The sequence below is a fragment of the Tachysurus vachellii genome, chromosome 2 (genome assembly GCF_030014155.1).
Source record: "Tachysurus vachellii isolate PV-2020 chromosome 2, HZAU_Pvac_v1, whole genome shotgun sequence".
Classification (NCBI taxonomy): domain Eukaryota; kingdom Metazoa; phylum Chordata; class Actinopteri; order Siluriformes; family Bagridae; genus Tachysurus; species Tachysurus vachellii.
Window position 1 is genome coordinate 35809354 of NC_083461.1, and position 72089 is coordinate 35881442.

At 41.0% G+C, this 72089-nt stretch overlaps 4 protein-coding genes across 6 annotated transcripts in view; 3 read left to right on the plus strand and 1 right to left on the minus strand.

Moving 5' to 3' along the window:
* Positions 1–15835: 15835 nt before the first annotated feature.
* Positions 15836–28243, minus strand: gtf2e2 (general transcription factor IIE, polypeptide 2, beta). The gene is made up of 8 exons (XM_060864482.1): positions 28065–28243; positions 27391–27551; positions 21146–21237; positions 18742–18849; positions 18244–18426; positions 17667–17760; positions 16558–16673; positions 15836–16141 (listed from the first exon to the last, which is right to left on the minus strand). Exons 2-8 carry the CDS (start codon positions 27548–27550, stop codon positions 16022–16024), a joined length of 873 nt encoding a protein of 290 aa, XP_060720465.1. The 5' UTR covers position 27551; positions 28065–28243; the 3' UTR covers positions 15836–16021.
* On the plus strand, positions 22451–25432 carry smim18 (small integral membrane protein 18). Its single transcript, XM_060864481.1, has 2 exons — positions 22451–22554; positions 24356–25432. Exon 2 carries the CDS (start codon positions 24362–24364, stop codon positions 24575–24577), a length of 216 nt encoding a protein of 71 aa, XP_060720464.1. The 5' UTR covers positions 22451–22554; positions 24356–24361; the 3' UTR covers positions 24578–25432.
* A 398-nt stretch (positions 28244–28641) lies between the features above and the next one.
* On the plus strand, positions 28642–40320 carry qdprb.1 (quinoid dihydropteridine reductase b, tandem duplicate 1). The gene is made up of 7 exons (XM_060864483.1): positions 28642–28827; positions 29103–29195; positions 30369–30465; positions 30609–30749; positions 34966–35074; positions 38660–38743; positions 40147–40320. Exons 1-7 carry the CDS (start codon positions 28735–28737, stop codon positions 40244–40246), a joined length of 717 nt encoding a protein of 238 aa, XP_060720466.1. The 5' UTR covers positions 28642–28734; the 3' UTR covers positions 40247–40320.
* Positions 40321–57714: 17394 nt separating this feature from the next.
* Positions 57715–72089, plus strand: part of ldb2b (LIM domain binding 2b) — a 20089-nt gene continuing 5714 nt past the window's right edge. For all 3 annotated transcript variants that reach the window (XM_060892044.1, XM_060892051.1, XM_060892060.1), the window contains exons 1-6: positions 57715–58318; positions 61949–62051; positions 63037–63209; positions 68981–69103; positions 71411–71494; positions 71629–71752. In XM_060892044.1, the coding sequence (XP_060748027.1) occupies positions 58187–58318; positions 61949–62051; positions 63037–63209; positions 68981–69103; positions 71411–71494; positions 71629–71752 (739 nt within the window). In that variant the 5' untranslated portion in view covers positions 57715–58186. The remainder of the gene's footprint in view (positions 58319–61948; positions 62052–63036; positions 63210–68980; positions 69104–71410; positions 71495–71628; positions 71753–72089) is intronic.

The following is a 72089-nucleotide window of genomic DNA, read 5'->3' on the forward strand; positions in this document are numbered from 1 at the left end:
GGGTGAAAGCTTCCTATGACCCTGCATAGGATAAGTGGCCCAGAAAATGGATGAATGGATGGATGAATAGATAGATGAATGGAACCAGGCCTCTTCATGCTACAACAGTCCCTGACTTCATTAATGCTCTTATGGCTGAATGGACAGTTATGCCCTAGCATCTAGTGGAAAGCCTTTGCAGATGATTAAAGGCTATTATAACAGCAAAGTGGGACTAAATGTTCATAAAGCAAATATCAATATGGTCAGGTCACCAGAAATTTTTCACCATGTGTTGTATATTATAATAGAAAATGTCTCATCCATGACTCACCTTGCAGGCAAAATTTCTTCACACTTCAGTGGATCAGTCTTGATACTCCTGTGACCACTGAAGACACACTTTCTTTTCACTCTGCTGACAAAACTGGTATCTGACCGTTCAAGACAAACTCTGATGAGTGGTGTGTGCAGACAATGTCCCTTACCAGCAAGACACGTTGCGCTAGGCAACAGGAGTCTCAGCTTTTACATTAGTGACATCCTTGTTTATGTCCTAGTATTTTTGGGGATACATAGGAGACTTGACGCAGTGAGACATCATGCTGTTCCCTAAGAAGTACATTGCTAGTTCAGAGACGGTAATATGAGCTTTAGAATTCCCTTTTTCAAAATGTTACTCGATGCCTTGGGGCAGTAGGTGGTTAAGGCTGATCAGAAAGGAATGGTATTTAAAAGTTATTTACCAAGCTTGAGCAAAGCTTTTATATTCTACGATCAAAAAAAGCTTAGGTCTGTTTAGAAAAAAAAAAATTCTGACACCATGCAAAACTTTAATATTCGAATTTAAATACAGTCCCTCGTCTCAGAGTGTCTGGCTTTCAAACATGGAGGCCATTTATCCATCCATTTGCTATACTGCTCATCCTTCTCAGGGTTGTGAGGAACCTGGAGGCTATCCCAAAGGATCCAAGGGACACACACACACTGGACAGGGTGTCCACAATTGCAAGGCACAATTGCACACACACTCACAAAACTATTCACACACTATGGATAACCGGAACACCAGGAGGAAACCACAGAAGCATGTGGAGAACATACAAACTGCTCAATCAGGGCAGAGGTGGAGATCAAACCTCTAAGTCCAAAGGGTGTGACGCAAACATGCTCACAAAAAAACAAAAACAATCTACTTCACTTGACCATTGACTAGGTCTAGATTATCCTCAGGGATAAGATAAGAGATCTTTAGCTTTTAGGATCTTCATACATACAGTAATTTTGTATGTCAGTCGTACAGTCGTAGTACAGGCTTTGGATGCAAGACACAAATTAAAATCCAAACCATACAGAACTGTGTATAACGTGCAAATTCAGTTCAAGATTGATTTTAATTTAAATGTGAGGAAAATACTTTATAGGTTAATGTTAAAATGATGATTTAATGCACTGAATGACCTTTTAGTTTATACTGTAGCCAGTGAGAGAAGTCAGTGAAATTCAAGAGAACTGCATGTCTAGAGGAGTTAGATATTTATTTAGCCATACATAAATTGGGATATTTACAGTTGACACAAAAAAAGTCTGCACATCCCAGTTAAAATTGCAGGCAAGATAATTAATGTCAAATCTTTTTCCACTTTTTATATGATATAGCGATCAACAATATTTAGGTGAAAAAACAAATAGAAAATTTCCGGAAAAAAAAAAGAAGAAAAAACAAAGTGCAATATTCAGGTGGCATAAGTGTGGACAATATTTAATTACTCTCATTCACTCATCTTCTACCGCTTATCCGAACTACCTCGGGTCACGGGGAGCCTGTGCCTATCTCAGCCGTCATCGGGCATCAAGGCAGGATACACCCTGGACGGAGTGCCAACCCATCGCAGGGCACACACACACACACTCTCATTCACTCACACACTCACACACTACGGACAATTTTCCAGAGATGCCAATCAACCTACCATGCATGTCTTTGGACCGGGGGAGGAAACCGGAGTACCCGGAGGAAACCCCCGAGGCACGGGGAGAACATGCAAACTCCACACACACAAGGCGGATGCGGGAATCGAACCCCCAACCCTGGAGGTGTGAGGTGAACGTGCTAACCACTAAGCCACCGTGCCCCCCAATCTTTAATTAAATTTTTTTTTTATATATAATTTTGCTAGTAACTCAGCACTTTTTTTGGGTTAGTGTCTACCAACTTGGTGATTTCTTTCTGCTCTCTATTGCAAACAATCTTCACATCTATTAAAGGGGATCTGCTGTACACATTCCTCATCAAGTCAAAACACTGGTTTCAATAGGATTTAGATCTGGGCTCTGACTGGACTCTTCTGAAACATTACACTATCAACTAATCTTCTGTGGAATTGAATTTGTGCTTTGAGATATTATCATGATGTTTCTTTTCCCCAAATACATTGGCATTTGGAGCTTTCTGTGATTCTCTTTATCTTGAATCTGTACCTCGGTCTTATCTGAAAGGAAGCATCCCAAAAGCATGATACTGCCACCATCATGCTTTCACAATGAGTATGGTGTTTATTGGGTGATCAGATCAATATTTGCTAGATAATCATGCAGCCCTATTAATGTTGCTGTTGGTCTGTTGTTGGCAGCCTCCCTGACAGCGGCGGTTCTACCCCTTATTTAAGGTGGCTCCAGCCCCCTGTCTGTGATCTCAGCCACCCTAAAACTAAAAGTATAATTTTTACTTTCATAAATAAACAATAAAAATTACATTAAAATGCAGGACATGATGTCGATGGGAAAGAAAATTATTTATTGGTTTGATCCAAGAGGGGCACAGTGTCTTAGTGGTTAGCACGTTCGCCTCACACCTCCAGGGTCGGGGTTCGATTCCCGCCTCCACCTTGTGTGTGTGGAGTTTGCATGTTCTCCCCGTGCCTCGGGGGTTTCCTCTGGGTACTCCGGTTTCCTCCCCCGGTCCAAAGACATGCATGGTAGGTTGATTGGCATCTCTGGAAAATTGTCCGTAGTGTGTGAATGAGAGAGTGTGTGTGTGCCCTGCAATGGGTTGGCACTCCGTCCAGGGTGTATCCTGCCTTGATGCCCGATGACGCCTGAGATAGGCACAGGCTACACGTGACCTGAGGTAGTTCGGATAAGCGGTAGAAAATGAATGAATGAATGAAAGTACTCGTATTTGTTAACCAATTAAAAATGAATGTCATCTTTCTAGGTAAGCTGTAAGCTGTTTTGTTCAAGACAAATTGTCAACAGAAATTGCCTGGAAACAACATGGGAACAGATCTATAGTCTGCAAAAAAGGAAAATGGCCATTTCATCATGCATCATTTACATTGCAATGACTCTGCATGCTAATTGGAAAAAAGTCAACACGACATGATTTTTGTTTATCGTTTGCTTTTCTAGCCCAGTGTGTGACTTGATCCTGTCAGTGCTTTAAGCCATCACCTTTTCTCTTTAATGATTTACATCTTCACATGCCAGACTCTCGCTGTGGAGTTCCCTTCAAGCATCTTTGCTTGAATTAATTGACAGTCGTTTAGCTGGATAAACACAACTCTCAGTCAGGAACCGCAAAATAAAAACTTGTCTAATGCGAAAAAAATGGGAATATTGACAACATTCACTGAACGTTGGCAAGGACATGGAGTGCAGCTGATAAAAGCTGTACAAGCTGCCAGTTAACTGTATTGGGTTTTTTTGTCAAAACAGACACAAGGTTCAGCAAGAACAACTTCTACATAAAATCACAAAATTCATAATGTACTCTGAACTGAACAGAGCCTGGTTTTGGATTTGCAGCAGTCCAGGAAGGGATTCAGAAATCCAAGGCCTTTTTGACATTTCTTCCCTCTGTTGATTGGCGGCCTAATGGTTAGAGAGTCTGACTCCTAACCCTAAGGTTGTGGGTTCGAGTCTCGGGCCGGCCACGACTGAGGTGCCCTTGAGCAAGGCACCGAACCCCCCCAACTGCTCCTGGGCGCCGCAGCATAAATGGCTGCCCACTGCTCCGGGTGTGTGTTCACGGTGTGTGTGTTCATTGATGTGTGTGCACTTTGGATGAGTTAAACGCAGAGAACGAATTCTGAGTACGGGTCACCGTACTTAGCCGTATGTCACGTCACTTTATCACCATATATTTTATAGAATGTTAAACATTTGTGTGGGAAAAAAAACAATTGCTGTTTGTTTTTTCAAACTTTTCTATGAATATATTGCCCCTACTTGTAAAAACAGAAATACTTACGAAACACAACACTCAAAATCCTTAGTGTCTGCTTTCATTTGCTCTTTATATTAACTACCACTGTGGAATGGAACATGACGAAGACATTCAATATGGGTGCATCAAAACAAGCACATCCCAGTCAAGCCATTCCCTTGGCCAAGATTTTCTGTCATTCTGGCTAACCACTGTCCGAGACAACACCTCATAGCACCCATTTCTCATTAGTATTTAAGCTCTGTTAGACCAGAATGTCTTTGAAGGGCCTTGTGCAAATTCCAAGCCTTTTTCTTCGTGTGTGTTTCTGCTGTTCATCAATTCATCGACTGCATGACTTTGCATCTCTACAGCAGATTGTGTTTACACAGGATTTGTGATGCAAGAGGCTACAGATATTTTAAATCATTGTTTTGCGACACAGAATTTTACATAGGTGACATCTTGGGCTTAAATGAACATACTGAGCTCAGTACATAACTTGCAGCAACGAAGGAATTTTAAAATGAACTGGATACAGAAAAGAAAACTGAATTGTGGCAACAGCATGTTGTGATCAGTTAGATAAGCTTTGTAGAGGATGGATGGATGGATGGATGGATAGATGGAAGGATAGATAGATGGAAGGATGGATGAATCATCCTTATTTGGGTGATAATGGACAGTAATGTACATGTACATAATGTCCTTTCTACTGCAGTTTGTAGTCGAGTGGAATTAAGCAAACAAAAGCTCCTGAGGAACTAACAGGTCAGAGCAAATTCTGAGTTCACCACAGACCCAACACTATGTCTTCAAATCAAAACCCATCCATCCATCCATCCATCCATCCATTCATCCATCCATCTATCCATTCTTTACAAAGCTTATCTTTCTGGGTACCTGGTGTTTATTTCAGAAGACTCAAGGCAGGGTGGCAGTCTATGAGATCCATTCACACACCAAGGACAGTTTAGAGAGGACAATCAGCCAACAACACATGTCTTTGAACTGACGGAGGAAACTCTAAGGCATGAGTAAAATTTGAACAGTCTACACACCCAGCGCAGGCGGGAATCATGTCCCCAATACAGGAAGTTTTAGACAAATGTGCAAACCAATGAGCCACCCAACTCCACCCCACACCATTGGAAACTCATATTTACGCTCATTCTGATTTTGCATGAGACACAATAATATACAGTAGAGTATTAATTCATAGGCATAAGTTACACAGTACATAATAATCCCACAAGATTCTTAGTCTGTGGCCTCTATATATATACATATATATATATATATATATATATATATATATATATATATATATATATATATATATATATTATATATTATTATTTTTAAATAATGACCTTGTTATTATTTAAAAAAATATTATTTATTTCAGTGGCCTCATAAAATACTGCATACAGTGCAAATTTTTTTCTCCAGCTACACAGAAATGAAAGAGAAGATTCTCTGGTGTACAAATCTAAGCGTAATGCAAAAGAGTGATTTGTGCAGAAAAGCATAATTCCACAAGGCAATAAAATTCAATTCACTCGCTAATTAACTCCAAACATTTTTCACTACTGCTTTATGAGGGTTTTTCTGTTGAAACCATGAATCTTGGATTTATATAGTGTTAGAGATAAAGCTTTATTTGGTCTCCTAAAGCCACACGCGCACACACGCACACACACACGCACACACACACACACACAAAATGCTTTACTGTATTATTGTATTTTTATCTGTAATGATTTGTTCTTATTTCCCTTGTTGTGTATTGCATGTCACATCTCTTTGCTTTCCTCTTTAGTGAATGTTTGTGTCGATCTGTTTTTTTTTTCCCTCTTGATGGGCCATTACATCTAAATGAGATCCTCTATGAAGTCTTAATTGTCCTGAATAAAAAAAAAACCCTGATAGTTAGTGTTTAAATAGAATCCATAATCCTTCAAATTTGTAAATCGAATTTAAAATTCAAAGTGAGATACGTACTTATGGCACATAGAAGTGGTCCTTAATGAACAGATGAGGAGCTGCGCATCAGAAATTTCCACAGTTTCAATGAAATCCAATTCGGGACGATCATCATAGTGAGAAGACGCACAGCTGTGTCTTTTTTTTTTAAATCCGTTTAACACCATAAACATTTATTTACAGCACATTGTGGTATTTAATTCTATGTATTTTGAAATAAAATTCAGATATCCGTTTCTGATAGGATAAATTCATTAATATGGAAAGAAAGCCTCACAGTAATTATACTCATGTAATCTTTAATAATCAAAGAGTGCCTGGTGCACTAGCAGCACGATCCCACTCATTCACCACCGTGGCCTACGTTCAATTCCTAAGCAGGGAACCGACCCAGCAACTGGGGTGTTAACTGTCTGTCGGTCCCAAGACCAAGGGTAAAATTGGAGGGCTGCATCAGAAAGGGTATCCAGTGTAAAACCCTAATCAAGTGTGAAGGTCTGATGAGGGAGTAACAGAAGGACATCTTTAATAATCCAAAAAAAATGAAAAAAGTCCAGAGTTTGTGTATATTGTATACTGTATATAGTGGAAGTATTCTAAATAGTGGAAGAAACTGAACCTACTGTAGTAACATGCCAATGTCACTATAAGAGTGAGATCCTGTCTTTCATTCATTCATTCATCTTCTACCGCTTATCCGAACTACCTCGGGTCACAGGGAGCCTGTGCCTATCTCAGGCGTCATTGGGCATCAAGGCAGGATACACCCTGGACGGAGTGCCAACCCATCACAGGGCACACACACATGCATGTCTTTGGACCGGGGGAGGAAACCAGAGTACCCAGAGGAAACCCCCTAGGCACGAGGGGGCAAACTCCACACACACAAGGTGGAGGCAGGAATCGAACCCCGACCCTGGAGGTGTGAGGCGAACGTGCTAACCACTAAGCAACCGTGCCCGTGGAGTCAAGCGCTAGGAGGAAAATCAAGGACAGAAGGTTTGTAATTAATTATTTGCTAGGCGTTATCACTATAGATGGGTCACCTGAGAGGACATCCTTCTAGCAGGATCTGTAGTCAAGCATCATGTGGAACAATATATTTGTGCCACAGGTACCATGGTGCAACATGCAAGACATTACACAAGCTATGAAAACAGGATTGCAAATAACGCGTCAAGCTGATGTAATATGCTGTGCAATGTATGGCGTACCATCCGGGAAGAAATGACAGAAAGGCAGTCAGAAGTCTTCTTCAGTAGGAGGTGAAATAAAAAAGAAGAAGAAGAAGTTGGGCTGCCAGAATGGAAGAGTCATAACAAAGAATCCAGAGCACCAATTATTTTCTCTGCATGATGCAATAGATTGATAAGGTACGTACCTTTTTATACAGTACGTTTCTTCATTGCTTTCCTCATTATAATGTTGAATCGATGAGAGGAGAAATTTCTTGATGTATCTTGATGTAAAAATCGTTTCATTTTAAGCACCAGTTTCTTCTAGTTTGCTTATTAGCGTATACACTGTACAGGCAAAAAGTTTGTTGACACCTGATCATCACAACTGTACTGTATGTGGATTTCCCCAAACTGTTGGCACAAAGTTGGAACACACAATTGCCTATAATGTATCACTGCAGTTTCCCTTCACTGGAACCAAGAGGCCAAACCAGGTCTGCTTGCAGTGCCCGATTTCACTAATGCCCTTGTGGTTGAACGGGCAAAAGCACACAGTCAGGCCCACTCCAAAATTATGTCTTCTCAGAAGAGTGAAGCATTTTCTAGCCACAAAGTAGTATTGTTAGCATGCATAGTTTAAAACTGAAGTCACATTCTCAAAACTCACATATTCAAAATAGTCAGAGAAATAGAAGTCTATACAAATCGACTTCATGTGAATCATGATGTTGACTTTGTAGAAGCCAACATTCTGTTTTCCTATTTAAGCTTAGACAAAAATTCGTACCAAATTCGGATACGTTGTAGAACCTGGTCTGAAGTTTGTTGCTATGACTTTTCTAAGCGATCCGAGTACCGGTACTTCCGGTACCGGGTCTCAAAATGGCCTTTTTTCCCATAGACTCCCATTATAAAATTTGGAGGTTTACCTTTCGAACTATCTACACCAAACTCGGCCTGCTCCTTTAGGGTGATACTCTGAACAAACTTTTAAATTGATGTACCGACTGGCCTTCTGGTTGTGCCGCAGCCCCGCCCACAAAATATGCAAAATCAAAAAACTTTTTACAACATGGACATGTGACATATCAAAACACTCAGAACAACGAGGGGAACTTCCTCACGTGTATTCTGATGACGTCACATGACGTCACGTGATGTCACGTGAATATAAAAAAATTGCACAACATGGGCATGTGATATATCAAAACACTCAAACCAATGAGGGTAACATCCTCACGTGTATGCTGCTCACTTCATGTGACGTCACGTGAAAGTCAAAAATTAGCACAACATGGACAAGTGACATATCAAAACAGTCAGCCCAATGTGGGGAACTTCCTCAGGAGTATTTGGATGATGTCACATGCTTGTCACCGCTTACCTCCAAATGTTTTGGCAACCTAGCTTTCAGTCCACTTGCCTCCAAAAGCAACACTAACCCTTATGTCCACTTGCCTCCAAAAAACACCATCCGTTGCGAATACTTGCATCGTCAAAGCCAACATCAAAGTTTGTCGCGACGAACTTTACAAATCTAGTTTTCTTTGAATCTTGACCTCGTCTTCTAAACTCCATGAACACTTCATGTCATTCACTTCATGGTATTTTAGTACAATGCGCTGCCTATCTTAGTGATATTGTTTAGAAACATGGAGGAAGGAAGACAGGTTGGTTGGTGGGGAAAGAAGTGAGAGATGTCAGGGAGAGGGACAGAAGAAAATAAAGGATATTGAAGCACATTGCAGCATTTCTAAATCTTGCTACAACACAAATGCTTTAGTACGGTTTTTCTGATTCTATACTGAAATACTGATTTAAGTGAAAAATCATCTAGGTTGGTGTGATATGTGTGACTGTGTGTTTTCTAAGTGAGAATTGTTGCCAAGCTTATTTTGAGACATGAATGAAGTGTTTCGGAGACGAGATTAGCTGTAATTTAAGATTCATTTTGTTAATGCAGACTGGACCAGTTTTTCTGAGGAACTGGAAATGGTTTTGGAATGGGATTTTTAACAAGGATATAAGGGTGCAATGAACAGGTGTATATACAGTTATGGTTATATATTTGTGATGCAGAGGCGGAATCAAGTAATGGGATCCATCAGAACAGCGAAACAAATCCAAAACACGAAAGCAAACACATTGTGAATCAAAACACAATGAATGACGTAAATCCAGAAATAACACGGCTCAGATTCGCAGGAAAACCGAACTATACTTCGCAACATAAGATGGTGAGAGCACGTCTTAAATAGTAACCCAACAGTGCTGGGTGGTAAACTGGTGGCCCCAGTATTCAGATGAGGGTTCCCTCTGGTGGTTCAGAGGGGGAAATGCAGAGGATGCTGTTACAACATTAATTTATTAAAAAATTGAACCACTTTCTGGGGGGCACGGTGGCTTAGTGGTTAGAACATTTTACCTCACACCTCCAGGGTCGGGGTTCGATTCCCACCTTTGCCTTGTGTGTGTGGAGTTTGCATGTTCTCCCCGTGCCTCGGGGGTTTCCTCCCGGTACTCCGGTTTCCTCCCCCGGTCCAAAGACATGCATGGTAGGTTGATTGGCATCTCTGGAAAATTGTCCGGAGTGTGTGAGTGTGTAAGTGAATGAGAGTGTGTGTGTGTGCCCTGCGATGGGTTGGCACCCTGTCCAGGGTGTATCCTGCCTTGATGCCTGATGACGCCTGAGATAGGCACAGGCTCCCCGTGACCCGAGGTAGTTCGGATAAGCGGTAGAAAATGAATGAATGAACCACTTTCCCACATGTGTGCTAATTCACTTACTTGGAATGACTTACTTGGATCCATGAATAAAAGAAATACACCTTGCATGGGCAGACAATACATATCGGTGTATCCTGCACATACTCATTTACACTTGGGACAATTACTGTAATCATAGTCAACTCACTGTATAGCAATTCATGGAAGTCAAAGGAAACCAGAGATGAAACCCACCAGAAGCTGAGAGGAACAAATCAATGCTACCCACTGCAGAACCTATCAAATCCACCATCAACGCAATTCCTCCACCATCATTTTGCCTATCTATTTGTTTCTCATTTGTTTCTGGAGGTTCTTTTTTTTTTTTTTTTTTTAACATTTATTTATAAACTTTTTCAAAGCATTAACAAAAAGTTTGATACAGTTTCAGTTATAGCTTTTCCCCCCTTTATAGCCCTTTCCGCCAAAGTAATTAACCATACATTACGTAAAGGTTAACACAATAATTATACTAATAATAAAAATAAATAAATAAATGAATAAATAAATAAATAAATAAATAAATAAATAAATAAATAAATAAAAATAAAAAATGAACAAATAAATAAAAATATACACAAATACATAGCCAATAATAAAAGTTTCCTGACATGTTCGTGGTCCGTACACAATTAACAAAACTCCAATTGGTGATAATATTTAACATTGATCAGTGAGTGGGAGAGTCTTCATCTTCTCAAAATATGTAATCATGGGTTGCCATGTCTTATAAAAACTTTGGACAGATCTTTTCATTAAATATTTAATTTTCTCTAATTTTAAGTATGATACTAGATCACATAACCACATTGAGGCTTTAGGCGAGCTTGCTGACTTCCACTCCAATAATATTCTTCTTCTCGCTAATAAGGTGGCAAAAGCAACAACGTTTTTTACTTTATTTGTCAGTAATACTCCGTGTTCTGGTACTCCAAAAATAGCAACTTCAGCACTGGGTTTTATATTCAAACCAAAGGCCTCATTTCTGGAGGTTCTAAGGAATTTCTTTAAAGTGACTCTTTCCTGGAGTATTTTGTGGTGGAGGACAGTGCTCAGCTTGAATCTTACAAGTTCGTTATCCTCACTCTACAATAGTTGGTGACTTCTCTTTCATCAAGGGAATGGGGAACTAATAGCAGGAAATATGTTATCAATCGTTATACGGAGATTTAGTTAACTGTGATCTTGGATCTTTTTGATCTCTTTACTTGTTCTCTCAGCGAAGCACGGTGGTGGGAGCATCATGTTTTAAGGAGGCTTTTAATCAGCATGGTCAGTGATCTGATTAACGGTTATTCTGTAAGATGATTAGCTAATTAATTTATTACAAGCGGTAGTCGGCTGGTGAAATAAGCTGGACTAGTCCTTCTCAGATTGTATGTGACTGTTTTAAATATTAAGAAAACAAATTATGACAAAAAGCAGATGTGTGTCAAGGCCTGTGTGTGCCCTTGTCTAAGATTATGGAACTGCTGTTCAGGCTTCACTGCCATTACCGACTCACTAAGTACCTAATAAATTACAGTAATGGACTGAGAGGAAGCAATGTCAAATATTTTATCTCTCAAGGATGAACAGCATGTGGATTATGAGTAGCAGAAGTGGAAGCTGAGAAGCGAGTTGTGTTGTTTGGAGTTTCATGTTTTTTGGGAACACATTAATAGCATACATTAATAATTAGTATGTGCAATAATGTTAACTGATAGGAATAAGATATAGTAATAGAACCGGTATATTAATACAGATTTGAAGACCCTCAGTCTAGCAGCAGTAGTGTGGTGTGGTGAAGAGCAGTGCCTATACTGCAACATCATGAAATATATATTTAGCAGAGGATAATACAGTAACATGAGCAGAAAGGATGACTGTGGATTTCATCATTTTCTATTGCCTATAGACTGATTATGTGGCTCTGCGTTATTCGGCACAACCCTTCATACACCTGATTCATATCTATAGAGACAAAGCGACGGATAGGACAGGGTGTTTCAGATATATACGTTTTAGGCACCTAATATACTAGTTAAATGGTGCATATGCCTCTAGTACGACATTAACTGGCATTGTCACCTCACAGTTCTAGGGTCTCCAGAACTATCAAGAGATTACAGGTTTAACTTGAGATTTTGGTTTAAATCTACGATTCCGGTTCAGTCCTGAGATTTCAGTTCAATCTTAAGATTAAAGTTCAATCCGGAGATTCTATATCAATCCTGAGTTTTTAGTATAATCCTACAATTCCAGATTAATCCTGAGATTCCAAATTAATCTGGAGATTTCAGTTCTATCCTACAATTCCAGTTCAATCCTGAGAGAGATTCCAGTTCAAACCATAAGATTCCTGTTCAATCCTGAGATTCCAGTCCTAACCTACAAATTCCGGTTCAATCCTTAGATTCCTGTTCAATCCTAAAATTCTAGTTCAATCTTGAGATTCCAGTTCAATCCTGAGATTCAAGATTAATAATTATATTCTTGTTCAGTATTGAGATTCTAGTTCAATCCTGGTATTTAATTTCAATCCTGAAATTTCGGTTCAATCTTGTGATTCCAGGTCAATACTGAGATTCCAGTTCTATCCTATAGTTCCAGATTAATTCAGAGATTTCATTTCAATCCTGAGATTCCAGTTCAAATATGAGATTCCAGTCCAATCCTTAAGATTAATAGATTAATACTTATATTCTTGTTCAGTCTTCAGATATAGTTCAATCCTGTGATTTTATTTCAATCCATAGATCAATCTTTTAGATTCAATCCATTTTAATCCTGAGGTGCCCCATGAGTCTGATCAGCGTTTAAAGAAATCTCACTCACTCACTCTCATTCATCTTCTACCGCTTATCCGAACTACCTCAGGTCACGGGGAGCCTGTGCCCATCTCAGGCGTCATCGGGCATCAAGGCAGGATACACCCTGGACGGAGTGCCAATCCATCGCAGGGCACACACACACTCTCATTCACTCACACACTACGGACAAGTTTCCAGAGATGCCAATCAACCTACCATGCATGTCTTTGGACCGGGGGAGGAAACCGGAGTACCTGGAGGAAACCCCCGAGGCACGGGGAGAACATGCAAACTCCACACACACAAGGTGGAGGCGGGAATCGAACCCCCAACCCTGGAGGTGTGAGGCGAACGTGCTAACCACTAAGCCACCGTGCCCCCCTTAACTCAATTAATGTTAATTAATTCATTTATTCTTGTATAAAGAATAGACCAGAATATATAAACACCTTGAAGTGACCTAGTATTTTGACAATAAACTTTTTCTGTATCCATTAAATATTGCAACTTATCATTTTTAAATATTTGAATCGATTCCTGCCATAAATCTCAATCATTTTAAGCACAGCAGTGTATAACAATTCAGAGTTGCTTATGAGAGTTGCTTATGATCTCAGACTTTCCTCTTAACATAAATGCCTATTGAAATGTTTGATATGTAATTCAGTAATCAGCGCATAACAACGTGGTGTCAATGTTCTCACAGATAATATGATTACAATTATGAATACAACATCGTTTAAAGTTCCAGAGGCAGCCATTTCAGTACCATCAACTTCTACACTGATGAGTACAGGAATGAAATTTAGGGATATGAAACCTGTCAAGCTGATTTATGGCCTGTGCTGAGCAATAAAGATCGGCAAGTAGCGGCGCTTCGATGCACAATTACACTAACCGCCGAAGACAACAAATCAGGTCACTTTGAAAATGGACTAAATCACAGAAAAACAATATATACATGATACACTCTGCAGTGTGTAATGCCTCGAATGGCACAGAAACCTGCACATCCTGCTGTTGGAAAAAAATTAATAATAACGCAGTTATTTGGTGATTCAATCCGTATTAATGCCATATTATTCCAGTTGTGCGCATTAGACTGTCTTTTCCAGGTGGCAGGTGGCTTACTTTTTATTTGCACCTCATGGGTTGGTTATGATTCCCACTGCTGCTGTTTGCATGTTCTTACCGTACTCGGGTTTCTTCCCGTCCAAAAATGTGTTGTAGGCTGATTGGCATCTCTAAATGATCTATAGTACGTGATTGTGACCTGTGATGGGTTGGCATCCCTTCCAGGGACACTCCAGGATCTCTGTGACCTTGTGTAACTGGTACAAAAAAAAAAAAGGATGGACTCTTTTTCCCCATTATACAAGGAATCAAGGAACAACATTTTGATTTTGGGGTAAATATGGGGAGTTTACAGCAAAATGTTTTTTGCATGCAGCCTGAATAACTTTTTTTTTTTTAAAGTTTGATGTTCTGTGAAATAGGGGGGCACGGTGGCTTAGTGGTTAGCACGTTTGCCTCACACCTCCAGGGTTGGGGTTCAATTCCCGCCTCCGCCTTGTGGGTGTGGAGTTTGCATGTTCTCCCCGTGCCTCGGGGGTTTCCTCCGGGTACTCCGGTTTCCTCCCCCGGTCAAAAAAAAAAAGAGCCTCCTTTTTGTTTTTAAAAACCCTTATTTCTTATCTGCTCCTTTAGCTCGTTGTCTGGGATTCACATCATCTGAAAGCTGAATAAAGTTAAATTGTGTAAAGCCACAGCACAGTGAGGTTTTTTTTTTAAACTAAACTTTATGTACTTCTTTGCCTACAGCTCATTTGCTCCCTCTTCACTTCAAGCTGGTTGGTGAGTGTGTGTGTGTGTGTGTATATATATATATATATATATCAAATACATTAAAAAGGCAAGGCATCACAGATATAAGGGAGACTGTGTACAATATATTGACTCATTAACACTTACACTAAGATCATCAGCTGTCTGTAATTCAGCTTTCAACATCAAAGCTATTTAGTTTTTTTTTTTTGCTGTTGGGAGTTCAAGACCAAGGACAAGTACGAGTGTGTGTGTGTGTGTGTGTGTGTGCTGAACGGAGTCTGAGTGAACTAATTTGTGTTTATGAAAGCGTACATTTAAAAGAGTGATGAGAGGACATCAAAAGATCTGACTGAATGAATAAGCCTGAGAGAGGGGGGGGGAGTGAGAGAGAGGGAGTGGGAGAGAGAGAGGGAATGGGAGAGAGAGAGAGAGGGGGAGTGGGAGAGAGAGGGAGTAGGAGAGAGAGAGGGGGGGGGAGTGGGAGAGAGGGAGAATGGGAGAGAGAGAGAGAGAGAGGGAGAGAGAGAGAGGGAGAGTGAGGGAATGGGAGAGAGGGGGGGCGAGAGAGAGGGAGTGGGAGAGAGAGAGGGAATGGGAGAGAGAGAGAGAGAGGGAGAGAGAGAGGGAATGAGAGAGAGAGAGAGAGAGAGAGAGAGAGAGAGAGAGAGGGAGGGAGTGTACAGCCATACAATGTCCTTCTGAGGCTGTAGATGATAAATAAGACAACATTCAAAATAGTTTATGATATAAAGCATGACATTCGTTCCCTGGAGTTTCAGACAGAAAAGGAGAACTTCTGTAGAAAGCCATCGAGTTCTCTGACCATCTACATCTACATCTACATCTACATCTACATCTACATCGGTTTATTCAGTTCTGCTTCACAGATCCAGAGTCAGTGATTCGATCCTGGGCTTGGATTACCGTCTATTTAAATAAATAAATGAAGAACTGACACAAAACTTACCAACATTAAAACAACCCATAGTTCATTTCTACAATAAGCAAGTGATTTAAACAGTCCAGACTGGATTTTAAAGTTTTATTCCTTTAAAAAAAAAAAAAAAAAAAAAAAAAAAAAAAAAAAAAAAAAAACCCTTCAACATACTTGTTAAAGCGCTGGCACAAAAAAGAAAATATATACAGTCGCATTATTCACATTCGAATTTCCTGTTAGTCTCCATGTGGTTTTGGCAAATGAGATCGTGTCGATACACACAGATGTCGAGCTTCGCTTGCCGAGTCTTTGTCCCAGCCAGTGTGGGACGCACGCGAGTGAGCACGTGTCACTTCTTAGCGGGGACTCCGTCAGTGTAGTCTTCCAAAACACCGTTCAGATGATCGTTGTGAGTCTTGAACCGTCTCCTCTTCTGCGTTGCCGGTTTCTTCCTCTTTTGGACTGGCGTCTGCAAGAGTTAATCACAAGACACACATGATTGAGAACAGATGAGATAAGACTCGTGATTATGGAAACTTTCTGAATCCGTTATTCTGCCAGAAGGCGTTTCTATAACTGCAGTTTAGACAGTAGTCTACAAATTAGTTCTTGTCGCTATAGTAACGGCTAACACAAGGACTTTTGTGGAACCATTTTTGGAAAGAGTCTCCAGTTTCAGTGCTTTGTCGTAGTTAGAGGTCAAGTTTTAAACTTTAAGTCAATCAAAAGACAAAGTCCTTTCTGGATGTTCTCTAGTTATCGGTGATATTTCTGGCACTCGGCAGACACTTTTATCCAGAGGAACTTACAGAAGTCCCCCGTCTAGTTGGTCTAGACCGTGTATAACTGAAACCTTATAGATGTACGTAAAGGACATAAACGCACAGATTTCTTTGGCCCCGTGTCCTGCATGGACGAGATGCCCTGTCTCTTCAGGTACTCTTCAATCTTGTCGTCATCTATGGAATCCACCGGAACGCTGCGCCACAGCTTCTGGAATTCTGAAGAACACAGTACACAAATTCACAATATGAAACAAAGGATGGTCGTCTCCCTCCTATTTCTGCCCCCCCCATCTCCCCCCCTCTCTCTGTCCGTCTCTCTGTCTTTCCCCCTCCCTCTGTCCGTCTCTCCGTCTTACCCCGTCTCTCTGTCCGTCTCTCCGTCTTTCCCCCTCTCTCTGTCCGTCTCTCCGTCTTTCCCCCTCTCTCTGTCCGTCTCTCCGTCTTTCCCCCTCTCTCTGTCCGTCTCTCCGTCTTTCCCCCTCTCTCTGTCCGTCTCTCTGTCTTTCCCCCTCTCTCTGTCCGTCTCTCTGTCTTTCCCCCTCTCTCTGTCCGTCTCTCTGTCTTTCCCCCTCTCTCTGTCAGTCTCTCTGTCTTTCCCCTCCCCTCTGTCCGTCTCTGTCTTACCCCCTCTCTCTGTCTGTCTCTCTGTCTTTCCCCCTCTCTCTATCCGTGTCTCTGTCTTTCCCCCTCTCTCTGTCCGTCTCTCTTTCCCCCTCTCTCTGTCTTTCCCCCTCTCTCTGTCTTACCCCGTCTCTCTGTTCATCTCTCTGTCTTTCCCCCTCTCTCGGTCCGTCTCTCTGTCTTTCCCCCTCTCTCTATCCGTCTCTCTGTCTTTCCCCCTCTCTGTCCGTCTCTCTGTCTTTCCCCCTCTCTCTGTCTGTCTCTCTGACTTTTCCTCTTTCTCTGTCTCTCTCCGTCTCTCTGTCTTTCCCCCTCTCTCTGTCCATCTCTCTGTCTTTCCCCCGCTCTCTGTCTTTCCCTCTTTCTTTCTCTCTCTCTCTCTCTCTCTCTCTCTCTCTCTCTCTCTCTCTCTCTCTCTCTCTCTCTCTCTCTCTCTCTCTCCGTCTCTCTGTCCATCTCTCAGCTGACAGCAGAAAAGAATAATTAAGAATGTGGGGTTCTTATGATCATTTTTGTTATACTTATTTGTTTTCCTGCTGGATTCTAACATTTAATACCGGATCTTTTTTCTAGGTTACCGTCCCTCACCTTCATCTACTTCGAAGTGACAGTGTTTGTCGTTGTAGAAGAGAATCTTTTTCTTGTCGGGTCTGGACACGAATATGATCTGATCTCCAAGAGCCTACGCACAAAAAACAACAGAAAAATGTATTGGGTATGTTGTGTGTGATATACTGAGCTAGCCTACCATGTCGTGTCCCTCGTTTTTACTGCCTAGAGATGATTAAAGAAGGAACCCCGTTTGGGCCAAAAATCTGTGGACGGGACTAAAGGACTCGGAAGTGAATGAAAGAAAAACAGTTAAAATAAAGAAAGAAATAACTGAAGACAAGTCTGGCACTGCAGCTGTAGTGTTTTAGGTCATTTAGTCTTGTCCTTAATGAAAAAGATAAGTACCAGAGATCTAGAGAGCAGAGACTTGAGACGGATCACGGAGTGCTACTCAGAACAAGGTCTGATTGATCCGAATATGACATTTATTTATTAAATAATTAACAATAATAACTCAGTTAGCCACGCACTTCACGCACTTTGGGTTACTGGCTTTAGAGTCGCCTCGTTTTCTTATAATAACCACTAAAATGAATAATTTTTAGGGTTGTACTTTGATGGCCTTGGCAGCATTGGGCAGCCCCTCCTCCACATCGTCCAGCAGCACTCCTCCTAACCCCTGCTGATCGTGCTTGTCCAGCAATCTGAGCAGCGCTTTCTTGTCCTTTAGATGGTATTTAGGTTTAAAGGCGTATTTCCCGTCACGCACGTCTATCTTGGGGTTGCTAGCCAAGGCCTGGGAGAGAGGAACAGAGTGTAACAGAGAGATTTCAGTTAGAAGCCCTGCTGAAAGTGGACCAAGAAGAAAATATTTTTGCAGTGAGCAATCTAGAGCTTTCAGAGACTTGACATTCGGTGGTAAATTATGAACAAACAAATCCGGGCTGATCCAAAATATATCGTCATCGCAGGGAGGGAGAAAGAATTATATAAGAAAGCCAAGACATGTATATGCCACAGAAGGAAAAAAAAAGAGGAGAGGAAATTAAGGATGTTTAATTCATATACTGTTTATTAAAAGAGAAAATGAGATGCGTTTTTATAATCGCACCTCAGTCATGAGCCATTGCTTCTGCTTCAACCCAATGTCCAAGAGCTTGGTCTCATCTAAAATCTCCTCCAAGCTTAGGGGATGAGTGTCTCCTCTCTGATGCCTCGTCTAGGGGGAGAGAGAGAGAGAGAGAGAGAGAGAGAGAGAGAGAGAGAGAGAGAGAGAGAGAGAGAGAGAGAGAGAGCGCGAGAGAGAGGGAGGGAGAGAGAGAGTCACAGATAAAAAAAAAAACAAAAGAACAAACAAACAAAAACACACACACACCTGACACAACCTGGAATAAACTCAAACAGGATGTTAGGGTCTGATTCAGAGTCTGCTGTCAGGCAGAAACCTGAACTAAAAACACCTCCATCAACAAAAACACCTGCTGTTCTCCAGAGCACTAAAAGTCCATGCTTGCTCTGTGATTTACACTACACACACCAGCCATAAAGTTAAATCTACCTGCCTAATGTTTTGTAGCTGCTCGCAGCGCTGCCAAAACAGCTTTAACCCATCGAGGCATGATGGATGGTAAGGTGGATGTGATGTGGGAGCTCCATGGACCAGACATGTTTGTACAGCACAACCCACAGATGCACAATTAGAATGAGATCTGGGGAATTTAAAGGTCAACATCTTAAGACTTTTTGTCAACTTGTCTCAAACTATTCCTGAACTATTCCTGAACTATCCTGCAGAAAGAGGACACTGCTATTGGGGAATACTGCTGACATGAAGGACTGCAGCAATATTTACGTAGGTGGTACGTGACAAAGTAACGTCTACACGAATGCCAGAACCCCCAGGATTTCCCAAAGCATCACACTGCCTGTGCCTGCTTGACTTATAGTGCCTCGGATGCCACCTTCTTGCATTGCTCAATAGTCCACTTCTGGTGCCCATCGTAGGTGCTGTAAGTGGTGGATAGCAGACGACAGGGGAAGTCTGACCGGTCAACAGCTACACAGCAATCACGGCTAGGAGTTTGTGTTAGCATTCACCACTACACACATCTCGGGCACTCATGACCCTGTCGCTGGGTCACCGGCTGTCCTTCCTTGGACTGCTTTGGTAGGTACGGACCACTGCATACTAGCAACATCCCACAAGACCTGCTGATATGAAGCTATGCTCCGACCGAGTCGTCTAGCCATCACAGTTTTGCCTTCGATAGAGTCACTCAGATCCGTACGCTTGCTCGTTTTCCTGCTTCCAACACCTCAACTTCAAGAAAAGACTGTTTACTTACTTCCTAACGTACCTCACCACTTGCCAGGTGCCATCGTAATTCATTCATTAATCTTCTACCGCTTATCCGAACTATCTCAGGCGTCATCGGGCATCAAGGCAGATTCACCCTGGACGGAGTGCCAACCCATCGCAGGGCACACACACACACACACACACTCTCATTCACTCGCAATCACACACTAGGGACAATTTTCCAGAGATGCCAATCAACCTACCATGCATGTCTTTGGACCAGGGGAGGAAACCGGAGTACCCGGAAGAAACCCCCGAGGCACGGGGAGAACATGCAAACTCCACACACACAAGGCGGAGGCGGGAATCGAACCCCGACCCTGGAGGTGTGAGGCGAACGTGCTAACGTTCACGATCGTGGCTTGATTGGTGTACATTTTTTGTATGTTTATATATTTTTCATTCAAGGACTTCTGAAATCTTTACACTCAGTTCCCCCCGGAGCTGATGATCAAACCAAGGCCCCTTGAGCTGTGAGGTGACGCCACCCCCGGCTGCTTCTCCTTGCCACAGCATTTACATCATTTAACACCTAAAAGCAATCAGGACATTAGGTGCTACACTCCAGAACAGCTTTTTACCCCAGGTGGTCAGATTCTTCAACAGCTACCTCAGCTAAGGCCATCTGTCTTCCCAGATGCCACTTTCCCTTATTTTTAAATGCTACACTCTCGTACACTGTTGGTTATCCTGCATGTAATTTGCGCGGTCGGGCTGCTGAGCTTTGCACAGTTGTGTAGTCGAGATAATGCTGTTTTAATTACCCACACTGGACTGTTTGGATACGCGTCTCGTCTCGTGCTCGGGACCTTGTTTGTTGGTTCGTCAGAAAGTGAAAGATTTTAATCTAAAATTATTCTGTACAACAACTTATTCCTTGGGGCTTAATGAAAGATAAAAGGTATTTTCTAATTAAGTAATTAGTGAAAACTGAGAGTGGGTAACGATTTCACTCGTTTACAACCCTCGATCTCTGGGGTTCAATCCCAAATGGTCTTCTATTCTACATATAGTGCACTAGAGAAGTTGTACAGCACCTTTACGTTACATTACACACTTTCTGCACTTTAAAAGCAGCAGCACTACTTAGTATTTAGTTCGTTTGCCCCTCGACGACAGTGACACGTGGCAGGACTAGGACGTGACGCTTCGTTACCTTCATGTAGTTGACGATCCGTGCCAGGACCCCGAATTTGTAGCCCGAGCTTCCAGAAAGAGCTTTGAGATTAAAGGATCCATTACTGGAGTCTGAAAAACAGAAAATAAATATATTAAAGACCTGCAACAACTAATCAGTGGAACATTTGTTTTTGTTTTTTTAAAAACACGTTTATGGATAAGTCATTTAAAATAAGATCCCGACTTATGGAGACTTGAAAAATACTAGGTTTCCCCCACTCCCTCCCCCACACATTCTCAATCACCCCCCACTCTCTCCATCACTGTCCCTCCCTCTCCCTTCCACTCTCTCCCCCTCCCACACTCTCTCTCCATCACTGTCCCTCCCTCTCCCTTCCACTCTCTCCCCCCTCACACTCTCTCTCCATCACTGTCCCTCCCTCTCCCTTCCACTCTCCCCCCCCCTCACACTCTCTCTCCATCACTGTCCCTCCCTCTCCCTTCCACTCTCTCCCCCCCTCACACTCTCTCTCCATCACTGTCCCTCCCTCTCCCTTGCACTCTCTCCACCCCTCACACTCTCTCTCCATCACTGTCCCTCCCTCTCCCTTGCACTCTCTCCCCAGCACTCTCTCTCTCCATCACACTCTCTCTCTCCATCACTGTCCCTCCCTCTCCCTTCCACTCTCTCCCCCCTCACACTCTCTCTCCGTCACTGTCCCTCCCTCTCCCTTCCACTCTCTCCCCCTTCCACTCACTCTCCCTCCCTCACACTCTCTCTCACTCTCCATCCCCCTCCATCCCTCCCCCTCTCTCTCACACACACTCTCTCCGTCACTGTCCCTCCCTCCCTCCCTCCCTCTCTCTGCCCATCGCTGCCCCTCACTCTCTCCCTCACTGCCAGTCCATCCATCTCTCCATCAATCTCTCTCTTTCTCTACTTGCTGCCCCCTCTCCATGTTAAACAATATTTCATTTCAATATTTAAACATACTTCAAAATTTCATCCGCGTTTCTTTTGACTGCAAGAGCAAAATCAAAGGGACACCAAAGGGAGACGCTCCTTGCTATGAAATAAATAAGAATTTCTCATGTGAAATGAACTAGATGTAGAATAAAATAAAGCTAAATAATAAAGAACAAAGCAAACAGAGATTTACTTCCTACACCTGATTTTGGACAATGAGAGCATCACTTCCTGCTCAGAGCTCCCGTAGCCCCACCGGAGCTCGGCCAATCGCAGCAGGCTTCATGCATTATTAATGAAGTGTGAGGTGTCTGATGGACGGAGAAGCTGAGCAATGGTGCTGCAGCAGGAAGTGGCTGGGTGGGGTGAGGGAAAGAAAGAAACAGAAAGAGAGAGAAACGGAGAAGGACGAGAGAGGGCGCGAGAGACGGATCGACGCGTGGGCAGACACTCCATCATCCTTCAGCTCTGATTCACAGGTATGGCTCTTTTTTTTATTATTTTATTATTTGGCTTATTACAGGAAACCACAACAGGGATGTGTGTATGGTAGAAGATGACTCAAGTCCACACACACACACACACACACACCCACCCACCCACACCTTGTTTACCAGACAAACAAACACACATATTGTGAAGTCAGTTCATACATCTGACTTTCTCAGTTATTCTGAGCATCGCATTTATTCATGCTTTCCCTGGCAAAAAAACTGAAAGGATATTTGCACGCTTTTGCTTATACGTTGTTTCTGTGTATGTGTCGAAGAAAAAGAGGTGTGAGATTGTGATTCAGACATTATTGCACACTGCTGTTTAATGCTACGGTGATGAGAAGGGGGGAAAAAAGCTGGTAGGGAAATTATGAGATAAAATGATTAATGATTAAAGTGTCATCGCTGCACCATAGAAACCCAGAAATCTAGACCTGGTTATGTCGAGATAAAAAAGAAATCTCTGAGTATGTGCTGAAGGTGCCTAAACATAGGCCTAAACAAACAGCAGCTTATTGGATGCAACACTGGGGAGGATGATGAGGAGGAGGAGTTGGTCATCTGGGACACAGGAAACAAGGAACCATCTGTCTGTATGTGTGAGACAGAAGACTGACAAGATTGTAGTGAAAGCTCATCTCCATCTATCTGTCTGTCCAAGTGTTCAATAGAGAGATGCACCAAGCATACAAACACACACACACAAACAGATCTTATTACACTGCTAACTAGGTTACAATCTTTCACTCACCCTGGACTGGCATCTGTACAGTATGCACACACACACACACACGAGTGTATACAAGGGAAAGACAATAGAAAATGCATTAGGTTAATGACTGCACAACACAATCACATCCAATCGCAATTCGTGTGTGTACGTGCGAGTGAGACAGATGAAGTGAAAAACATGATTATCAGAGCATCTCCAAAAAAAAATAAAATAAATAGCAGGTCCTAGTATACAGTGATTATTACCTACCAAAAGGTGTCCAATGAAGTACAACTGGTGACCCAGTGACAGGGTCGTGGATACTCAGGACAAAAGTGTATAGAAAGTGTCAGAACCTTTAGGCTGTGTAGCTGCAGATCAGTCAGGATGCTCATGCTGATTCCTGTCCACTGCCGAAAGCACCAACAACGGGCGCATGAGCGCCAGAACCACACCATGGAACCACACCACCGCAGTGGAAGAAAGAGTCATGGTCTGATAGATCACCTTTTCTTTTACACCATGAAGTGTGATGTTTTGCCCAATGTCCTGTTGGGCACCTTGGGTCCTGACAATCATGTGGATGTTGGACACCTTCATGGCGACAAATGTACCCTCTTTTAACAGGACGTACTGCAGATATAGCTCAGGTATGGTTTGAGGAACATGACGAAGGGTCCAAGGTGTTCCCAAGTTTCTGGGATGTACCTCAGGACTTAAAGGATCTGCTGCTAAAGTGCCAGATACAACAGGACAACTTCAGATGTCTTGTGGTATCCAAGCCTTTAGGGGTTAGAACTGTTCTGGTGGTACAATGGGGACCTACACAATATTAGGCCAGAATAATGAAGATAAATATTGATTATTACTCTGCAGAATAATGGTTCAGTCATAAAGGGTAAGAAAATCTGTTGCCCGAGCAGCTGAGGCTTTTGGGTCTGGGATGTTTTTATACAATTCATGATGGGCAAGTAGCACTCTACTATTTAAGCTCTACTGTTATTTTCCTACAATGGCACCTCCCCAAGGGTTTTACATTACTTGCAACTCTTTATTTGAGTCTTTTCCTCCTAGATCACGATGACCGTGGCCAGTAGCGTCTCTGCTTCGGTGCAGCAGGTGTTCCCCTTCCATGACGGCTGGAACGTTGCCTGCTTTGTAATCCTCCTCCTCTTCATCTTCACCGTGCTCTCCCTCGCTACTCTGGCTTTCCTCTACGAGCTTCTCGACTGCGGCTGCTTTAACAAAACCAAGACCGCTCACAACCGAAGCGGCAGCAGTGACGAAATCGTATAGCCATGGCGACCAGGTCTACGCTGTGGAGACACCAGCTACGAGTAACTGACTCTGACCACAACTTCGGGATGGATGAGGCATCAGAATACGGACTAAAGAAACGAGCACATATTTCAATGCATAACACTAAGAAAACACAACCCTGACTGTATGGTGTCCTTCATGTGATGTAATTTACAACAGCATGCTTTAGTGGGATTTGTCCGTTAAGCCGTCGCAGCCTAATAAATATCTCTGTGTTAAGCCTTTAATGTAGACATCGACATCTACGATACAGATGTAAACAGATCACAAACAGTCATTCTATAAAAAGTGAGAACTAGGGAAAAGACGTACAATTAAAAATTGTGGGGGTGTCGAGTAATCGAGGCAGACAACAAAGCAGCAGCTAAAATTGCCCTTGACACCAACCACTAAGAATTCGCACTCCTTTAAAGCCAACAGTGATTTCCAAATAAAGTCGTTGCATTGTGGCAAAGCACATCAGTGTTGCACGCTGTGCCTCAACCCCACTTTCGGGTGACTTTCGGCAGTGGCGGTCATAGATAATTTAGCGGATGATCATTATCTGGACAGAACTGAGCCTGGAGTCCAGCACGTCAGTTCATCTCCCCAGTCGTTAGCAGCCTAAGGGGGAAAAGAAAAGGGAAAAAAAAAAAAAAAACTCCCAGCTGCTGCTGAGGACCCTTGAAAACTTTTAATGATAATTTTGCACATTTATCATACAGCGCAGCCTGAAGCTGGAAATGTATATTGCGTGCTTGTGTGTGTATGTGTTTGTGGTTCGTTGATTTCTTTGCTGTCAATTAAATGTACTAATAAAACACACGATGTCCTGAATTCCGTAGAATAGCAACCCGCATCATAAAACGCTGAGGGCTTTATTTTTTGTAATGATACCAAATTAAATTGCCATGTTCAGACCCCTAACGTGTCATTTATTTTTGTATCGAATTGTTTTCTCTATACACATTAGATTAGGTTTTAGATTAGAGTACAGGGCATCGAAAATGAATGCAAGTGTGTGCGGAGCTCATGGGTCGATAAATCATCAATACCGGTCAAGTGAAAACTCCGGTGTGGTGCAATGTCTTGAAAACCTAATTAAATCTACTAATGTAGATTAAAACTAAATGATGACTTGGTAAGTTTAAAGAAAGATTTTGCAAATCGGACTCGAGTTGGACGAGTTTCGTCCAGTTTCATCCTTCATCAAATATCGTTAGGTTTCCGTTCACCATTCTACGCTTCTTACGCACTTCACTCATGAACACGATACAGGAAAACTCTTTAGGCTTGTCTAGATGTTTTTCCAGACTTTTTTATACGGATATATAGACGCGTTGGCACTTACAGCAGATTTTTCCTTGTCTTCCAGATCTTCCCTTCCACAGTTCCACTTACCTGCCATCTCAGAACTGGAAGTGCTTTGATATATTATGTAGGCATCGGTTCCGTTCACTTTCATATCCGCAGCGTATTTCACCCTCTAGGTGTTGAATGAACTGGAACTGTTACTCCGAACGGACTTAGGGTCTGAGATGTGTTAGCAAATATACAATCCCATATTTTGTCATTTGCGTATATTTTTTAATACTTTGCTGGACAGGTTGTGTTGGAGAAAATAATTAAATCAACTGAATATGTGCCAGGAGTTCATCATAATCCTCATGTGCTACCAAAGAAGAGGAACCTATAGCAGGTAAATGGTTAGGAACATGCTAAAAGTCAAATGTTTGCATACAGCTTGGGGAAGTCATTGAAAATACAATTATTATTATTTTTTTTAACAATTCCAGTCATTATCATACGTGGTATGTGCTGTGTTACGCCGGTTATCTGCTTTACTTCCAAAAAATCATTTTTAAAAATAAATAGCAGAGAGACGTTTTATTTCTTGAATCAGATTTTTTTTTTCTTTTTGTGGGTCCGTTCTTTTAGTTAGTATTTGATGGCATTTCCATTTAAATGCTGGAACTGAATCAACCACGATGGTGCTGTTGGGCCCATGAGCAAGGCCCTTAACTCACTGTGCTCCAGGGCCACATATAATGGCTGAAATATATTAAAAACAATAATAATTAAACTGTAAAGCTCTTCTGATCATTATGGCCAAACACATCAGATTTTTTGCTTCATCTGATCAGAAAACAAACCTTCAAAAGGCTGAAAATCTCAGTCTATTTTTTTTTTTTTTTTTTTTAAATGTGGGTTTTAGAGGAAGAAACTTCTTTCATGCGTGACGTTTCAGGTTATTTTGATGTAACGGCAGATTCACATATTCCCAAATAATGTCTTCTTCACCAGTTACATAGCTATTGTCTTGTGAAGGTCCAAAATATGTTCCGAGGTCGCTTGGAATTTTCCAGAGTAAAAATGCACAGTGTCTACAGACAGACCCTTTAACAACCAATGTAAAGGTTTGGCCTTATCTACAGCCTAAAGCCTTGTGAGGACAAGTCTACAGGCAATAATCAATCATTCTTATATGAAGATTTAGTCAAACTTGCCTCAAAACTACATTTACATAATTATACCAGTTGGTCCGATTCAGACAAATCAGGTGCATGAGTTTAGGGAAAAGGTTGTGGAACATCGTGTCCCTTTTTGGCACAAAATGTTCTTCCTGAATATCCGTATCTATGGTACTGAAGAACGGGTTCTTCGACAATTCATAGCGAACCCCTAAGAAGTGGTTTTCTAGGCAAGACTTTCTCTGTGCAAGTTAAAGACACGATTATAAAAACACGTGATATACACGTGATATATTCAGATATACAGACACACACACACAGAGCGTGTGATGGCCTAACCTGCGTTGTTTTTAGATCCTGAAGAAGATTCTCTGTCTGGTTTGCTCTTCTTTTTCTTGGATCCAGAAGCTTCAGAGGATGCTGGTCTCTTCTCTACTGCCGGAGTGGACAGAGCTCTCTTCTTAAAGAGTTCACGTTCTCGCAGCAGTGCAGGGTCCATCCTACACACACACACAATAAAAAGCAGTTGTGAGATATCTGTACAAGTTCATAGTAGTTAGTTAGCAGTGTCACATATACAACAGCACACACACACACACACACAATACTAGATCATTTCAAATGTATAGCTTGTAATATAAGATTATTTTTACTGAGCAGTTAACCAACCTCAGCCAAATGTTACAATATCTCATTTAGATATGTGCTAAAAGAAAAAAAATAGATTTAGAATCACGGAATGAATATGAATAATGGTTCGATTCCGGACGTAAAGGAGTCGACACCGATTCTGAATCGAATAGCGATGTACGTCGTTGTGAATCGACTTCGCTATTGAGAATCGACTCCTATATTTTCTTAACAGGTCTAACAACAGCTAAATGGATAAGAAACGTAACACAGAACAGTAACTTCTTGTTTAAGTGTCATTTTCTTACTATAATTAGCAGGAGCAGCACTCTGGAATAAAGCTAAACGCTAAAAAAAATCCCCAGTAAGAAAATTTAACCTACCTGCTTCTATCAACAACGATCTTTCTTTGACTGAAAGATCTGTTATACTCTATTAAATAATCCGAAGATTATTAGCTGCCTTTGGGTTGAATTCAGTGTAGCATTTTAACTGTCAACGCCACAAGCTAACGATGCTAACTACAACCTGACAAGACTTCCGAGGAAAAAAAGGCGACGCCGCACTTTGTCTTTGTTACTAGTATTATTTTTCCGCACCCGTTTTCTGACAAACGTTGTCTAGGATTGGTCCGTAGTATTCAGTTTCCTTGACTTGGATTGGCTAAGGATTCAACAAGAACGAATCTGTAGCCAATCCTCTATAAGGAGGCGGACTTTGTGGAATACAGGTAGGACAAAAAAACAGTTGTTTTTACACGCCAAACTTACACGCATTGCGCCACCTTTTGTCCTGGCGTTTGCACAATATGTCATTCGGAAACACTTTGGTTTTTATTACACAAGTAAACACTTAAAGTAAAATAACTAAATGTGTACAGAGACGTCTCTGAAATACACAAAACACAATACTTCTGTAATGTATTATACTCCATGCGTTAGGGGGCGATAGAGAGCTTTAATTGCACATCAACGTCGTACATACTTGACATCATACAACAACAACAGCATACACGAGGTTGCAGTATACACCTGTAACTGTGGTTTATAAGAAATGGCAGCTGTTGAGGCTCGTAAAGTCATTATTTATGGAGGGAAAGGAGCTCTAGGCTCCAAATGCATTGAGTATTTCAGATCTAAAAACTGGGTGAGTAGATCATACAGCTCCATGCATGCTGTGAGAGCTGTGAAACTGTAAACACAGGATATTAACACCATTAAATTGCATGCTGGGAGAATAGACCACTTATATGATTAAATAACAGTGTGTTTAATTGTCAGATGAGATTAATCTGCATAATATTTACACTTTCTGGCTAACCTCAGTGTGATCTACCTCTTATAACTGATCACTGTTTCCACCACTGAATGAATGGGGTTTTAATTTTCTTGTCTTTTTTTTTTTTTTTTTTTTTTTTCCAGTGGGTTGCTTGCATTGACCTAAGCCCAAATGAAGAGGCGGATTCCAACATAACTGTTCAGATGACCGACTCCTTTAATGAGCAAGCAAACAAAGTAAGGGAACACTACTTTATACACCTTTATACACCCCTGTTAAAATCGCAGGTTTAACGCTTAACCTTATTAAAATGGGATGGTTGCGTCACATCCGGAGTAAAAACCTGTGCCAAATTTTGGCAGCTGAAACAACAACAACATGCTTCTTTTGAGACTATAACTAATAATCACACTATCTGAGATCACACAGAAGATAAAGAGTTCCCTTTGGGGTCTGGTTCCTCTCAACCGGTTCCTCTGGTTCCTCTGGTTGTTCGTTAGGGATCTAAATTGTGCAATCCTGAGCCCAAGGCCCTATATCACATTATCTTTGTATGCCCGTACATGGAAGCTCTTCTAATGTAACAAAATATTCACTTAATCGGCTGACACTTCCACGTTCCCTTTCCAAGATGCTAACTTTTCAACAAGGAATGCCAGACAGCATCTAGGCAAAAGATGTAAAGATGTGGCACATTACAACCCCATAGATACCATCGCTCTGGGATCTCTGGATGAGAAGATTTGCAAGGGTCCTCCCCTTGTGCCGGAGTCATTTAAAGCCCCTCCTTATTAGTCTATTTTAGGACGCTTGCCTTGTATGCTTTGGTGGCAAGATGACTCAAGAGTTGAATCTGAGATATCTGAATTAACCCTATGGTATTTTACAAACAAGGGGTATCTTTCAGGTTTTTAATACAATCAAGCAGGAGCCACACCTGATTCCATTTGTGTAGTTAGTTGATCTAAGCATCACTGGGTGGTGGATGTTATCAGCATGGCCTACAGATGAGCATCGTACACAAATTCTACAAGGTTAGCATTGCCCTTTCCAGTGGTGGGAGTGTGGAGATCTTTTCAGATCAACTTTCAGACATTACCAAAGTGAGTCCCAGTGATTCTTACCATCCCTAGTGGATAGGAAGAGTGTAATAGAACGCAATTATGTATTTAACACTATATCTATGAGCCTTGGAACTAGCAAGGTGTGAATCACTAGGATAATGCCACAGTGTCATTAAAAACAAGCTCTGATTTGTTGAGGTACCTTGGAAAAATATTAACCGCACACTTTATTATTTATTCAGCATGTCTCAAGATACTTAATGGCCTTTATGGATCTCTGCGGTTTATAGAATGAACTTACATACATAATAAGTGTTCTGAACAAATATTTGATTATTCCCTCAGGTTACAGCTGATGTTAGTGAGCTGCTGGGAGATAAAAAGGTTGATGCAATATTGTGCGTGGCTGGAGGCTGGGCAGGAGGAAGTGCAAAGGCCAAAAGTGAGAACATTACACTTTTTTTTTTTTTTTTTTAACTCAGACTAGGAGTAATCAGATTCACATGCAACATTGTTCTTCAACTTCTGGACTGTTAAGAATTGTTAAGGAGCAGCTTTGACTCTATCCCTGTCTCCCATTTTTAGCCTTGTATAAGAACTCAGACTTGATGTGGAAGCAGAGTGTCTGGACTTCCACCATCTCCAGTCACCTAGCAGCCAAACATTTGAAAGAGGGGGGTCTTCTCGCACTTTCAGGAGCCAAGGCTGCACTAGGGCCGACCCCAGGTACACACCGTTGGATTGTCCTGAAAACTTGAGACAAAAATGAGACAAAATTAATACGCTAATGCTGTTGGACTGAAAATTGAGAATAAAAATAAAATGCTTGTGGGAGGTTTTTCTTTTTTATACAGAATGCAACTAAGTAACATAAAATGCTGACCTGGTTGACTGTAAAACAAGCAAGCGAGCTTCATGTGTATATGCAACTAGCTTTATGATATTTTTAGAAATCCCTGAAGAGTTTATGTGTGGTACTAAAGACTGACCAGACCTTTCTGGTGTGTGCATGATAAATGTTTATGTGGGGGATGTGGTAGCTTCGTCGCTAAGGTGTTGGACTGATTGGAAAATTGTGACTTCGAATCCCAGGTCCACCAGGCTGCCAAAGCTGGGCCCCTGGGCAAGGCCCTTAACCCTCAACTGCTCACTTGTATAAAATTAGATAAAAATGTAAGTTGCTCTGGATAAGGGCATTTGCTAAAATGCTGTAAATGTAGAACTGCCCACATAACCATGTTATGTCTTTGTGAGCTGCCTATCAGTTGGTCAGTTGCAACCAGTTCCTGTTTACTCTCTTTCCTGTGTCTTGACAGTATAGCAAATAAATATCCGATTGAAGGTCTGGCTGCTGTCCAGTCCAAAGAGGGCTGCATTGGGATTGGGCTCCCGCGGGACCCAACGCAAATCTTGCGGGAGCGAGTGGTTTCACCTTTGCCCCGGGCGGGAGTGGGCGGTCAGAAAATTTAGCGGGAGATCCGCGGGACCCGGTGGGATTTGGCGTGTAGCCTAATAATAAGAATGGAGTCAACACATGACGTTGAGAAGAAGATTTAAGTGGCTGTTTATTTGACAAAAGCAAAGCAAGGCAAGTCAGACATCTGGACACAATTCTCAATTGTCACTGAAAAAAATGGGAAAGAGTTAAAGTTCGTAAGCTGCAATAAACGTGCAAAAGTGTTAATTTACAACGGACATAAATCTGGCACGTCTGGCCTGAGGCGACATACCTGCACAGTTCTCGGTGGTCAAAGCAAGCTCTCATTCTCCAATAAAGCACTTCCTGCTCACGTTAAGCAAGATACTATGGAAAAATGTGTCGCACTTTGCTGTAAAGATATTAGACCGTATGACATTGTTGCCGGGAATGGCTTTGTTGACATAGTTCAGCACTTTGTTAACGTAGCCGCTAAATTTGGTACATTTGATGTGAGAGATGCGCTGCCACATCCAACCACTGTGTCTCCACTGTGTCAAAATTTTCACAAGCTCTCAAGAAAAAATCCGCGGGAGTTGGCGGGAGTGGACACAAACATTGCGGGTGCAGGCGGGAGTGGAACACGCAGCTTGCGGGCGTGGGCAGTCCTGGTCAGAAATTCAGCGGGAGCGGGCGGGTGCGGGTTTATAAAAACAGTCTCGCGCAGGGCTCTAGTTCACGGTAACAGCTTAAGCTTACACATTTACTGTGGATAATCACTTGCTGCCCACTAAATGGCCCAGTTTATATTGTCCTTGTGTTTCCTGCAGGACCACATTACCTGGGTATTCAGAGATACCAGACCTACAGACACAGGTACACTGGCTGACATGCCAAAACTTGCCAGCTATCTGGAATTGGTGACATATCAGGTTTCCATGGTGTTACAATGTGGAAAGCAATAGTGAAACATGGAACCACATGTAGGCCAAGTTGCTGAGTCCTACATAGAATTGGAGGTCTCTACAGACTGAAAAAGTGTTGAGGTTAGATCTGGGGTGAGACACCTTGTCCCAGAATGTTGTGGGAGAAATAGAATCAGCGGTGCCTTGGCTTGTGGCACTGGCAAAGTGGTCCACCTGTCACTCTACTCCTAGATCTGGGTTACCACCTTCAATGTAATACCACCTCCCCCAGACATATGTACAATTCTTGACACTGCCTCAGTCACACCATTGTACAGCCCAGTAGAAATGGCCATAACTAAGGCTAGGCATGTTTAGGTTAACTGAGTCGATTCCTGTCAATTTCTTGTGACTGATCATACCCAGAAATACGGGATGTGGTGGCTTAAATGGTCAAGGTTTTGGGTTACTGATCAAAATGATGGGTCGTCAAGCTCAAGCACTAGCATGCTGAAACCGTTGGGTGCTTGATTTAGGCCCATAACCCTCTTGATTGGGGGGGGGGGGGTGTCACTCTATGCTATAACCTTAGCCTTGTAAGATGGGTCATGCAAAGAAAAAGGCTTAGGCAAAGGCTTACTTAATTGAGACAAACATCTTAGTCAATAACATTTGAGGTCAATGTTCCACTTCTTGAATGCCTGCAGTTCTGCAGCGAACATTGATGTACTGTAGCTGCCTTCATCTCCCTAATCATTGTCAACTTTTCCGGCTCTTTTCTGGGGGCACCCAGGAGACATTCATCAAACTATAGTAATATTCTGATGCAGTGGCCATCGCTGAAAACAAGGTCACCTGTATAAGTAAGTGTTGCATGGATCTGTGGATGTAAACCATTCCTGTGACTGCATGGCTTGAACTTCATTTGCATATGAAAAGGGATCTGATGTAGTTAGCATTCACTGAGCAATGTTTTAGCTACTCCGTTTGCCCTCTATGTCATTATAAACCCAAAAATACAGCTATTTTGATCCGCAATGTCCTGAAAAAGAAAACAGAAAAGAAACAGGTTGGCCAAAGAAGACAGTAGCAGCTGATAACAGAGAGGTGTCAACAACCTCGTCAAAGTATGAAGCGTGAAGATAGGACAATCCATCGTATGAAGATGTGAAGAGCAGAAATATAGAGGCGAGGCGATACCGCAAGAAGCAAATCGCTCATCAGCAGTCAGTATCAGAAGGCCAGATTGGAATTCACAAGGAAGTACAGAAAGCCACAAAAGCTCTGGAGAAAAGAAACGATCTCCTCATGACCCAGAACATACAAGCTGGTCTGGGAAACATGGTGGTGGTAGTGTCATGGCCTGGGCTGGCATGACAGGCTCATTAATCTTTATTGATCATGTAATTCATGATGGTTGCAGTAGAATGAATTCAGAAGTCTACAGAAACATTGTTTACCATCCATCCATCTTCTACCGCTCAAGGCAGGATACACCCTGGACAGCGTGCCAACCCATCACAGGGCACACACACTCTCATTCACTCACGCAATCACACACTAGGGACAATTTTCCAGAGATGCCAATCAACCTACCATGCATGTCTTTGGACCGGTGGAGGAAACCGGAGTACCTGGAGGAAACCCCCGAGGCACGGGGAGAACATGCAAACTCCACACACACAAGGTGGAGGCGGGAATCGAACCCCCAACCCTGGAGGTGTGAGGCGAACGTGCTAACCACTAAGCCACCGTGCCCCCCCCATTGTCTACCAAAAAAATTGTATTCAATCTAATGAAGACAAACTGGCCAAGTCAATCATCATACCTTATGCAAAGAAGCAAGCATTTTATCTCCTGAAGAGAAGACTGATGGGAGAAACCTGCAATTCAAACAATACAGCATGAATTACTTCAGTTTACTTTAAGGCCTTATGCTTTTACTGTCCTAAAAATTGAGTGGTTGTGGGCGCCGTGTTCTAAGTCCAATCTGTCGTCTCGTATTTATCTTTTGATCTCAAACCCAAATGTCTTGACTGGATAGCATTTGGCTTTCCATTCCAGTATGGACCGAGTACGTGTATATATACAGTATGTATGTAGGTATGTATGTAGGTATAATCATGAATTATCTATTAATAAATGCTTATTATGGCACGGAGGCTTAGTGGTTAGCACGTTCGCCTCACACCTCCAGGGTTGGGGGTTTGATTCCCGCCTCCGCCTTGTGTGTGTGGAGTTTGCATGTTCTCCCCGTGCCTCGGGGGTTTTCTCCGGGTACTCCGGTTTCCTCCCCCGGTCCAAAGACATGCATGGTAGGTTGATTGGCATCTCTGGAAAATTGTCCGTAGTGTGTGAGTGTGTGAGTGAATGAGAGTGTGTGTGTGTGTGCCCTGCGATGGGTTGGCACTCCGTCCAGGGTGTATCCTGCCTTGATACCCGATGACGCCTGAGATAGGCACAGGCTCCCCGTGACCCGAGGTAGTTCAGATAAGCGGTAGAAGATGAGTGAGAGAGAGCGAGTAAATGCTTATTATAATGTTCAAGATGACCAAAAAGACAGGCTAATTTATTGGTTACTCTCTTAAAATGTCTTTTCTTTTCCGCTTTCTCTCCATAGGAATGATAGGCTATGGCATGGCTAAGGCTGCCGTACATCAGCTGTGTCAGAGTCTCGGTGGCGACAAAAGTGGTCTTCCTGCTGGAGCTGCTGCCGTAGCCATCCTGCCGTGAGTAAATAATTAGTAGCGATCGAGTTCCGGTGTTGTGGGTCGGTCTATTGATAAAAACAATGAAACCCATTCTGTGAGTGAATGTAATCATAGCATTCGCCCATCTTCAACTCATTTCAAGGTCAATGTTTAAGGTCAACAGCAATTAGGGTTTGTAAGGGTTTTCTTTTATGCTCTTCTCTATCATAAAAACAAGTTTCATTTATTTGTGCTTCAAACCATGTTTCCTTTTGCAACCCAGACATGATTCTAAGGCACCATTCAGCAACAGGCTCAGATAGATATAAATATATAAATAATGGCCGAGATTACAAGGTTACATTCATGATTTTATTTGATTAAGTACAGAACAGGTTCCAGTGTATAATGTAAGCGATTCCATACTATGTTAAAATGATGTAAAGATACCGTTCTTCTCCTATATGTGTGCATTTATGTATATTTCTAGTTCCACAAAACGGTTTGCTTTGGTTTGGTTTCGTCTGACAAGAAAATAAGATGCTGCAGTGTGTGCAGTTTAACTCTGGGTTCTCGATTGGACTTTATCTGAACTCTGTGCTAATTGTCCTACTTCTTAAAGAAAAGCAACTTGATGGGAAACAGAATTAATTCTTAAAATTATACATTCTAAAGAAAAACAATACCCGAAACTGAATAGGATCTAGATGGAAATGCACAGTCACTGTTTCATAAGTGTGTCTAAACAGAGCTAGGTTTGCCATCTTTATTTTTAATCCCTTGAGCCATGCACTTGAATGAACAAGAAGAATCCTAAACCTCAGGAAATTGGGACAGACTAGATCCTTCTAGGGGGGGTGAGGTAAGATGTGCTCATTTAGGTGGGCTGTAGGGTGTGTGTCCCAGTGTGTGTGTCCCAGTGTGTGTGTGTGTGTGTCCCAGTGTGTGTGTGTGTGTGTGTCCCAGTGTCCCAGTGTGTGTGTGTGTGAGTCCCCCCCCCCGTGTGTGAGTCCCCCCCCCCGTGTGTGAGTCCCCCCCCGTGTGTGAGTCCCCCCCCTGTGTGTGAGTCCCCCCCGTGTGTGTGAGTCCCCCCCCTGTGTGTGAGTCCCCCCCGTGTGTGTGAGTCCCCCCACGTGTGTGTGAGTCCCCCCCGTGTGTGTGAGTCCCCCCCCGTGTGTGTGAGTCCCCCCGTGTGTGTGAGTCCCCTCCCGTGTGTGTGTGTCCCCCCCCGTGTGTGTGAGTCCCCCCCGTGTGTGTGAGTCCCCCCCGTGTGTGTGAGTCCCCCCCCCGTGTGTGTGAGTCCCCCCCCGTGTGTGTGAGTCCCCCCCCCGTGTGTGTGAGTCCCCCCCCCGTGTGTGTGAGTCCCCCCCCGTGTGTGTGAGTCCCCCCCCGTGTGTGTGAGTCCCCCCGTGTGTCCCCCCGTGTCCCCCCCCCGTGTGTGTCCCTGTGTGTGTGTGTGTCCCTGTGTGTGTGTGTCCCTGTGTGTGTGTGTCCCTGTGTGTGTGTGTCCCTGTGTGTGTGTGTGTGTGTGTGTGTCCCTGTGTGTGTGTGTGTGTGTCCCTGTGTGTGTGTGTCCCTGTGTGTGTGTCCCTGTGTGTGTGTGTGTGTCCCTGTGTGTGTGTGTGTGTCCCTGTGTGTGTGTGTGTGTCCCGTGTGTGTGTGTGTCCCTGTGTGTGTGTGTGTGTCCCTGTGTGTGTGTGTGTCCCTGTGTGTGTGTGTCCCTGTGTGTGTGTGTGTGTCCCTGTGTGTGTGTCCCGTGTGTGTGTCCCGTGTGTGTGTCCCGTGTGTGTGTGTCCCATGTGTGTGTCCCCCGTGTGTGTCCCCCCGTGTGTGTGTCCTTGTGTCCCTGTGTGTGTGTCCCTGTGTGTGTGTCCCTGTGTGTGTGTCCCTGTGTGTGTGTGTGTTCCTGTGTGTGTGTGTCCCTGTGTGTGTGTGTGTGTGTGTCCCCCCTGTGTGTGTCCCTGTGTGTGTGTGTGTGTGTGTGTGTGTGTGTGTGTCCCTGTGTGTGTGTGTGTGTCCCTGTGTGTGTGTGTCCCTGTGTGTGTGTGTCCCTGTGTGTGTGTGTGTGTCCCTGTGTGTGTGTGTGTGTCCCTGTGTGTGTGTGTCCCTTTGTGTGTGTCCCTGTGTGTGTGTGTCCCTGTGTGTGTGTGTGTCCCTGTGTGTGTGTGTGTGTCCCTGTGTGTGTCCCTGTGTGTGTGTGTGTGTCCCTGTGTGTGTGTGTCCCTGTGTGTGTGTGTCCCTGTGTGTCCCTGTGTGTCCCTGTGTGTCCCTGTGTGTCCCTGTGTGTGTGTGTCCCTGTGTGTGTGTGTGTCCCTGTGTGTGTGTGTGTGTCCCTGTGTGTGTGTGCCCCCGTGTGTGTGAGTGTGTCCCTGTGTGTGTGTCCCTGTGTGTGTGTGTGTCCCTGTGTGTGTCCCTGTGTGTGTGTGTGTCCCTGTGTGTGTGTGTGTGTGTCCCTGTGTGTGTGTCCCTGTGTGTGTGTGTGTGTGTGTGTCCCTGTGTGTGTGTGTCCCTGTGTGTGTGTGTCCCTGTGTGTGTGTGTCCCCGTGTGTGTGTGTGTCCCCGTGTGTGTGTGTGCCCCCGTGTGTGTGTGTGCCCCCGTGTGTGTGAGTGTGTCCCTGTGTGTGTGAGTGTGTCCCTGTGTGTGTGTGTCCCTGTGTGTCCGTGTGTGTGTGTCCCTGTGTGTGTCCCTGTGTGTGGCTGTGTGTCTGTGTTCCTGTGTCTGTGTCCCTGTGTGTGTCTCTGTGTGTCTGTGTGTGTGTCTTTCTGTGTATGTGTCTCTGTCTGTCTGTGTGTGTCTCTGTGGGTGTCTGTGTGTCTGTATGTGCCTGTGTCTCTCTGTGTCTCTCCGTGTGTGTCTCTGTGTGTGTATCTCTGTACATCTCTGTGTGTGTCTCTCTCTGTGTGTCTCTCTTTGTGTGTCTCTCTGTGTGTGTCTTTGTGTATCTCTGTGTGTCTCTCTGTGTAAGCAGACAAAGTAATTTTCCTAAATTTGTTACTATTGATGTGATCACCACATTGTTGTTGTTCTTTCACCTGCTCCTTATTCGGAAGTTGCCACAGCCGATCATCTGGTCCCGCTTATATTCATTTGGCACAGGTGTTATGTCGGATGTCCTTCCTGACACAACCTCCCATTTTATCCGGGCTTGGGACCGGTACAGAGAGTTATTACTTACACTTACTACCTGCCCGGAAATCCAACCCAGACCGCAGCAACGAGAGCACAGGATTCTGCCGCTGGACCACCAGGAAGAATAAAAATCACCACATTATTTCTTATAAAGTCGAAAGGATACCGATCATGACCCTAATTACCAGCTGCTTTGCTGTTTCCACTCCAAATCCACTTCAGGAACATCTAATTTAATTTAAGTCACATTCTTAACTGGATTCTGTTGAAAGGCAGATTGAGTCACAGAACATGGCCGGATCTGAAGAACACAACACATGCAGACTTAGTTAACAACTAAATCCAGGACTTTTAACCTTTGTATCCACTTTACTGCGGCACAAATGTTTTCTTACAATTTTGACATGTTCTTTCTGCACAAACCCCCCCCCTGTATTGTGGGTTGCCAGGACAACAGCCCCTGTAACAATCTTACCCTGACTGTGTTCATTCAGAGTTACCTTGGATACACCCGCGAATAGGCAATTCATGCCAGATGCTGATGTCACTTCCTGGACACCACTGGGCTATGTAGCTGAGTGAGTATAACTGTTTATACCTTACGTTTCATTAATTATTATTACTCGTATGTTAGAATAGTATGATTTTTTTTGTTCTATAGTCATAATTGTTCTAAATGATTTTGGAATGTTTCTTGGCAATTTCTGACCATTCAGCCACAGGAACATCAGGCACTAATGTGGGGATGTGGTAGCTCAGTGGTTAAGGTGCTGGGCTACTGATCGGAAGGTCATGGGTTCGAACCCCAGGTCCACCAAGCTGCCACTGCTGGGCCCCTGAGCAAGGCCCTTAACCCTCAGTTGCTCAGTTGTAAGTCACTCTGGATAAGGGTGTCTGCTAAATGCTGTAAATGTAATGTCAGCTGAGGAGGCCTGGGGTGCAGTCAGTGTTCCGGTTCATCCCAAATGTGTTCATTAAGGTTGAGGTTAAGGCTCTATGCAGAACTATTTTAGACTATTGAACAGATTCAGACCCTTTCTTATCAAGTGAAGGGAACGCCTAATGCTTTCCACAGGAATGATGGAAGGGCGTCCACATACTTTTGGCCTTATAGCGTATCTACCTGCATAAATTCCTGTACAGTGAAATTAATTGGAAGATTACTGTTTCAATCATATCTTATGTAAAATGATCAACACTGTCCTTTCGGTTCGATTCAGTCTTCAGTCTCCTGTTGCCCTGAATCAGGGCTAAACTGATTAATAATACAGTATATTACTACTTCCTGAGTAGCGAAGTTTCCTTCTTTGACTCCCGAATAGGTTTGCGTCTTGTATATTTGGGCTGCTGAGCTTTGAGGTTTTCCTGAAGATTTCCCGTTTTTATTATTATTATTATTATTATTATTATTATTATTATTATTATTCCTACTGTTATTTTTAAATTGCCAGTTTTTGATTTCTAGATTTTAATCCTGCCTTCAATGCAAGTAGTAAAAATTTAAACCTGAAACACACAGCAATAAACAGGTTTTATTTAGAAAGTCTATAGGTTTTACTTTGGTTATAAAATTGATGATCAAGACACAACCCAGAAGTCTTTACATTTTTTGTGTTGTCATGCTTGGAGCTTGACTCTTTTTGCTATCACAGTGATTTAGTGATCACAAGGGATCATGTAAAATACTTCTACTGTATCTCTGGTTTGCTGCCTTAAAAACAAAGAAATCCACTGAATTATGCTCATGTTTCTTCAAATTCCATTTATATTGTGTTCATTATAAAGAGCTCTGTCATGATTATATATATATATATATATATATATATATATATATATATATATATATATATATATATAGTGCTATACAATAATTAAAATATATATATATATATTATTATTATTATTATTATTTTTTTTTTTTTTATAAGTTGTTCAACTGACCCTTGGTCTAGAAGCTAAACTGAATAACCTTGTCTTTTAGGTTGTTGCACAAGTGGGCAACTGGAGAGGAAAGACCACCATCGGGCACTCTGATGCAACTCGTTACCACAAACGGCAAAACGGAGGCAACACCTGTTTAAGTGTGTGTGTGTGTGTGTGTGTGTGTGTATGTGTGTGTGTGTGTGTGTATATGTGTGTGTGTGTGTGTGAGAGAGAGAGAGAGGGAGGGAGAAAATAAAGATAGAAATTGCAAACGATTCTTTGACTTCTTAGATTTCTTTGACCCCGTTCATCAGATCAGTACAGTAATAACCTTTTCATTCACTACACTCATATCCACTCAAAAAAATAGAAAAATACAATTTGCTGATCTTACAAAGTGAATATAATGTTGTTACGTAATAAAATGTGCGACTCATATGTCTTTATATATCATATAATCATATACCACAATATATTTGTAGGTCTGACTTTTGGGCAGCGTTTCTGTTAAGGTACAGTTTTGTAACAAAGCTAAAAAATAAAATGGAAATTTTTATATCAGTGTATTTAACCTAATATCTCAAGCCAAAATGTCGTGTACTGTAATGTAATGTAAATGCTTTTGAACACTGGGGGGCAGCATTGAGTCACATTCACTTGGTTCATGTCTCTTACTACTTTTGCATATTGTCTAAAGTCTAATAATTAGAGATAGTTAAAACAAGTAGTATGTGAATGGTTTCTCCAAATGTTCCCACATTCTCTTCCTGAAGAAATAGCACGGATTACCGGTTCAGACAACATACATGTTCTTGGTTTTGATTGAACCAAGACACAATATTATACACTCTCTGTTATACACAAGAGAGTGTTTTTATGAATAACGTCCTTTCAACAGTCAGATACAGTCATTGTCTATTGATTAGGAGGTTGTTGTCCTCAAAGACCTTGTGTAGACCACAGCATCTCCTAAATCAGCATCTGAGGTAAATATTGGACTTTAGCTTGCTACTGAGGTTTTCCTCAGGTTCTAGTTACAGTCTATTGGTTAACTTAAAAGTTAAGTTAGCTAACAATGGTATTAATAATTAAATGTGTAATTGTAATTCATTCATTTTCTACCGCTTATCCAAACTACCTCGGGTCACAGGGAGCCTGTGCCTATCAGGCGTCATCAGGCATCAAGGCAGGACATCAGGGCATCAGTGCCAACCCATCACAGGGCACACACACACACTCATTCACTCAAACACACTCTCATTCACTCACACACACACTACGGACAATTTTCCAGAGATGCCAATCAACCTACCATGCATGTCTTTGGACCGGGGGAGGAAACCGGAGTACCCGGAGGAAACCCCAGAGGCACGGGGAGAATGTGCAAACTCCACACACAAGGCAGAGGCGGGAATCGAACCCCCAACCCTGGACGTGTGAGGCGAACGTGCTAACCACTAAGCCACCGTGGCCCATAATTGTAATTACATAACACAAAATTTCCATACAATATACACACTAGTAGTAGCTTGACTATAACTATAAGTTTCCCAGTTAAACAGAATTGCTGAGAAAAGGCAGATACAGTGAAGTCATGACGTGATGCACTTTTCTTGTTGATTTAGACCCTGATACTTTTCTGGAGCATTAGGGGATTATTTGAGCTAGAAATTATGGGGAATAATAAAATAAATATTACAACCTGTGACCAAAAACAAATACATTATTTGGATTGAACAAGATAATGTGTTCCAAACATATACAAATACACATATATGCATAGTTGCACTTGCTTTAGGTTATTTGAGTTCTTGCCAGAAATCTGTGTGAGACTAGAGTTGTGCATCGAAACTGGGACTTGTCAAGGAGACACATACGAAGCTCACCAGAAAAGGAAAGACATGATCATTAGGACAAACTTGAACTGCCTCAGAATGGCATAGCCAGCAATCAATATTTGGCAGATGAGGAAATATATATTTATATACATATAAAAATAAAAATCAACCCATTATCTGCACAATTACATTGGTAATGAGTGTGACGTTCATGCATTTTAGATGGATCTCAAATTGTACTAGAAGCTTTATTGCGGTTTTACTGACAATGATTCACATAAAATAATCAGCCATAACATTAAATCCACTACGATGAATAACAATAATTAACTGGTTACAAAGGGGGGCACGGTGGCTTAGTGGTTAGCACGTTCGCCTCACAACTCCAGGGTTGGGGGTTCGATTCCCGCCTCCACCTTGTGTGTGTGTGGAGTTTGCATGTTCTCCCCGTGCCTCTGGGGTTTCCTCCGGGTACTCCGGTTTCCTCCCCCGGTCCAAAGACATGCATGGTAGGTTGATTGGCATCTCTGGAAAACCTGTCCGTAGTATGTGTGTGTGTGTGTGTGTGTGTGTGTGTGTGTGTGTGTGTGTGTGTGTGTGTGTGTGTGTGTGTGTGTGTGTGTGTGTGTGTGCCCTGCGATGGGTTGGCACTTCGTCCAGGGTGTATCCTGCCTAGTTCGGATAGTTCGGATAAGCGGTAGAAAATTAATGAGTGAACTGGTTACAATGGCAACTGTCAAGGGGTTGGTTAAATTAATAATAAAAGCATTTTATTTTATTTAATAAAGGAGAACAGTCAAGTGAACGCAAGTGAACAGTCAGTTCTCAATGTGTTGGAAGCAGGAAAAACAGGGAAACATAAGGACCCGAGTGACTTTTTTTACACACTCTTCCATTATACATCCACCAACCTACATGCTGTCTCACATTTCAGTTGATTGCTGTTTTGCACAATACTTTATATTACCTCGTGTACGTAACTGCTGCTATAATATTGTGTTCATCCCAGTATTTCTGCACACGTAATATTGTTTGAACAAACAGTACTGTATTTACACTGGTCGGCGCTGTTTTTGTTTATTGTCTTGTGTATTCTCTTTTGTGTGATGTCTTGTATTTTTTGTTTGCACTGTCTTTTGTCCTGCACTGTCTTTCTGTCTTTTTGTCTTTCACTGTTTGCACCAGGTTGCACAGATGCACTTTATGTATCTAGGACTACTTACTTAAGTCCTTAGCCCTGTCTTTGTTTCATGTAGCACCATGGTCCTGGAGAAACGTCGTCTCATGTCACTGTGTACTGCAACAGCTATATATGTTTGAAATGACAATGAAAGCTTCTTGACTTGACTTGACTTGACTTTGCCAAGGGCAAAATTGCAATGGCTAGATGAATGGTCAGTACCAAAAGAAAGGCGAACCAGTGAACGAGTGACAGGGTTAAGGTGCCAAAAACAAATTGTTGAAACAAGATAATGTTAGCTATAATAGAAAGGTTTTAGAACACAAAGTGCATCGCGTCTTGCTGCATATGTGGTTGTGTAGCCACAGACCAGTTAGAGTGCCCATGCAGACCCGTGTCCTTTGTCAAAAGCAACTACAATGGTTACGTGAGCATCAGAACTGGACCCTGGAAGGTACCAAGATGGCACCCTGGGAAGAAAACTGCTGGAAAACTTTGGGTCCTGGCATTCATGTACAGTAGATGGTAATTTGCATCTCCTGCCTACATAAAGATCAATATAACCTAATGCTCCTTTCAGGATAGTGCAGGATCATGCATATTGAACACACTGCAAAAGCATGTTCAGGAACGGTTTGAGAAACACGACAAATAGTTCAAGGTGATGACTTGGCCTTTAAATTCCCCAGATCTTAATCTGTTTGAGCATCCATGTTAGCAGCACAGTGTTCCTGTTCAAATCATTTCCAGTGAGTTTCTTGCCCGTATCCACATTTTCAGTTTTCATCAATAATAACTTTGTTTGTGATTACTGTATAATAGCTAGCTCTCTGATGGAGAAGATTGCAGCATTAGTGATCACAGCCAGCACATCCAGATTCTTAGCAAGTTTGGGAGTAGTATATTTTCTATAGAAATCTGCATGCCATAGGTATAGTCAGCAGTCCTTCGTGTGTCATGAAGCTTGGGGTATAGGAGACCTCTTAAACCATGAGAAATATACTTAGCCTTCAGGGTTAGGGCACTGGATATAGCAGATAATATTTGTGTCCTTGGCAAGCATGGGTTTTTAAAAATCTCTAGTAAGAGCTAATGTTCAGGTAAGAGCTGGACTGTAATGGAGGGAAATATCCAACTTACTTGGGAAGGCACTGCTCTCATTTCTTGAAGCATAGCTCATAGTCTCAGAACAATTTTAGTTAATCGGGGACAATCCAGAGCCAAGGCCAGAAAGAAGACAAGCAGGTTAAAACATAACCATGATAAAACAGCATGGATTTAGCTTCCACTGTTATGCTGATGACACACAGCATGTTTCAGCAGAGCCAGATGAGAGACTCCAGGTTTAAAGTATCCAATAAGTTAAGCAGCGTGTAAACAATTTGTAGAATGTGTACTTCAGTCGGGGGGCACGGTGGCTTAGTGGTTAGCACGTTCGCCTCACACCTCCAGGGTTGGGGGTTTGATTCCTGCCTCCACCTTGTGTGTGTGGAGTTTGCATGTTCTCCCCATGCCTCGGGGGTTTCCTCCGGGTACTCCGGTTTCCTCCCCCGGTCCAAAGACATGCATGGTAGGTTGATTGGCATCTCTGGAAAATTGTCCGTAGTGTGTGATTGTGTGAGTGAATGAGAGTGTGTGTGTGTGCCCTGCGATGGTTTGGCACTCCATCCAGGGTGTATCCTGCCTTGATGCCCGATGACGCCTGAGATAGGCACAGGCTCCCCGTGACCCGAGGTAGTTCGGATAAGCGGTAAAAGATGAAGGAATGAATGAAGACAACTTATCACCCAAAAGACACAATAGTCTTTTAGTAGTTCGGATAAGCGGTAGAAAGTGAGTGCGTGAGTGTACTTCAGTCAAAATGAGCAGGCTCTTTGTTTGTAAGTCGAATGGTAAAGGCTACAGCAGGGGGCAGAGCTTTCCCTTACAAAGCCACACGGTTTTAGAACAACCTTCCAGATGGGGTTTGTACTCAGATACAATCTCACTGCTTAAGTCTAGACTCAGAATATACTTGTTTGGTCAAGCCTTTTGTTAATAAGTTATTCTAAGGTAAAGGAGCAGTTCTGAAGGGTTCTGAGGTTTTTTGATGAAGTGGGATGTTTGAATCTGTAGGATGTGCTGGACAAACAAGACTTATCACACAATTTACACAGCTTAAAGTATCTGTTGATACCCTCTTGGTGCCAGATACAACAGCACACTTGCAGCATTCTTGTGAAGTCCATGCCTCGAGGGGGTCAGAGCAATTTTGGAAGCACAATATAAAGCAGGTGGTTTTAATACTGGCTGTCCAGTATTATGTATCATGCTAGTAATATGGGGAAATGGCCTTTTTCTTCTTTTATTAGTAGCATTTTTCCTAACTTTCTCAGTAACATAGTCTTGGCCAATTCTCAGCCACCATTTAGTTCTCCCCTCATATATGACAGATACCAACCTGCAGGTATAACATGCTTTCTTTGATATACACCACCATTGGTAGAGGAGAGCCATTTTTCCCAGTCTGACAGGTTGGCCAGTTTTGCTCTCTCGGTCTTCCAGACGTGGATGATTGTGGCATCGTTAGGATTCCAACTTAAATAATTATAGTTACACTTATAGTATTTATACTTTGTTTGATCTCAAACAATTCTATTGTGCAACTCTTTCTAATAAACCCAGATCTACTATTCTTTTTGTTCTCCTGCAGTAAATCTTTGGCTATTTCTTATCTCTGTGTTCAGAGTGTAGCCAGCTGGCTTTCAAACAGAAACTGGATATTTCATGATACCATTTGGTTAAATGTGTTTCTCAATATTGCAGATGGTAGCCAACACAATGTGAAAAATAAGCTACAGGGTATTCACAAAGCTGAACAAAAAAAAGGAGAAGTACAGGTCTGTACTCTACTCATTGCAAGGAACTTGGAGAAATAGCTTGAGTAACTTGAACTAGATCCAGGGTTGGGGTTCGATTCCCGCCTCCGCCTTGTGTGTGTGGAGTTTGCATGTTCTCCCCGTGCCTCGGGGGTTTCCTCCAGGTACTCCGGTTTCCTCCCCCGGTCCAAAGACATGCATGGTAGGTTGATTGGCATCTCTGGAAAATTGTCCGTAGTGTGTGAGTGCGTGAGTGAATGAGAGTGTGTGTGTGTGTGCCCTGCGATGGGTTGGCACTCCGTCCAGGGTGTATCCTGCCTTGATGCCCGATGACGCCTGAGATAGGCACAGGCTCCCCGTCACCCAAGGTAGTTCGGATAAGCGGTAGAAAATGAGTGAGTGAGAACTTGAACTAGGCACAGACAATAAAACAACTAATAAAAGGTGTGTACACTGGCTGAAAATTTAAGACAGAGGCCCCAGTGTAAGATCCAAACAGACTTAGCACCTGATATTAAGTCATAGTGCTTAGAGAGTCGGTGGCGCAGCTAAGACTTTGAGGTATGCTGAACTGCATGGGTTTCTTCATAGACAGCACAGGGTGAAAAGATGACCATACATTCAGTACCACACAGTAGCCTGCATCATCCACAGGTATCAGCCAGGGAATGCTCCACTGGTCCCAATGCCTTTAAAGAAGGACCAGGTAAAAACAGAGAGAATCATGTTCTTCCAGCTAATGGTGATGATAGCTACATCGGTTGTGTTTGACAAGTACCGCAAGTAGACAGAAAGTCCAGAATATCAAGATGGTGTAGACATCCTAGTTCATGCACAGGCTTTGGAACATGAATGATGCTCAAACCTCAGATCTACATCAGTCTGCATCAGAAAAGGCATTTATTATTATGATTATTTGTTATTTATTATGGACTGGCGAGACCAAGGTAAATGCTTACTACTTAAGTAAGTTTAAGCTAAAACAAGACAACTTATCAGGGGCCACGGTGGCTTAGTGGTTAGCACGTTCTCCTCACACCTCCAGGGTTCGATTCCCACCTCCACCTTGTGTGTGTGGAGTTTGCATGTTCTCCCCGTGCCTCGGGGGTTTCCTCCGGGTACTCCGGTTTCCTCCCCCGGTCCAAAGACATGCATGGTAGGTTGATTGGCATCTCCGGAAAAATTGTCCGTAGTGTGTGATTGCGTGAGTGAATGAGAGTGTGTGTGTGTGCCCTGCGATGGGTTGGCACTCCGTCCAGGGTGTATCCTGCCTTGATGCCCGATGACGCCTGAGATAGGCACAGGCTCCCCGTGACCCGAGGATAGTTCGGATAAGCGGTAGAAGATGAATAAATGAATGAAAGTACTTATATTTGTTAACCAATTAAAAATGAATGTCATCTTTCTAGGTAAGCTGTAAGCTGTTTTGTTCAAGACAAATTGTCAACAGAAATTGCCTGGAAACAACATGGGAACAGATCTATAGTCTGCAAAAAAGGAAAATGGCCATTTCAACATGCATCATTTACATTGCAATGACTCTGCATGCTAACTGGAAAAAAGTCAACACGACATGATTTTTGTTTATCGTTTGCTTTTCTAGCCCAGTGTGTGACTTGATCCTGTTAGTGCTTTAAGCCATCACCTTTTCTCTTTAATGATTTACATCTTACTCCGGTTTCCTCCCCGGTCCAAAAACATGCATGGTAGGTTGATTGGCATCTCTGGAAAAATTGCCCGTAGTGTGTGAGTGCGTGAGTGAATGAGAGTGTGTGTGTGCCCTGCGATGGGTTGGCACTCCGTCCAGGGTGTATCCTGCCTTGATGCCCGATGACGCCTGAGATAGGCACAGGCTCCTCGTGACCCGAGGTAGTTCGGATAAGCGGTAAAAGATGAATGAATGAATGAAGACAACTTATCACCCAAAAGACACAATAGCCATGGTGTCAGCATCGAGTTAAGGGTCTGTTGCTATTCAGGAGGGACTGGAACTCTATTCAGGATAGAGGTAATCATGGATAACTTTACATACCAATCTATTTCAGCACAAAACCTACAAACCTCTGTTAGACAGCTGAAGATGAAAAGAAATTTCACCTTCCACCACTATAATGACATAAGGCACAAATTCAAGTCAACAAAGGAATGGCTTCAGAATAAGATCACTGTTTATGAATGGCCCAGTCAGAGCCCAGATCTAAATCCTATTGAAAACCTGTGTGGAATGACTTGAAGGGGGTTGTGCATCAGAGATCCCCTTGCACTTATAGTAGATCTGGAGCAATTTTACAAGGAAAAATGAATGTTGGTAGAGTGCTGCATTAGCAAAAGGTGCTTTAATAGTTAAGTAAATGATTTTTAGAAAAGGCATTCTGAAGCAGAACCATCCTTCAATAAACATCATACAGTATACCCTCAACCAAGGTGCATGCGGTATTTACCCCCCTGTAGCATGAATATCTGAGTGTACTTACCCACTCCTTCACTCTTTTTCTTCTAAGATTCAACCACCTTTTTCCCAGCACATACAGTAGCAGACCCGGGGCTGTTACTAAGCACAATAAGCCACACTGCATTACAGTCTGGCATTGCGTTAAAGGAATGGTGCTTCTACTGTATATACTTCTAGTTTAATACAAAACCAAGTTGCTAATCTCATCTAGCATCAAGATTTGAATGTGAACTGTAGAGAATGTAGGGAATATAATTTAATTTTACTTAACATTAAAGTAAAAAAGGGACCAATGCCCATCTCCTGACGATAATCCATTTCTTTTGCAGGATAATCTATCTGGTCTGGATTTAGAAGCTTGAGCATTAGCGCTTTCATCTTTCTTTGACTGTACTGACTACTATTTTATCTTGGACAACACTGACATCTGTGTAATCGCTGACTGACTGTGTTCAGGTTTTCTGGGCACTAGCACCTTCATGATTAGTGCGTTCTAGCACAAACCGATCAGTTTGCTCATGTTGTTGTTAGAAGAGAGCTACAGCATAATCAAATTGAGCATTCTTTATTTTTACACATAGCTCTGTAAAGGCAGGTTTATGATTAGGTTTATGACAGTTCTCACTATGCTGTGCTCACAGACCAATTTCTAGCGCTCTGTCCTACGAAACATCTCCCCTAAGTCCGGTACAGCTTATGCTGGGCAGCAGATTTGTAGTACTACCTTAGGGGTTAATCTGTTGCCGGCATTGCCGAACATTCAAAACGTGGTACAGAGGTATGGGAATGCCAAACAGAGATATCATGACATCAGACCCCTGCCAGAGCTCCAGCCTGGGATCTGTGTTGCTCTAAAACTGGATAATGCTGGATAAGGCTAGATTAATTTAGCCATGTTTCATGCTAGCATGATTCTCATATAAATTATATAAAAGTTACAAAAGTCAATATTTCTAATTAATAAATGTTCATGAACTGATTTTCAAGCACTAACTACTGTATGTGAATAGTATACGAGCGAATATATTAAAATTTAGATATTATGAAAAGATGTTGTTGATATTGTGTTGAATGTTTATTTATTAGTTGTTGAGGGTTATTTAAAGTCGGTGGTCTTCTTGGAGTCGCTCTGATTTGTCACTCACTCACTCACTCATCTTCTACCGCTTATCCGAACTACCTCGGGTCACGGGGAGCCTGTGCCTATCTCAGGCGTCATCGGGCATCAAGGCAGGACACACCCTGGACGGAGTGCCAACCCATCACAGGGCACACACACACACTCTCATTCACTCACGCAATCACACACTAGGGATTTTCCAGAGATGCCAATCAACCTACCATGCATGTCTTTGGACTGGGGGAGGAAACCGGAGTACCCGGAGGAAACCCCCGAGGCACGGGGAGAACATGCAAACTCCACACACACAAGGCGGAGGCGGGAATCGAACCCCTACCCTGGAGGTGTGAGGCAAACGTGCTAACCACTAAGCCACCGTGCCCCCCTGCTCTGATTTGTATTTAGGAAAATTCATTTTTACCTTTAAGGAAAGAGAAGGATGTGTTGCAATGGCATTTTATTAGCAAACACATAATGCTAGCTAGCATTCTGGTGTTTATATCAGAATTCCTTTAAACTTTAGGTGTTAGAAAAGTGCAATCTAAATAGAAAAGAAAGAAAGAAATTCAATAAACAGTCTTATTTTTTAGTCCAGTGCAGAGGAATTATAACAGGATCAGTAAAGTAAACTAAACGCAGTACTACTGGAATATCACAGTGGTACTGCAAATTTGGGAGTGAGGAAGTGCAGGAAAACACACAGTAACTGCTGTATTAATGCACAATGGCTGCAGTATAACAGCAGCTGTAGTGCAGCACTAAAGCTGCAGGTTTTCTTTAATTATATACTGTAGGGAACCATGCATCATGTGGACAAAGATGTGTTTTATCCTTAAAGCCTTTATTTAGTTATTTATTTATTTGTCTAAAATGAGTCATTAATGATTTGTAAAATCTTGGTATGTTTGGGATGTTCCGTTGTTTTGTTAACAGATTTGACAGGAAGTATTGGAATGGGTTTATTTTTTTATTCAAAATCTATCTGCATTACACAATCAGAGATACAATAAATATAACTTATTTAATAATTCCAAATAATTCCGAACTAAAGCTATTTGTGTGTTTTCTTTTGTGTTTATTTGTGGCAACATACTAATATTGTTAGTAAATCTCAAGTATATAAAAAAAAAAAATGGATGCAGTGTTATCCAATAATATACTGTCTATATTATTAAATTTAGAAATTATTATTTGTTCTTATATATTGAATATATACGATTAGATTCACTAAAACAAAGCAAACTGGCAAAATAAAATAGCATAAGAATGCTCTCTCTCTCTCTCTCTCTCTCTCTCTCTCTCTTTCCTGTCTTCCTATCAGTGTTATCAGGCAGGGCAGCCCATAATTTCAGAGCTGAAAGAACGAGGCCATGGAGTTGAAGTTGCCATGGCAACATCACATCTAAAAAAAGGTAGATGGTAGAAGCATACAGCAGGGTTTCACTGCTACGTTTACTTCTCTCTCTGTCTCTCTCGCTCTCTCCCTTTCTCTCTCTATCACTCTTTACTGTACTGTATATATACAGTATAATAGCTCTTAGACTCAGCTTATTTCACTTCTGCATATGACAAAGTTAAAAAAAATATATACTATACGGAAATATATAAAACGTTCTGGAAATACTATATAAAACTTACTAATCCCATTACAAGCCAGGTTTATTCCTAGCACTCTCAAAATAACAGAAATGCACACACACACACACACACACTAAAGTACATACAGTACATATACATCAGTGTGTATTTAAGGATAAAACATGAATAAAATAAATTACTAGTTATTGAAGTAACTACGGTTCTATGCGTCTATAAACTGCATATATTATAGAACCATAGTTACGTAAGTAGTATCTCTGTTAACCACCAGGGGCAGTGTAAACAGAACAAAACACATCCTAATGACCACCATACTCACACCAGTGGGCCAACCTGGTAAAACCTGGAGAGACTACATGGTAATGTCCAAGGTCAGTACAACATCAGTTATATGGATTCAGCCACAAATGAACTCCCCAGTCATATGGCCACGGACACAAAGAAGGCAAGCTTATCACCAGAATAACTCTCCAGTTCTTTTGGAAACCAGAAAACCTGAATAAGAAATAAGTTGAATAGAATTATTCTTCGTACTTTGAACCATAGCATCTAGGTTAAATATTTACACACAGAACACACCCAAATAATATTTCACACCGGCAAAAAAGCAAATAGCTTCTAAAGGTGAACGGAAAAACATGACATTCGTTCCGTCGCTTTCCAAAATTCCCGTACGTTTCCTCGTTTAATTTCTCTCATAACAACAACTAGTAGTAAAAACAAAGATGTCATTAATGTTATGTCCATCATTGCTGAAGTTTCTTGTGACAGGAAAGGACAAATCCTTTATTTCGCGTAGCATGAAGGTGCTTGACAATGTAATCAGGCATTCTTTTCTTGGTTTCTCCGATATACAGCTGATTGCATCACTTACAGGAGAGATAATATATTTAAGCGCTCATTTTGTGCCCACGCTCTCTGATTTTGGCAGCACTAACAGATTCAGATTAACAAAAATAAATCTTTACTGTTGTTAGTGTTATATAGTACTGTACGTTGAGAGTACGATGCATTGTGTAAGAGGCCGGTTTTGAATTAAGGGGTAAATACACTTTTCTAGTGTCTTTTAAATGGAAAATAGCTTTTTAATTCTAACTCACTTAATCATGAAAGTAAGTGAGGTAACTTCATGTAAAACACAAAAAGACAGAGGAACCTTAATGTAACATCAGCCTCTCTGTATCACAGTGTAAATATACAGATGAGATGTACTTCAAGGCAGAGATATAAACCAGCCTTATGCATGACCGGAGTTTAACCAGTGTCTAAATGCACAATATGGTTATCGGGGAATGGTTTGGACAACTAATTGGAAGGTTGTGAGTTCAAATCCCTTGGCCACCAAGCTGCCACTCCTGGGCCTCTGAGCAAATCCCTCAGTCCTCAGTTGCTGAGTTGTGTTCATCTAGTCCAGTGTGCTTGGAGACAAAAGGGAATGAATGTTGTTCGGCGGCAGATCACTAATTGCATGCACACAAGTGTTGTATTCAGACCTTTGTGGTTAGATTGGGTTAAATACAAACACTGTTTCTTTCTGAGGTTAAACCCTGTTCTCTGGAGGACTGTGCATAGAAGAGCACAAAGGGCAGGACTGGACTCATCCAAAGGAGCTTTACAGGAGGTCCATCCAGATCTTCAGTATGTATGCCATAAAACTCATAGTCCTTAAATTTACTTCATCCAGGTTGCTATTTTGTGGTCAAGATGAAGGAAACTTTAAATTCCTTCATCTTAAGAAGGAATTTACTTCCTTCAAGAGAAAACACATCACGGTGAGCCAAATTTTACCCAGCTGGCTTTTTTTGACCTATTGTCAGCTTGGAGAAACAATACTATTGTCCATTAGAAACTCCTAAAAAGCCAGTGCTTTTTATTTACAATCATCTTTTTCTTCTTCTACTTTCGGATTTTCCCGTTAGGAGCCGCCACAGCAAATCATCTGTTTCCACCTCACTCTATCCTCGGCATCCTCTACTCTCACACCAATTAACTTCTTGTCTCCTTCCTCTCCTTCCTCAACCAACAGTAGTCCAATTGCCGGTCGTTGTTAACCCGTTCCTCAACCGATCTGGTATGGAATTCACGCATGGTTACATTTGGCACGTTTTACGCCGGACGCCCTTCCTGACGCAACCCTCTACATTTATCTGCATTATCTACATTTACCCATGTGGCTAGATTGCTTTTTATTTACAGTGACATAAACATTAATTAAATATACTTTTCTTGATTGTATCTCATGGTGCCAGATTACTGTTATAATTACTGTTTTCTTTGACCAATGTGAGTTTCTTAAACTCTTTTTCTGTTCATAAAATTCACAAACTATAACTTGCTGTATAAATGTTTCACACTCACCTTCTCTGGGTTTGTTTCCGAGGTAATCTTCAAGGTCGATATATATATATATATATATATATATATATATATATATATATATATATATATATATATATATAGTTACTCATATCAGAACTGTAGCTGAACTGGCCACTTTCACCTGCAGTGTGTGTATAGATTGCTATAGTTGATTTATTGTGCTAAACCTGCTTTATTCTTTTATTGTGTAATGTTTAATAAGTCTTCACACTAGCTGTCCAAGCAATCGTCATCTCTCCTGTCACTGGCACAAGGCACTGGCACAAGGAGTACTGCTGACTGGTGTTTAAGAATCAACATAGAGAGTAGACCCAATTGTCCAAGCACATGCTCGTACTCCCAGTCTATTTCTGTATATCAGCGACCTTTCACATCTCTAATTTTTGGCTGGTGGTAGAGATGTGGAAAAGGTGGAGCTGAGGGTGCTGCAGAATCCCTTAGTGGAAAACAGGGAAAATGGCACTTTAATGATTATTGCTGTTTGGTTTTGTTTGTTAATTAGTAAATTGGATAAAAAACAGTGAGATGTTTACATAGATATAATGCCAAGTGGCAGAAATTTTCAAAATCCCAGGATAGTCGTGCTGTTCAGACTAACTTTTAGCAATTGTTGGTGGCAATCTGTTACTGTGACAATCTCCATGTCTCTATGGATCTGTTCACACTTGGCATTATCATATGAGTGATCCGAACATAAGCCAATGTGGTGTGAGGTGTGAGGGCCAATGTGGTGTGAGGTGCGTGGGCCAGAGGTGTGATGTCACAGGGCTGATTTGATCACTCACACCACATTCAGAGGTGGCCTTGGAGGCATATGGAGAAAACTGCATCACTGGATAAAGATTAACAGCTTAGAAGTTTTGTTAGCTGATCTTGCAAAAAAAAAAAAAGAAAGAAAAAAAATGAAAACCCATCACAAGTGAGCACTGTAATTACATTCATAATGCCAGGTGTGAGCTTAACACCCAGGAAGCATGTTAGCGGTGGGCGTGAATGTAACCTATTTGGACCCTATCCTCAGCAGCTCACCCCGAGCACTCACCTGATTATTATTATTAACACCTGCAGCTTGTTTCCAAGCTAAACATGGTCTCTATTTTAGCACTCAGTCTTTAGCACTCAGTCAGAAAATATATTAAGCAATAAATACACTCTCACAACCAGCGTTTCTGGGCCACACATACTGTACACGTGCCAAGAATGAACACAGCAGTTCACACTTAGGAACAATTGTCCACTTAGAGTAGATAATTCTCCAACCACCATATGTTTGGGGACATGGGATGGAACCTGGAGAACACATGTGGTCATGAGGGAAGATGTAAAACTCCACACCTGAGCTCTGGACTAAACCAGGGTCTGTGAAGATGTGAGGTAGTACCACAATTACCTACCCAGGATAAAATGGCTACTGAAGGTGATTGAATTAATGAACAAACTTCTATGTTCATGTATGTGTTTCTTTTTAGCTGGAAGTACCCCATCCTGTGGGGAAAAAAAGCCTGTATCCCTGACTCTGGACCCTTCTGCTGATGCCCCACCAGCCTGAAGGATGTCAGAGGTTCCACTGCTGAAACCTTTTACATTTTTAATTGGGAGTCATTCAGTATTTTATTGACTGGGAACCGTATGGCACCATCAGCCATGCTGGTTTACAGCCTTGCTGGCCTAAGATTATTATTCAGACTGTCTTGACCCTTGCAGATCTGCAGATATGTTCTATACGGTCAGATCGGTATACAGTTGCTATGTAAAAGGTTGCTGTTCGGGTCATCGAGACAAAAGTTTAAAGCATCAAACTGCAGCCTTTCATCATTGATGAGCTCACTGAAAAATTGCAATTCCTATCTCTTTTATCTTTGGGAAAATAAGTACTAAACTTTTTTTTTTTAAATACTAGAAAGGATATCTTTTAACAGCAGTACTAATTATAATGTATATGGATGTGTGTGTGTGTTTGTGTGTAGGTGTGTGTATATATATATATATATATATATACATATATATATATATATATATATATATATACGTATATATATATATATATATACGTATATATATATATATATATATATATATGCATGTAATGGTGAAGATTGTTTTTGTACATGGTCTATACAGTATTTTTAGAGAATATGGAATTGCGTTAATATTTAATCAAAGCCGCAAATTCAACAATAAAATCCGTGTACAGCTAAGCCCTCTCCTCTCCTTCTCCCCCTCTTTTCCCTTTCCTCTTTGAATCCCCTGTGAGTGAGTGTGTGTGTGTGTGTGTGTGTGTGTGTGTGCGTGTGTGTCTGTGTGAGTGAGCTTGTGTGAGAGAGAGAGCATGTTTTTATATCTTAAAAGGAACCGAATGTCCCCACAAGGACATGATTAGTGGGGACATGTTGCTGGTTCCTGTGAGGAACAAAAACTGAGGCTTTAATTAAAAATAGTTTCCTTTTGTGTTACTGAGGTTAAGATTAGGCTTAGATTTAGGTGTAGACATAGTATCATAGCTGCATTTAATAATAATTATATAAATGGAAGGTCTCCACAAGGATAGTAAGTGGTTTGTGAGTGTGTGTGTGTGTGTGTGTGTGTGTGTGTGTTCCAAACAGTGAGCTACATTCCTTGAGTTTTAACTAAACACAGTCACCCATTTAAACAGAGTTTCTTGGTAATTGAATTAGATGTGCTTTTATTACGATGTTTAGATGGATCCACGTAGCAGCCTTCAGATTTATACTAATTGATTTTGGTGTAGAGCTCCTGCCATTTAAAAACACATCCCCACACGGCACAAGACAAAACCGTACAACCGGTCTGAGATCTGAACCAAACCAATTAAGCATTCCAAAGCTAGGCACCGTCAGAGAGAGTGACACCGTGTGGCCACCTTTGATCACACCACCTTGGACATGGAACCAGTGTTGACAAATACAAAGAAAACTGAGAATCCCTCTCTCGCTCCCTGCATTTCCAATCCCTCATTTTCTCTCTCCTTTTCTCTTTTCATTCATACAGGGGTAGAATGGGTAAAATTCCACTCCCCCATTCTCCCTTTTCCCCCTGAGACACTCCACTCACTCACAAGAGCCCAGCAACCACTCTTATTAACTGACCTAGAGGGGGAGGTGTGTGTGTGTGTGTGTGTGCGTGTGTGTGTGTTTGTGTGTGTGCTTACATTTGTGTGTGAGTGTGAAATGCTTGAAAGTAAAAAAGAGAAAGATATATTTGTGTGTGTGTGTGTGTGTGTGTGTGTATGTGTGTGTGTTAGTTATAAGCACAAAATACCGATTTGAAAAAAAAGCAAACAAACAAAAGTATACACAAAGCTTGCACAATATGTGAAAGCTAAAATTCCTTCCCCACTGTTACTTTCTAATAGTATTTCATTATAATAAGCTGTTAATTAAGCAAACTGAATAAACCAGGGAGAGAAGGAGTGTGTGGGTGTGTGACTGACTTCCAGTGTTGTTTTCTAACAAGAGGGAGTTCCTTGTTCTTTGCAATGGGGAAAAAAAGAAAGAGAGAAGGAAGGGGAAAAAAACAGAAAGAAGGAAGAAAAAGAGAACTCTTGGGGCCCTGGTTCCCCCTGAACAAGAGTAATATAATCCAGATGTAGTCTCTCTCTCTCTCTCTCTCTCTCTCTCTCTCTCTCTCTCTCTCTGTGTATGTCTTAAAAAATGTCTAAAATATTTGCGTGTGTGTGTGTGTGTGTGTGTGTGTGTGTGTGTGTATGCACGTCTCCACATGTGATTGGAATATGTAACAACTTTGACCTTGTGGGGACATTTGGCTGGTCCCTCTGATGAAATTCTGCTTTTTTTTACTGCAGCTTTTATTGGGAGAAAAATACAGCCAAAGGATTTTCTATTAGTTACTGAGGTTACGGTTGTGGTTATGTCTAGGCAGAACATTTTTATCTGTATTAATACACCATTAACCCACCAATGTGTGTGTGTGTGTGTGTGTGTGTGTGTGTGTGTGTGTGTGTGTGTGTGTGTGTGTGTGGGTGTTGTGTGTGTGTGTGTGTGTGTGTGTGTGTGTGTGTGTGTGTGTGTGTGCGAGCGCGCGCGCATGCCTCGGAAACTCAAAAGAATAAGAAATGGAAAAATACAGGAGAGAAAAACAGTGACGCACACACACACACACACACACACACACACACACACAGAGAGAGAGAGAGAGAGAGAGAGAGAGAGAGAGAGAGAGAGAGAGAGCACACCACACATCTCCAGCTTTTCTTGTGGTTCGGTTCAGGTCAATAATAATAGTAATTTAGATTTTATAATGCAGCTTGTTAACTCCTGCGTTGTAACAACATCACTGATCGTTTACGTGCATTAAACTGGGTGTAACTCAATTACACGTGCACGTGCAATATGAATGCGCGCGTACTCGTGCCATTAAATCTTACTGCTATTTAACAACTTTGACATTTTTAAAATTGAAGTTAAAAAAAAGGAATTTTAAGTATAAAAAGTCCACTCCTCCTCTCCTCCTCTCCTCTCTGTCCTGCCCTCTCTTACAGCGGCCCCGGTGATTGGACGGTCGTGCGCTCGTTGGTGTGTGTGAAGTGTGTGTGTGTGTGTGTGTGGTATATGTGTGTGTTTACTAGCGTCGCGATCCCACGTGCGGCGTGTATGGAGGCGGCGGCCCGCGCGCGGACTCGGCACCCGGGACGATGAGCGGCGCGCCGCGCGACCCTTTTTACTCCTCGCCATTCGGCCCGTTCTACCGGAGGCACGCACCCAGCGCCGCGCAGCCGCAGTACCGCATCCACGAACTCAACAAGCGGCTCCAGAGCCGGAGCGAGGTGAGAATGCAGAGCACCGGGGACCGGTCTCGGGACTCAACACTCACAGTGCTAGAGCAGCTTTTATATTAACACTTGTAGGTGTTAATAAACGATTATCCAACACTGATAGAGTGCATCACTGTGCGCCATCAGAAATAATCAGCACCACAGGTGTTAATCCACCACTGCATGAGTTCATCTGGGACTGTATTTGTTAACTCCACACTGAAAGTTCATCCAACACTGTAGGTCTTATTTAAAATGCCACCGTGTGTTCATTCTGCATTCAGAATTAACACAGTGCTGTAAGAGCTAACGTGACACACCAGACTTATATTGATGTAATACAGCAAATCTTTCTTTAGTTCTATTTCATTTAGTTCAGGACAATTCAGACAGTGGACTCTGCAACTGCTGACGGTGTTAATGCAGTGTTAATGTAATACTTTATGAATTGATGTGCGCTTTTTTTTGAGCACCGCAGGAGTTCATTCGACACCGTGACAGTTAAGAGTCACTGTTCACCTTTAGTTAACACTGAAAGTTCACTGAACACTGTGTTCATTTTGGCATGATATGATTTATACAACATCAACACTGTAAGCTGTGAATTAAACCAGCCTCGTTATATGAGGGTTTTGGGTTTTTTTATATTATAACTAACATAGTATTACATGAGGTATTTAAACACTGTCATGTAGTACTTAAGGCTAAGAATGTACTTAACACCATGAGTGAATGCATCATTGGAAATGTGTCGCTTTGTTATTATGTGTTCGATTTCAACGCAATAGTTTTATTTCCTATAGATTTTACTGTATATATTAAAATTCTAGGTGTTTGTTCAACACTAAGTGTTAATTCATCACCACTCTGGACCTACTATGGTTAATTCTGCACTGCAGGAATCTACTGAACATTTGATTATTTCATTTAAGATTGGAAATTGTGATTAGGAAACTTAAACAATGTGTTAATTTAACACTACATGTGCATTGTATCAACACTGCTTTATTTTAGGTGTTTTGAGTACCAGAGGTGTTAATTCACCAATGTATGGTGTAATAATTTAACACGGTTGGCATTTTATTTCAATAATGTAGCTTTTACCCGAACACTGCAGTGCTCACTGTTAAACGGTGTTTATTAACTGAGCACCGTAGATGTTTGCTCAGTACTTGTTTCAGCACCACGGGTGCTAATTCACCGTGATTACCAATCATCACAGGGGATAATTCAGCACAATAACAGCTAATTCTACACTGTGCTCTGAGATTTAATTCAGTGATCTGTGTTTTGATTCATCTCTCACTCTAGAGTGTTTATTAAACACGTACTAATTCAGCAAAGGAAGTGTTAATTCTCACTCATTTTAAGACTTTAAATGTTCATTCAAAACTCCAATCCTTGAAACAGTATGAAGTCCTCTGAAGTAGGAGAACATCGTTTCAACACAGTAGGTTTCATTTTAATCTTATTTCAAAGTTGTACAGAATTAATGGCACCTTTTGTTAAAATGAAGAAAGATTAATAAAATAAATAAATAAATAACCTAACACGTGCAATAAAGTGAAAATATAATATAACTATAACAGCTATAGTTTAATTCTGTAGTTAAAGTTCAAACTGACTTTATTTTTTTTTTTTAAGCAGAAAAAACTATTAATTATTACTTTATTAATACTCTAAAAAAGTTGGAGACACTTGTAGAGAGGGGGAGATAGAGATCCAGGTCTCTTCCTTCATGCAGAACAATATACACCTTGTTATATACTTAGGTTTGTGAATATGAGGGTTTATCATTTTTAGTTCAGAACACAGTAAAAAAAATGTTTCTTTCTCATTTTTGTGTTGATATGGATGTATGATTGACTCATGTTTTTTGGTTGAAAGCTGTGTCTTTGTCCAAGTTTGAACCTCCTGTAAGAGGCAACAAGGTTTGGAATACAACATCCAAATAAAATATCCTCTCAGGACTTCACGATGCCTTCAGCAACAAACACAACCCCCAAAACATCAATGATTCATATCCCAGTGGCTTTTTATTATCAGGTGCTTTTCCGTCTCAGTAGCCTTGTTTTGTCGTTCAGAACGCCGATGGTGGTGTAAACGACCAAATATTGTGACATCGCTCTCATCCTCTGACCCTAATGCTGCACAGTTTCAACAACACACAAGCTTTGAACTTCTCTTCAGCTGATTTCAAAACCAAATCATACGATTTTTAAAACTTTACCCCAATAATTAGAACTCCTTTATCGTCTCTGGGAGTTTTTCCATATGCGCCTCTGACTTGCTTATATAGCGATAAATTTAGAATTGACTTCCTTTCTGTAAAGTCCATTGTTAAAGAATAGAATAGAATTGAAGTGAATAAATTTGACGCTAGATTTTGGTGAAAAAATACTATTATTTGCGGAACATTTTGATTATTAGATATAAGGTGTGTGTTTATTTCTATAGTCATTTGTGGTCATTTTTATCAAGGGTGCCAATATTTATATAAGGGCAAGGTATATGCTTATTATATAATGTAGGAGGTTGGTTATTAAACACCTACAGGACTCAGGACTCCAGGTGGCAACTGTAGGTGGTAATTGAAGCACAGTGTAAATTTAACCGTGTGTGTAAAACATTAGCCTGATGTTATTGTTTGTTCATTTGAGAATTTAGGTTACTTTATGTGAGTTTAATAAACATAATCTCAGCACCACCAGGTTATTAATTAAAGAATGTAATAGTGAATTGAAGAGCTTCTTCTGTTGCTTTGCCATGTTCATTTATATAACAGAGCAAGAAGTAATCTGTTCAAGACTGGATTTATTCATCTGATGCAGAGAGTTTATTTAACATTTTAATGCACAGAATTAATTCAAAGCTGTAAGCACTACCGGGGTTAATTCATCACCACAACTGGTTTAATAGTTTATTCCAGGCTGCATGTATTCATCTAATACTAATATTTAAACATGGGAATTAATTCACTGTTAGAATAATATGTTCACACCAGTAAGTTGTAGGTATGGATTGAAAACTGATGTAAAGTTACATGTTTGTTCTTTAAACACTGCACGTTAGCTTCAAACTTCAGTTACGCCACTAATGACTTTCGCTTCTTTTGTGTCTACGTCTGTTCATATAACGTACATAGACCGATATGTCTCTAGAGCAGTACTAGAACTGTATAATCTTAACATCACTATATATATATATATATATATAACTGTATCGTATTGTGGGTCTGTAAATGCGGACTTAACATAAAGTGCTGCTGTGGTGTTGAATGTATTCAAATGGCTGGGGAAGGAAACTTCTAGAACTCTAAGCCAAATCAATAGGAGAAGTTTTCTCTCTTAAAAAAAAGTGTTTGCATTTAAAATCCCATAACAAATAAATATGTCCTATCTTTTTTGATTTTTTCGAATTTTCTTATCACAGTATACCACCATACAGGTCTATTCTTGAAAAAAAAAGATATTCCGATAGAAATCCAGCCTTTATGCCAGTAGATATATTTCGTGGCTGAAGCACAAAGCTACATTGGTGATGCGTAGGATGTAACTTTTGTATGTAAAGAAAGAAACATGTAGTCGCTGTGGTAATATCAGGGTCGTGTTGTTTGTTATATCAGTCTGTTTGTTTTCACAGGATTGTGATATACTATGGTGGGATGCTTTCTGCACCGAGTTCTTTGAGGACGACGCAACGTTAACGCTTTCCTTCTGTCTCGAGGATGGACCAAAGACATACAGTGAGTATTAGGTGTAATGCAGAATTCAGCTAGTGGTCTGTATGGATGCTGTATATGAACGTGCATCCTGGTCGAGGCAAATGGGATGTAAGACGTCGCACTGCACATTTTACAAACGTCTGAGTTTCTCTCTGTTTATCTGCGCTCTCTCCGTCTCGAAAGTAACCTAAGGTGAATTGCAGATGTCGCTTAATCTGCGCTGTGATTCCAAAATCGGCTGATTTAAAAGGTGTTGTGTTGCAAACAAGAGAGATGTTTACCAACACTGTCATCATCATCACGATCCCTCAGGCACAGTGTCATTCACAAATTCCAGCAGGAGAAAGAGAGATAGAGTGAGAGAGAGAGAGAGATAGAGAGAAGGGAGAAGTGAGAAACAGAGAAAAGAGAGAGGAAAGCAAGTGAGATAGGGAGAGAGTGCATTTGAGGGGGGAGAGATAGATAGATAGAGGAGAGATAGAGGGGTGTGTGTGTATGTGTGTGTACGCGGGGGGACTTCATTTCGCTTTTACCATCCTCATTCTGAATGTACGGGGCAAGACTTGATTGGCAGGTACGAGGTGATTAAATAAACATGCTGCTTCAGACTTCACATGCGTCTCCCGGCATGACTGACAACCGCAGAGCTCTAAGTAGTGTGTGTGTGTGCGTGTGTGTGTGTGCAGGCTGTTGGAGTTAAAGCTCCAGCTCTATTCTGTAGACTGTGTATTTCTTATTCACTACCAGTGTAGCTGAACCTGAACATATATTTATCAATTAAAATACATTTCGTAATCCATTCTGATTCACTTTTAGGCAATTTGTCCAATTCTATTCAGTTCTATTCTCTTCCTGTTTTGATAGTACATTTTTATTTCTCTTCTAAGTCTGCACCATTCTGCTCTGTTATGATTAAAGATAATGTGTCAAGTGGCATTTCTAATCCTAAACCCCGCACTCTTTTTCTCTCTTTCTCCTCTCCTCTTGCTCTCCGTCTTCTTCCTAGCGATCGGACGGGCGCTGATCCCCCGTTTCTTCAGCACGCTGTACGAAGGGGGAGTGTACGAGCTGTTTTTCGAGCTCAAGCACACAAAAGAGTCATTCAGCAGCTCAACCATCACTGTAGACTGCCACCAGTGCACCATGATAACACAACATGGCAAGCCCACGTTCACAAAGGTACATACGCCCAAAACACACACGCTGCACATCAACACATCAACACATCAACACATCAAATATCAGCAGCAGCTCGGTACACACCTATATGCGTTTGCACATATACCTTTCCTCTTTCACTTACATATTCACATATTCTTTCGCTCACACACAAACCCTTCACTCTCTCATCCTCACACAGACATGCACACACAAACACACACAGTGTGAGCGGTAATGTGTTCCTCCTCATTGTGAATTCAGGGCTGAGCTGCACAAAACAAAAAAGGAAAATATAGCTCCCCCTTTCCCTCTACCACCACCACCCCCTCCTTCCCACCTCTTGCTCTCTCTCTCTGTCTCTCTCTCTCTCTCTCTCTCTCTCTCTCACTCACAGACACACACACACACACACACACACACCCCTACACCAACAGAAGCTCCCTTCAGTTTCTATAATCCTTACTTCTTAAAATATATTGGTATCAGTTCATGTTAGTGTAAAGGTCTAATAAGTGTTGTTTAATCACAGAACATTGTATTACTGAGATGGATAATAGCCCAACTAAGCTAAACCCGGGAAAGGTAGAGTTACAGGAGTGAAGCGATGCAATGAATTCATGCTACAATAATAAAAATCTTCTATGAGGATGACGTTAAATGACACGTAACAACGGATTCTTGTGTATGACTGGGTTTTGATTTCACCTTAAACAGCAGCGCTAATAAATTTTTCATTCTGATTGGTCAGAAGGTGTTATTGAATTTTTCGATGACAGCAGCATTAACGGTCGTCTTGGCCGTAATTCATATCAAAGGTTTGTACTAACGGACATCTCCTATTTTGATATTGTTTCGATAATAAAAACTCATGCACAAGGACTTTGATGGCAAATGATCTAAGGTTACAGAAGAACCTATCTTTTTTGAGATCCCAAGCTATAATCCTGATAGAGTCTCAGTCTAGGTAGAAAATTGCCCATGCTGTCAATCACAGAAGTGTTAACTGATCGCTGAGCTCGTGTATGTGGAAGAGGGCAGACAGCGCTTTCCTCTGACTGAAACACATGTTAACCTTCAACCTTTCCAGCTGTACGATCAGGGAAGAGCTGGTTGGTGACTAGGAAATTGGCAAATGATGAAATCATTGATATGTGAAGCTGTCTGGTGGAGTCTGGGATGTCGGCACTTCGTAACAGCAAGGATGTTTTGTGCTGTTTTTCTTTCACTGTAGTGTGAGGTGCGAAACATGAGAAATTATAGAAACAACTGCAACATTTAATTCAACTGTAAATGGATAAAATACAGTATGTCCTTTATTAATTAAAGAGAGTGTCCATAGAGTAGATTTAATAATATTTTTTCTTAAAAATAATTGTCCTATAACGACACACCCCATTGGGTTTTATTCCTTGATTTTATCATACAATTGGGTTTACTTTTGGTTGATAAATTAAATGCCAGTTTATATAAATTGAAACAAAGCAAAGCTGAAGTGCTTGATTTATTGTTCAGTTTCACATAATGGAGTGAACATGAAAGAAAATGTAACGCTAACCTTAAGCTTTAAGTTATATACATTCATAGAATTTCAGGCATGCTGAATTTTTGCAACTATGAGATTGTTGTGGTTTTTATCTGATTAAAAAACACCACAGTTCAAATTTATTTGTAAAAATATATATGTAAATATATAAATATAGGTAAATATATATATATGACATATGCTACAGTACTGAAGGTGGGTAAAACTGAGGTAAACAGTGTACTGATGTAAACAGTGTACTGAGGTAAACAGTGTACTCAAGTAAACAGTGTACTTATGTAAATAGTGTACTAAGGTAAACAGTGTACTGAGGTAAATAGTGTACTCAGGTAAACATTGTACTCAGTTAAACAGTGTACTGAGGTAAAGATTGTACTCAGGTAAAGAGTGTACTGAGATAAACTGTGTACTGAGGTAAAGATTGTACTCAGGTAAAGAGTGTACTGAGATAAACTGTGTACTGAGGTAAAGATTGTACTCAGGTAAAGAGTGTACTTATGTAAATAGTGTACTAAGGTAAACAGTGTACTGAGGTAAATAGTGTACTCAGGTAAACATTGTACTCAGTTAAACAGTGTACTGAGGTAAAGATTGTACTCAGGTAAAGAGTGTACTGAGATAAACTGTGTACTGAGGTAAAGATTGTACTCAGGTAAAGAGTGTACTGAGATAAACTGTGTACTGAGGTAAAGATTGTACTCAGGTAAAGAGTGTACTTATGTAAATAGTGTACTAAGGTAAACAGTGTACTGAGGTAAATAGTGTACTCAGGTAAACATTGTACTCAGTTAAACAGTGTACTGAGGTAAAGATTGTACTCAGGTAAAGAGTGTACTGAGATAAACTGTGTACTGAGGTAAAGATTGTACTCAGGTAAAGAGTGTACTGAGATAAACTGTGTACTGAGGTAAGGATTGTACTGAAGTAAAGAGTGTACTGAGGTTAACATTGTACTGAGGTAAACAGTGTACTGAGGTAAACAGGGTGGCACTGTAAGAGTGTTAGCATTGTAGCTACTGCAACTCTGGGCTTTCTCAAGCCTAAAAATGGAAAACATTATTCTGAAGTTGAACTAATTCAGTCTCTGATTTCTTGTGTAAAACAGGCTTTGATCATACAGTGTTTGGGAAGACAAGTTAAATTGACTAATAAAGCTACATAACCTAACAGGTAGTGTCTATATAGTTACCAGATTTCCTCAGAAACGTAACACTTTATCTTCATGCCTGTTTCTAAATAGTGGTTGTCTACCATTTTGGCTCTGCTGTCTATTACATTTATCACTTCAACTGTTTGTGCTGGTCAGCTTTGTGTTTTGTTTACAAATACTAGCTAGTACTTTAGTACCAGCACAACATTGTTGGTCAAAAAAGTAGTCTAATGGGGTTTAGAAATTTCGAGACCCTACTAGAAACGTATCAAATGGCATTAAACAAAAACAAACATGATGTGTATTTTTAACAGTTCCAGGAACAGTTATTCCCCTTCCTTCATATATTTACTTTAATATATGTGGAAAGTTTCAACTTTAAATAGGTAAAGTGTCTTTCAGAACAAATTGCGATTCAGTTTATTTGAAATCAAGACCAAAAATTTGTTCTTAGAAAAACATGCCTCCTGAACCAGTAGAGCTACATTTTACCTCCAATCTACACTTTAAATTATGTTTTCATTAAAGTCTGGGTGTTTTTGCCTTTTTTGCTGAAAAATGTACATTTCAGTTCCCAACTTAATCATACCTCAACACATTCAGCAGTATGAAATATCCAGAATATTCCGCAAGTCAACTGGATGTTCAATAGGAAGTTCCATCATGCAAATTTCCAGACAATCACAGGAACAAAATCAAATCATGAATTGTTTGATTCTCATTTATATTGTAAAATTGACTGATGAGGTCACATTAAAAGTATTACTCATGGCAGTAGCATGCATGCTAGCTAACTTTGCTAATTCTATGCTAATTCTCTATGTAAGATCAGCATGCATCAATTTTCAGCAAAAAGAAAGCTAAAGATCGAGTTGCTTGAGACTTTCTTTTTTTTTTAATGGTTAAATGCGTGATTTTTGAGATTCAGTGTTGATTTTTTTTTTTCCTTAATTTTTGCGAAGGCTAAATGGCACGCCAGAAGTGGAATCACCCACAATTCCACAGTTCAGTTACTAATCAGTTGTAAAGTAGTCATGTAGAAAGTTGCAAGACCTTTGGCAAGCGTTCAGGTTTGGTGGAGCTTTATGCAGAAAGAGCTGGAGAAAAAAAAATGGCTATTTAGTAGCCGTGTGTTTTTTCAGCAACAGAATCTTTACTGTTAATTGAAAACTTCAAATGACTAACTAATATAAGTAGGCAAATAAATGTTTTATTTGATTACAAAGGCTGTTTATTTGAAGATAATTATTTTTTTAAACAGTTGCTTGATTTATAACGGAGCTTACAGAAAGGAAATCTGTATTAAAGAAGTTCCTAAAACACGTATTTGAATTCCCCTTGTATATATTTTTACATTTCCTTTTTTTTCCTCCAGTACGTAACGTATAATATTCACATATATCACTATATGTTAATGCAAAAAAGATCCAACTTTGCTCTTAAGTAAATTGCCATTTGGTAAATTAGATATTGATTTGTAAAAAAAAAAAAAAAAAAAACACAACACAAATAAAAAACTTAGATTTCAGCTAACTAGCCCAAATACTTATGTGTGTGTGTGTCTGTGTGTGTGTGTGGAGGCATTGATTAGAGTGCGTCTGCTGGGATTACATCCCGCCTGTTGCCATGCCAACCTCTCAGTTACCCACCGTTCCTCCGGCAACAGAATGTTGGGGTTCAGAGTTCCAAATAGAGAAATTTCTCCTATGAAATTGCCAGTTTAATGAGTAAATCATTTTCCCTGGATTTTCAGCACTGGCGCTATGAATGAGATAAACAACAGAGACGGTTTAAAGTCAGTAAGACGTCGTAGATTTCACTTAGTTCGTGGAATTTGTCCATTAAGATACCATTCATCCATTAAAAAAGTACAGAGAAACTGGAGGACATGACACCTAATTTAGAACTGAATTTATATTATAAAGTATAGATTTTTTCTTTCTTTTTCCTGTGCGCACACACACATACACACACACACACACACTCACACGCTCTCTCTCTCTCTCTTTCTCTAGCTCTCTCTCAATCATTCTCTAACACTCATGCAGTTCTCTTTCTTTATTGTTTTTTTTCCTTTCTGCCTAAGATGAAGAACTATATGATGCATGTCCTGAACATCCAGTGCTTAATAGTGCGATTTTCATTTTATCGAGTTGTTTGCAAATGTTTTCGAAAAAAAGAAAAAAAAAGATTTTTTTAGTATTCCTGCACGAATTTTGATAAACGTTCTACAAATGAACAAGCACACACACTTCACAGCTGATTTAAATGTGACCAACAATACTCCATGAAAGGCAACTCGCAGTACACACAGTGTGTATTAAAGCAGCTTGTCCACCGCAGCGCATCAGCTACTGTAGATCCACACAAGTAAACTCTTCTTCTCTAGGGTGCCATAACTTTTTTTACTTTAGTTTGTTTATCTTAATTTATGAATTTATTTGTATTGCTATCTTTCAAGTCTTAAGTGCTTCATATGAAATGTCACTCAGTTTCTTAAATTTTTAATTTTTAATATTCCTGTAATTTATGTAGAATTCAAATTATATGTATAAAATTGTTTCCTTACTGTAAAAAATTGTGTCTTTGCAAATACTAATAATCATAACTCTAAATCAATTTTATCTTATATTTCTTATGAACACAATAAACCAAATCATACAATTAAGCCTTTTCTTAGGTAGATTTGACTATTTTTAAGCTTATTTTCTTCTTATAAATTAATGCTTAAAATTAGCAAATAAATAAATAATCTGCAAGTAGAACAAAAATGCAAAGCTTAGAAATCATAAAATATACTTAGAAATACGGTTAAAGATCCTAGATATTTATTGTAATCTTATAATAAGAAATAGTAATAAATTTGACTAGATTTAACATTTTTACATGTTAAGATGCCTTTTTTTTTTTTTCAAAATAATCTCTTTTTTTTAAGTTTTCGTAATAAACTGGATTTTCCTGAAAGTCACATTTCTTATATTAACACTTCTGAAGTCTGTTTTGATTCAAAGTTTGCTAAGCACAGTCATAGTCTTCTGTTTCACTGCATACGTTGCATGTTTAATGTCTGTCACCTGCTCTGCGTTTGTTCCCCAGGTGTGCACAGAGGGCCGTCTGATTTTGGTGTTCACCTTCGACGACCTCATGAGAATCAAGACGTGGCACTTCACTATCTCACACTACAACGAGCTCATTCCTCGCAGCATGCTGGCCGTTCATGTGAGTCGAATAAATGAACGTTTCGGCTCGATCGACTTTTCTTCATTTCCACTGAATCAAATGAATCATTTTCCAGATCAAATCTTTTGAATCCTTGTCTGATTTCTATATTCGAATATCGATATTCGATATTCTATATTTGCTTTATTCATAAAACCGAGTCTTCTTACCGTACATTCTTAGTTCATATTACTCATACTAATCTGATTTTCAGATCTGAAATCAGACTTGCTTATAAGTCAGATATTTTATTCCCTACATGACTTATTGTCATGTACGTTACTTATTGTTTCTATGAGTAACAAGTTCCTTTTAAATCAAACCATTACATCCAAAATTTATTCTGAATTTTTAGTACTAGCAGCGATTGTTTTTGTTTTTTATGACCATCTTGTGCACAGGTTCTCAGCCATGTACTTGGATTTCCTCCTGTCCATCATGTTGTAGTGTTATTCCTGCTCTGACACACCCACCTCATCTCAGGAAGGGCTGGAAAATGCTGTAGCTGCTTTGTTTTGTTAGATGTGTTACAGCTATGGAAAAAAAAACACTCAAATGTGTGCGGTACACGTGATACTCCAAGACCAGAGCTGGGAAAGTGTGATCTGCTACATGGACATCCTGAATGACTTTCGTGCATGTGAAGAACATTTGTTCAGACAGGTGGTTTAGCACAATCTCACCCAAACATAAAAAACTGGCTCATTAAGAGCCAGAGCCAAAAATTTTTAATCAGAATAAACTGATTGAATTAAATCAAAATAAATCAGAAGTCTGATCTAAAATGAGTCAGGACTCCTTACACAGAATTTTAGTGGTTGAAGAGAACACCTTCGAATTGTAGATGTTCATGAACAAGTACTTGGAGCATCTCAGAGAGCAAAAATGGATTTGATAGCAGCATTTACTTTGAAGATGCAAACATTTGTGCAAAAAAAAACTTTTTTTTTTTTTTTGGAACTTTTCTATGAATATACTGATTTTATATTGATTATAAAAAAACAAACAGAAATACTTATGAAACACTACAGAAAGTCCTGTGTGTCTTTCATATTTCCAGTCATTAAAGGAAATCTATATTATAACGGTCAACTAATCCTACTACAGCACTGTTAGCTAACCGTTATGAGATAACAGGCTACTAGATCAATGAATGACTGCCATTTTTTCAAAGCGTGAAAATATTAAGCGTTTACTTAACTTATCAGAGGATGATGCTGTTTTATATATCACTATATTTCACTGCTTCCTCACAGCTGTACATTAAGGCTCACTGTATTTCAGGACCTAAGTGGTTTAGTTCTGACCGAACCAATTCAAAGGCAAAATAAATATCCGCTGCCTGACTGGCAAAACACGCTGATACTAATTTCATTTTGCTTGCCGTGCGTGAGTGTGTGTGTGTGTGTGTGTGTGTGTGTGTGTGTGTGTGTGTGCCTTCAAAGCTTTAGGGCTGACTCACAGATTTCATTGGCTGGATGGAGACTTGATGACCTGACACACTTACTAACATTTAATAAAAACATATTTATACATATGTTAAGGAGTGATACATTATTCCTCAACTTTGCATGATGCACACGCTTCTAGAGATGAGTAACCCAAGTTGCAATAATCCAAGTTGCTAATAGGAAGTACTGACTTTTTGGCCAAAGTAACAGAATATATTGCTGCTGGCAGGAAGATTGATATAAATGTGAAATAGCTATGATATCAGATTAGATTCAATACCTGGAGGCTAATAATAATAATAATAATAATAATAATAATAATAATAATAATAATAATAATAATGGATAGATTACATTTAAAATAAATCATTTATTTAATATCCTGAATTTGTTTATTCCTATAAAGCTGTTTTCCATTGTTTAAAATGCATTTGAGTTAGTTAGATGAATTTTATCGATTTCATTGATTGGATGTTGCAGCCCTGAAGGCATATATTTGACGTATTTGAAGACAACGAGATCTAAAAGTACAAGTCAGGAATTAAGGTTCATTCCTTCACCACACATGGACCATGAAAAGGATGGTTTATTTTGTGCAAGTTTTCAAGAAACCAGAACGATATAACGTCGATTCTGGAGGTTGCTGTATGACAAAATTCCTCTGTGTTATTTTTATCAATCGAGGTGAAGCCTTCTAGTGGTGCTGTTGGGCTGTTGCCATAGCAACATCTCTATTAATGAATTAGAGACGTATTGGGCCGGAGTGGCGAGAGAATAGCAAACAGAATAAAAGGAGTGTGTGTGTGTGTGTGTGTGTGTGTGTGTGTGTGTGTGTGTGTGTGTGTTTCTTGCAAAGGCACAAGACCCTGGAGCTCTGGAGCAACTGTCCAAAAACATCAGCAGAGTGGGACTAACCAATCTCACACTGAACTACCTCAGAGTAAGACACACACATACACACACAAAGATCTGTCATGCACTGCACACACATGTGCAGACAAAAATCATGAACACATACAAAAAATGTACAGTGCTATAGATTACTAACGTGTGTGTGTGTGTGTATGTGTGTAGCTGTGTATGATTCTTGAGCCAATGCAGGAGCTGATGTCAAGGCACAAAACATACGGCTTAAGTCCCAGAGATTGCCTGAAGACCTGCCTCTTTCACCAGTGGCAAAGGATGACAACACCACCAGGTATCATTCTCGCTCTCTCTCTCTCCCTCTCTCTCTCTCTCTCTCTCTCTCTCTCTCTCTCTCTCTCTCACACACACTCTTTTTTTTTGCCCAAACTCTTTTCCATGCTCCGCCCATCTCTCTGTAGGGAATAATAACAAAAAGATCCATTGTTTCTTTACCCTTTTCCCCCGCAGGCCTTTATTTCTTTTACTTTGTTCTAACAGAGGTAAATAAGATCATGAAATTTATGGTTTCATTCACTGTAAACATGTTTCACAATCATGATTAACACTTCAAAGTCCAGAGTACAGATTGTCAGGGGTATTGTGAAATTCTGCAATAACACGTCCTGCCT

Coding starts and splice junctions, on each gene's coding strand:
- qdprb.1 (XM_060864483.1), top strand. CDS start 28,735: ATGGCAGCTGTTGAGGCTCGTAAAGTCATTATTTATGGAGGGAAAGGA. Junction 30,466..30,608: donor AGGAAGTGCAAAGGCCAAAA/GTGAGAACATTA, acceptor TCCCATTTTTAG/CCTTGTATAAGAACTCAGAC. Junction 38,744..40,146: donor CCACTGGGCTATGTAGCTGA/GTGAGTATAACT, acceptor CTTGTCTTTTAG/GTTGTTGCACAAGTGGGCAA.
- smim18 (XM_060864481.1), top strand. CDS start 24,362: ATGACCGTGGCCAGTAGCGTCTCTGCTTCGGTGCAGCAGGTGTTCCCC.
- gtf2e2 (XM_060864482.1), bottom strand. CDS start 27,550: ATGGACCCTGCACTGCTGCGAGAACGTGAACTCTTTAAGAAGAGAGCT. Junction 21,238..27,390: donor AGGATCTAAAAACAACGCAG/GTTAGGCCATCA, acceptor TCTGTTTTTCAG/ACTCCAGTAATGGATCCTTT. Junction 17,761..18,243: donor ATGCTGCCAAGGCCATCAAA/GTACAACCCTAA, acceptor TTTTGTGCGTAG/GCTCTTGGAGATCAGATCAT.